Source organism: Chanodichthys erythropterus, chromosome 10 (assembly GCF_024489055.1).
Source record: "Chanodichthys erythropterus isolate Z2021 chromosome 10, ASM2448905v1, whole genome shotgun sequence".
NCBI classification, from domain to species: domain Eukaryota; kingdom Metazoa; phylum Chordata; class Actinopteri; order Cypriniformes; family Xenocyprididae; genus Chanodichthys; species Chanodichthys erythropterus.
In genome coordinates, this window is record NC_090230.1 from 35,793,777 (window position 1) to 35,845,923 (window position 52,147).

Sequence of the window (52,147 nt, forward strand, 5' to 3'; positions counted from 1 at the left end):
GGTGCGCCTCCCAGGTGAAGCTCATTAACACTCGCGCCACCGGCCTCGCGCCGTTCCCTCACGGCTCTCGCCCGCCCTGGTCGCCACAACTACATTACATTAAAATGTGAAAATATGATGGTAACAGCGTTATGTTTTTTAAATTTATGGAATATTTAATTATTTTAAAAGGTGAAAATATGATAGTAACATGGTTGACTTTTAGTGTTTTTTTTTTGTTTGTTTGTTTTAAATAAATAATTCTAACTATGATCTAAAAATAGAATTAGGACAAAAAGCATGCCAATGAAAATTAATTTATGCATTTATTACATTTATTTATTTATTTTCAGCAAGGATGCAGGAAACTGACCAAAAGTGACAGCACATTGTTAGAAGAATTCTATTTCAAATAGAAAATTTTTATTTCTGAATAGAAATATATATATATACACACATGACATTATTGTTTTTAATGAATGCATCTTTTACAAAACATGGACTACAATGGATAATAACATTATGATACATTTTTAATTTATGGAATATTTGATTACATTAAAAGGCAAAAATATGATTGTAACAGGGTTGAATTTTAGTCCTATAAATAATGTATTATTCTAACTAAAATCTAAAAATATAGTATGGAATATAAAATATATATAGTATCAAAATGATGTGCACATTTGTTGATACAGTAAGGAGATGTTGGAAAGGGATGGCACATGTATTAGTGTAGAATGACCCTTATGTCTTTCCTCTATGAATAAATGTAAAAACAGGCACTAGAGCAGAGATGTATTGAGTCTGACAGGCTTCTCTCATGCGTTTCATTTCTGCTACATGCTTGATACAAGCCGCATAATTAATCAAGGATCCTTTTTGCCCCTGCCATGTCTCTTCAGATGTGCAGTTTATGTGTTTACCCTTGGACATTTGTATGAATGTTGTTCATTTTATTCAAGTAGTGGGCAGCCTGTGTGAATCTCAACTCTTCAAAAGCCTTTGCTCTTCAGAAACCCGAAAGCATTCAAAGTCGCTTGCATCCTGACAGATGACACACTATTTATTTCACAGATTTTATACACAAGCCCATTTTTCGGCAGCCATAGATTAACAGTCCCGTGGTGCTGGACAGTATCATCTGAAAGAGGATATAAAAAAGATGGTGGTTGCATTCATGCTCAGTGGGGAAAGTAAAGACTGTAATAAAAAAGAATAACTGCAGTGATCTAATCGAAGGCCAGATGGCAGGAGATGATGGAGGGTTGCTTGCCAGTGGAGTGGGAGGGGATTCAAACCCTGGCACGCTCGCCCCGTGGTGTCACACCGACACAAATATGACACTAGCAACCAACGCTTTCCCGCGGTGCCAGCTGATGAGGTCACAACTGTAAACGATTTAACTAGTTGTTTTAAATCCACACTTCATACATTGTAACCTTAAAGGGACAGTTAACCCAAAAATAATCATTTGCAGAATGTTGGTAATCAAAACTGTAAAGACATCTTCCACAGACTAAAGAAAGTCATACAGTTTTGGAGCAACATGAGGTTGAGTAAATGATTACAGAAGTTTCATCTTTGTGTGAACCTTCCCTTTTCCCTTCTTAATTCCCTTCTAATGTGATCATTCATGTAGAATTCTTTTAACCTCTTCAAAGAAAAGGCCAGCAAGTGCTCAAGTATGCTCTCAATAAAAATGTAGCATTCAAATTAGCCGCAAAGAAAATGCCTTTCTGTTGACAGCAAAACTGAAATTATAAAGCTGACATTTTTCTCAGCCCAGTGAGCACATGTATTTTACTTTATTTTAAAAAGTTAGAGAAATGCATGTGCTTTTCTCCGTTTTGGGGTTAAAAAAAAAGTTAACACAAGTTATTCTTTTTTAAGTACATTTAATTTATTAAAGTAGTTGTGGGGAAAATTACTCATAATAAATGCATAATAATACATTTCTTTCTTTCTTTCTTTTTTTTTACATTTAAAGAAAAATGCTTTAACATGAATCAATCTATTACAGGTTCTTATAATAATCTTGAGGGTCTCATGTGACCACTGATATGTTTACATGTTCTATAAGCTAAAGATTTATTTGAGCAATCTTATTAACTCTTTCCCCACCAGCTATTTTTTTTATTTTATTTTTAAAGTTGCAAGCCAGTGCCTGTATTTTTGATAATTTTCAAAAAAACTTTCATGGCCCAGAATATTTTGTTGTATGAATATCTGAACATACCCCTGACAGCAACATAGTGTCAGCCCAGTTCCGGCCCATATCCGGTCCGTGTGCAATCCACATGTACCTGGGCTGCATTATGTTGCTGTCTGGGACACTACCATATCAAATGAAAGAACAGAAAGAGCCTCTGTTGAAAACAAACAAACACTTTACATGCATTTTTTTTTTTTATCAACGCTTGAATTTGGGTATGTTTCAGTTTTTAAAAAATCAACATTTTGAACAAAAAGCTGAGAAAATCGCGTTTTTGTTAAAGACTCATTTCAGAAGACGTGTAACAGCGCCCCTGCCATATAACAGTGAAAACATATTTATACATATATTTTATTTTACATATTTAAATACTTTTATTTTGTACAGGAAATTTAGCTTGCTACAACAAGCTACCGCAGCTCTGATTAGCCATACAACAAGATATTGCAATAACAACTTTTGATCAGGCATTAAAGGGTTAGTTCACTCAAAAACGAAATTTCTGTCACTCACCCTCATGTCGTTCTGAACCCGTAAATCCTTCGTTCATCTTCGGAACACAAATTAAGATATTTTTTTAATGGAAAAGTAAATAAAAACTTTGTTACAAATAGTCAACGTGACTGCAGTGGTTCAATCTTAATGTTATGAAGCGACAATAACACTTTTTGTGCGCAAAAACAAAACAAAAATAATGGGTCTCATTCATGAAACATTCGTAAATATACGAGTAAATATGTGAGTGATTTGCGCATAAAGAGACCTTCCCGAAAACTCTTCTCCTGATTCACAAATACTTCGTAAACATCAGAAGTGATAGTGAAATGTGTGTGTGTGTGTTAATGAATTCCAATCAGTCGTAAATGGGACGCGCGTGCACGCTCATTCTCAATTACCATAAATCCCGCCCATTAAAGCCGACTGACAACTATATATGGGCATCATATTAGGACACCAAACGAAGGATTTTGGCCATTTTATAGGAAACAATTTCCATAACAATTAAGGGGCCATTAGTTTGCCCAGCCCTATTGAAATCAATTAATTATTTGATTAAAGTGCTCCGTTTGCAGATGCTATTACTGGCTCTCACAATAAAAGTAAAAAGAAAAAAAACGTATGTAATTACTATATATAATATTTTTTCAAAATGCTGTAAATATGTACCTTATTAAGGTGAATTAAAATGCAGCCTTGTTAATGAGCAAAACGTTCGGATGTTAAACGCACTATTTACGTGTGGCTGGGAGCAAGTGTAGATTTCTTTCGTACCAACTAACATTTGGAAAATACAAACATTTTAATGAATCCGAAAATTTACTCCACAACCACTTTACACACGATTTACACAAAAATTTGTTCTGCTCGTGTTTCATGAATGAGACCCAATGACTTTATTCAACAAATTCATCTCTCCCCTGTCATTCTGCTACACTATTTACACTGCAATGCTTTCAGGTTCTATGTCAGAATGCCGGCTCAATATTGTCCGGCTCCTGTGTCAGCATCACATGCATGCGTCGTGCTCACATGATCAGCGTCGGCCAATACTGAGCCGGCGTTCTGACGTAAACACGGAAGCTCTTCACTGCGTCAACTGCGTACGGACAGAGCAGAGAAGAAATCGTTGAATAAAGTCGTTATATTTAATTTGTTTTTGTGCATGTCGTAATTACATAAATACAGCTTCGTATGCTTTCGAATCGCTCTCACTGTATTTTGATGTCATAAACCCATTGATCTGCACAGCTCTGCTTCAAGTCTAATATAACTTAAATCTGCAGTGGTCAGGTGGTACAGCCGTACCTCTCAGAAAATTATGAGTTTACACGTTATTTATATACACGTAATTACCCATGCAACATATAATTACAAGTTCTTCAAGCATGTGAAGGCTTTTTAAAGTTCAGAATCGTAATGATAATTATGACATTGCATGAACAATCCACCTGTTGTTACTGTCCCGTGAGCTACCAGCATCAGTGTCACGTTGGTTTGGGCTTTGGTTCAAGTTTATGCTTCCATGTCTTTTATTTTGTAATTTTGCCTTAGTCATGTTTTAGTCGATTACTAATGACACCGGAAAATCTTTTCAATGTTGGGCGATGTTGCCATCTTTTTTCAATGGATAGCTAAAGACTGCTCAAAAAGTCGCAAAATGTCGCTAGATGACGTAATACGCCAATTGTCTGCAGTTTATCTGTTTTCTCTCCTAATCTATGCTCACATATTGTAATATTAATATATTTATAACAAAATGTTCTGTTTCAATTATATATTTTCTATCAGACAACGGAACAAGGATGATATAGTGGCTGACTACATGTTAACCAGCAATCCAAAATGCCGCTAGATATGGCGCTAGCTGCTTTTTTGAAAAAAGGTCGCTACAGGAGTCTGAAAAATCACTAATCTAGTGACAAAAGTCCCTAAATTTGGCAACACTGATTGCGGGGAAGCGTCATAAAATCTGAAAATCATGAAAATTCTGTCAGTGGCATGGAAAGAGTTCAATTTTGGTCACGATTAAAAAAATATATATTATCATCAGATTTAGCATTGTTTTAAATTGCCAATTAAACTTCAACAATATAGTCTAGATTCAAATTATGCGATGTGATATAAATGTGAAGAAACTCTTTTTTTCTAGCAGGTTTTCCAATCAAATTTCAAGATCTCAGATCAATTTTTAACACACACCTTATCTGCCATTTCTGGAATGGGCAATTATAAAGAATCTGCTCTCATAATGGCGTGACAGCGGGTGCCCGGGCTGAAGTCACCCTGGGGGTAAAGAGGACTGTCGGGTCTTTGAGCGCACTGCAATTCTCAGGGGTTTTATCTCCCTTTGAAATCACGCTGGTCTTTATCAGAACTCCTCAGCAGACCAGATGTGTCTGAATAGGCTCTCCCTGAGCAAAGTTGCTTACAAAAAGACACAGGTGCCCTTAGAGCAGAAGACAGGCTGTGAGTCTGCATTTGGTAATCCTCATTTTTGGAGCATGTGACTAGAATGTGCTTTAATTTGTGGTGATTCACCCAGGGTTCATGTCAAGCAGCAGCCATGGCGCCACAGCCGTGCTGTTGAGACCTGCATGAGAATACAAAGAGACAAAACAATGAATGCACAGCAAGAATAGACATGAACAGTGTGTGATGATAATGCACTTTCAAAACTGCATTAGCTAAAACTACATTTTCACATTTTATGAAGAACATGTAAGTGTGAAACTCAATGCCAGGGTGTTCTGGGTTGTTTCCAGTGTGTTGCTATGCTGTTTTTGTTGTTGTTGTTTAGTTTTATTTTATTTTTTACATGTTTCTATAGGCCTACAGTTTTTATAGCATTCTGGATCTTATTTTTTGTATGTTGCTTTGCAGACTAGGGTGTTCTGAGTTGTTTTTAATGTGTTGCTACTTGCTATTGCAGCGTTGGCCTTTATTGTGTTGCTATGTAGTTTCTAGGATGTTCTTAGTCTTTTTAGCATGTTGTTATGCAGTTGCTAGTGTGTACTGAGTGGTTAGTGTGTTGCTATGAAGTTGCTATGGCATTCTGAGTCTTTTTTGGCATGTTGCTATGCAGTTACTCTGTGTTCTGGGTGGTTTTAGTGTGTTGTTAAAATGTGGTTAAATACCGTTTTGTCGCTCTTTAAAATGACGTGAAGATCGCTGTTCCCGCCTCAGAGCAGATCAAGCGAAGCAGCAGGGCGAAGCGCGCGTTAACTGATCATCTCTTCCTCTTTATTACGTTACAGCACGAAATAAACATAAATGAACATCAGAAGGTAAGTTAAATGATATAGTACACCTTACCGAAATCTTTATCATGTCCCATGTAATCACTCAGTCGGTGTTTCAACCGCGGAAAAGCGTGAATAAAACAGCTTAAGAACAATGTCACATAATGTCACATTTACCTCAGAAAAGACATTCAATGACCACAAACTCGTTAATGAGGCAAAAAGTTAACTCTAGAGAGGAGCATTTTGCTTAATACACCATAATACATATTCATTATATATTTTTTCCATTATGTTTTGAATAAATTCATATGGAACTGCTAATGTGTCTAAACATGATTTGCAGTGTTGAGTATTGTAGCCAATCACAGGGATTTCTGTTGAAAATAATGACCATTCTAATAAGTTACCGCCGGTTGTCCTAAGCAGAACAACAGCACAAAGTATGGCAATGTTAATATCAGGTAATGTTTGCTTTATTTTATGTTAAAAGCGTGTAATGTGACTTTGGATATCATTTAGTGCTCCCAGCTCTTAGCCGCAGTAAAAGCAACAAGATAATTCATCTCAGATCTTAAAATTAAAATTAAAATTCTGTAATTTATTACTTACCCTCATGCTGTTCCACACCCGTAAGACCTTCTAATCTTCGGAATGCAAATTAAGATATTTTTGTTGAAATCCGATGGCTCATTGAGGCCTTCATACTAGGGAACAATGACATTTCCTCTCTCAAGATCCATAAAGGTACTAAACATACTAAACATATTTAAATCAGTTAATGTGAATACAGAGGTTCAATGTTAATATTATAAAGCGACGAGAATATTTTTGGTGTGTCAAAAAAAAAACAAAATAATGACTTATTTAGTGATGGCCGATTTCAAAACACTGCTTCAGGAAGCTTCGGAGCATAAATGAATCAGTGTGTCGAATCAGCTGTTCAGAGCGCCAAAGTCACCTGATTTCAGCAGTTTGGCGGTTTGACACACAATTCGAATCCTGATTCGACACAGAAGAATCATAACGCTCCGAAGCTTCCTGAAGCAGTGTTTTGAAATCAGCCATCACTAAATAAGTCGTTATTTAGGTTTTTTTGGTGCACCAAAAGTACTCTCGTCAATTTATAATATTAATATTGAACCACTGTACTCACATGAACTGATTTAAATGGGCAATTCCAGCGTTATGGACGTGACATTTGGAGTCAAAACTTGAAATATAAACGCTCAAAGAATGCATTTAATAGTAACATATTGAACCGTCTATTTATATATTCATAATCCCTTACTAAAGGAGTCCAGACATTAGAAAAATGTCAGTCTATTCAACTGTTTTATATTTTAGATGAGGGAAATATACAGCGTTACGGACGTGACAAAAAAAGTCACTAAGATTTGGGTGACAACATATTTTTTAAGAATTCTGTGAATTACATTGAGCAAACCAAAAGTAATACTGCCCACTGAATGAAGAAGGGTTGGCTCTCCACAGAGCATAAAATAATAATTTTATTTAATTTTTCATGTTCGCATTAATGAGGAAAAAACAATGTTACGGATGTGACAGTTTTCCGTTACGGATGTGACCGGTCTGAAAGCGGCACAAAAGACTTGGTTTAAAACTGCTTTAAAACTTTCACAGAGACCTCAAGCAAGCATTTAAACCACCAAATACTGAAATCTGGGATACCAGTATGGTAAGACTCCACAATTTATCAAGTTTTTACTAAACTTTATACAAATGTAACGTTATACTCTGTAGTGCAAAAGGTTATGGATTAGACCTATTTCTCATGTTGACCAGCATGTGCGTTGTTCAAGAATCAATTTAGAGACCATGATTTTCCTTCTTACAGAACTGCTTGCTAAAATACATTGACAAATATTTATGTTTATCATAAAGCAGTTTAAAATCGCATGTTTTCCCCACAGTCAGGTGAACCGATTGACACTATTGCCAATCGCAATCATGTCAGTTTTATGTTTTGTGTCTAAATGACCACACGGTTTTTCGTCTAGTTTTCAGAGTTTAAAGCGGAGTCTTGAGTCAAAATGATCAAACTTTATTTCAAGTCAAAATTATTGCAATCTTATTATTTTCATTTTGTCAGCTTGATCGCGCGGATTGTGATCAATATAGGCTAGGCTATTCATTTTTAACCAACCGGTAACGCGACATCCCAATTCTCGAGGGAAGTGTCCTATGAGACACAATGCTCTTCTATAAGTTGTACTGTATCATATAGGCCTACCTTTTGATGTTCATATTTCGTTCTCTGGCAAGAGGAAGAGAAGATCGGTTCATGTGCACCTGATCCGCCGCTTACAGGCGCTGCAGTAGCTAATCTGTCACGCGCCGTAGGCTATTAAAGAGCGACATCTATTGTTTAAATTTTGTTATAAAATCGACTGAATTTGAAAGTTAAACCTTTTTCATATTAAAACTAACAAAGCACAAAGAGTATTGCGATTATTGGATATGTTCTGATATGGTAAGCCTGAAACAGATGATAGCAATATAAAGAAGCAAACTCATAGGATTTAATATGAAGCGTCCGTAACGGTCACGTCCGTAACGCTTATTATGGTTGTTCAGAGCAACGTAGTGAAATGAATTGTTGATCCTAATAAGCATAAACATAATTTAGCTTTGCATATAAAGTTTCAAGTTATTTGCATTTATAATTGTTATATGACATAAACTTAATCTTTAAAACGTTACGGACGTGACAGAGTTCTGAAGCGTCCTGACCTCTTTATTCTAGCTCTTATAAATTCATCAGGCAGTGCTGTTATGACTAAATGAGTGTATTTATTTCTCAGGCATGCCTCCATCTTTCTACACAATGCTTACTGCTAAAATAAAGTTTAAAAAATGGGGTCTTTGATCCCTTTTTTGAAAGCATGAAATATGGTTGGTTGAAAATTTAATTTAAGCATTGTTGCTTACCACATATATTGTGGATAAACAAGGCAATTTTCTTAAAATTTCTGTTAGAGCACATTAATACAGTATATTACAGACCTAAATGGACAATTTAAAAAGGGTTTTGTTCTTTTGGTTAAAACTTTTTTTTTTCATGGTAAAGATGACCTTTGCGTGGAATTGCCCAAATATGTTTTTTTAGTATATTAATGGATCTTGAGAGAGGAAATGTCATTGCTAGCTATGGAGGCTTCACTGAGCCATCGGATTTCAACAAAAATATCTTAATTTGTGTTCCCAAGAGGCATGAGGGTGAGTAATAAATTACATTATTTTCATTTTTGGGTGAACTTAACCTTTAAACAAATGGAAGCAAGAACGTTCAAACTGTGAACAGACGTGTATTCTGTGACAAAGATTGTTTTAGTAGCTCAGTATATTATGTTAATATAAACCTTTAATATTAGCTATAGTAATCTAGCACCAACTGACTCCCTGTATAGTTTACAGCATTAGTTGAGATTTTTTTCCTTAAAGGTGCCCTTGAAAAATTGAATTTATCTTGGCATAGTTAAATAACAAGAGTTCACTACATGGAAATGACATACAGTGAGTCTCAAACTCCATTGTTTCCTCCTTTTTAAATAAATCTCATTTGTTTAAAAGACCTCAGAAGAACAGGCGAATCTCAACATAACACCGACTGTTATGTAACAGTCGGGATCATTAATATGTACGCCCCCAATATTTGCATATGCCAGCCCATGTTCAAGCATTAGACAAGGGCAGCCAGTATTAACGTCTGGATCTGTGCACAGCTGAATCATCAGACTAGGTAAGCAAGCAATAACAACAGCGAAAAATAGCAGATGGAGCAATAATAACTGACATGATCCATGACATCATGATATTTTATTGATATTTGTAAATTGTCTTTCTAAATGTTTTGTTAGCATGTTGCTAATGTACTGTTAAATGTGGTTAAAGTTACCATCGTTTCTTACTGTATTCACAGAGACAAGAGCCATCGCTATTTTCATTACTAAACACTTGCAGTCTGTATAATTTATAAACACAACTTCATTCTTTATAAATCTCTCCAACAGTGTAGCATTAGCCGTTAGCCATGGAGCACAGCCTCAAATTACACCTTAGACTTATATTACATCTTGTAAAAAAAACATTCGATGGCACCTTTAAGAATGTTTGCCATGTACTGTACCTGATACATAGGCTTATCTGAAATAATCAATGTAAAATCAAAACGCAAGCTTGTGAATAGAAATCAAAATGAATCGTGAAATTTGAGTAATACCCAGTCCTACATTTTATCAGCTGCCAAATAAATCATACATCTGGTCAGTTAGAAAACCAATTGTACATCATTCTCTCCTCAAGAAGACACATGATTTGAGATATCATTCATGTCTTTATAGCACAAATGGTGTGGGTTGAGTTACGTGCTGAAGTTTAATACTTAGGGTTAGAAGTTTGTTCAATTCTCTAAACCTATGTATGAGCAATAGTTAAAGTGCTTGTATTAGCACCACTAATAAACTTTTGCCATTTTTATTTTGTCGAAAACACCATAACATGCGTCATTGGTGAAATGCGCTCACTATTCCACCATTTGTTCACCGGTGGGTCTGGAAATACCAAGTGGCAGATGTCAGGCTACGAGTGACGTTCACGTTCAAACGTTTGTGCGTGGGTCACATGGGTTAATTAATCTTCTTCGAATGGATCATGTCAATGTGAGGTTTTACAGCCAAGTCAAGATCTATGTGATTTCCCCACCCTCACCCCTACAATGGACATAATAGCCTTAAATGGGCTTTCAAGGCAGAAAACGGTGAATAGAGGTTTTTGAGTGGATCTTTGACAGGCACAACTGGGGTTTGGACTTCAGGCAGATTGGTTGCTATGGAGACGGCGCCCCTCCAGCACACTAATGGCAGGCGGCGTTGCGCAGATAAGCACAGTGCTAATCATAGACTATTGTCCTGAGATGCGTTGTCTCCCATGCCCCTATGTGATGGACCCCGCCTGCCAAAATGTCTTTGGCTGGTCTCCTCGGGTACATTTAAATCTGTTCCTCCTTAAAATTCTCTCTTTCTGCAGTTGTTTTCTTGGACCCGCTGAGAAATGCAGAACAGAAGTGGAGAATTGAAAAGCAGAGATGACTTGTGCATAACAAGGACGCTGAGAGCCTTTTTTTGGCCTGAAAACAATACAGCTATTAAATTATTTAAAACTCAAAGAAGTCTAGCCTATCAAAAACAAGTGTTTTTTCGATTACGAAACATCTAGTCACAGTATATCCATTGGAAACACACATAGCATATTCACTGTGAGATTGTACACCTGTTGTTAGGATGGCTCTGGAAAGCACTATTATATAACATTACCGTCATCATATTGAATGCAGTTGCTCGAATCACAAAGAACAACCCTGTTTACGCAGTTGTGATAGGCTAGACATGACTATGCTTCCTTGTCTGTGAGATAGATGCTTTTTCACCGTTAGAATGCCAGTATTGCTCAACACTTTTCTTTAATATCATTCAGAGACTAATTAAAGGCAAACTCTCGTAGCTACACTAACAAGTCAAGCGGGATGTTAAAAATGATTTCAAAGAGGTTATTAAACATATACTTCCCCTTGAAATTCACATCATTTCATCTTCGACTCTCTGTATTCTTACAACACACTCAGACTGCCTGGAGCTTTGGCTTTTTTCAGTCATTTTGCGGGAACATGCACCGGGCCCTGTGGAATACTGAGAGGTATTATTCAATCATTTAGGCCAGATGTGACGGGCAGCCCACTACAGAGGGAGCAAATCGTCCTCATCTATCTCATTACAGCTCTCATCACTTTCATTACGTGTCGTGGGTCGCCATCGTTGGAACTCCATTCAACGAGGAGACACTGCAAGGACGGTCACATTATGTAGATGATGGTGCTAAAAGGATAAACTGAAGAAGAGTAGTTCACTTGAAAAACAAGATCCTTTCAAACACTTGAAAACATAAGTGTAACTTTTAATTTGCATGGAAAATTGAAAAGATGGTAAAAATGCTAGTATTACACTGTAAAAAAATAATGACTCTTTAACCATACTGTTTTTACGTATGTAGGCCTACTGAGGTACTGTGCAGAGTAAACAAATTGTGGGACATTGTTGTGAGAAACTATACTCAAAATACACACATAACCTAGTACAGTTACCAAAATGCGTGTGATGTGCAACAATCCGAATTTGCAAACTCTCTGAGTAGGTAGGACCATTAAAAAATGTTCTATATAGTATTAATGTGTGAATAGAGGGTATGATGCACTGTCAGCTGTTGTGACTGTTTATGCCCACTGGCAAAAAGATTGAGTGGCAACATTTTTTTTCAGTGTGAATGGCTCGAAAAACACAAAACGCATCCAAAACAGGAAAGAGCTGTGATTGACTGTACAAATAGATTTGACAAGAAATCTGAGGTATAAATTTTACAGACTGTCGAAAGCTACAGAAAAAAGAAGCAAATGGATCGCTGCAATTCACAGAAACAACTGGACTTAAGGCAGAGAAACGTGGATCTGCAGTTATCTTTTTGAGTCAAAATGTTAGATTTTGGGGTAAAATCATACCCTATATATTTTGTTATATATTGTATTGACATCTTATATTATGCATAATTGGGTGTTTTTAAATAAACACTGACAAAAACTATACAAGTTTTAGGGCCGGATGATATGACAATATATATAACACTTATATAAGTAATTTAGACCTACCTAGATTGTATTTATATAAAATGTTCAAAGGCAGATTTGCTTTATGTATTTCTCCGGCGTCAATTCACGCACATATAAATGTCAGGAAACACGACTCCTGGCTGCATGTCAATATCCATGGATTAGGTTTCTTTGACAAGTTGTAAGGAACACTATTGAGTAGGGCTGTCAAACGATTAATCGTGATTAATCGCATACAAAATAAAAGTTTAAGTTTGCCTAATATATACTGTGTGTAATTATTATGTATATATAAATACAAACACATTCATGTATATATTTGAGAAATATTTACAATTATATGTATTTATTTATATTTTTATATAGTTTATATTATATATAAATACAAATATTTTGTACATAAATAACATTTATTTATTAATTATACATTAATTTGTGTGTATTTATATATATTAATTACACACAGTACTCACACATATATTATGCAAACTCAAACTTTTATTTTGTATGCGATTAATCGCGATTAATCGTTTGACAGCCCTACTATCGAGTCCAACCTTTAGTGTAATTGTTTGTTTTACTCAAGTTTTCACAGTTTCCCCTATTAAATCCAGTCATGCAGCAGGCTCTTGTGCCACTCAGTCCAGCTAAGGAAGCGTGTTCTGGCAGGAAAGTGACGTCAATGCATGCATACCCTCTATATAATCCAGACACACGGGGCTGTTTACACAACACCATTTTCAACTAAAAACTGAAAACTTTTTGTGCGTTTTGGCCATTCATTTACACAATAACAGCGCTTTGGTGGCCTGTAAATGCAAACTTTTCAAAAAAGGGTTTCAAAGTGCACGTTTTTGAAAACGCTACCATTGTCATTTCTGTGGAAACTGCAAAAATGTGAATCTGTGAAAACGGTAACTGCATGCACATTCGTTAATATATCTACCTTATTTTTCAAGTCGAGTTCTGATTTATTAGCCGCTATGGGGAAATAACGAAGAATATCAAAGTGCAGTAAACTGTAAAAATAAGGTGGATAGGCTTGCGCGTTTGATGCGAGTGCTCTGTAAAAGAATGCGTATGTGCAGGCGCGTAGTCTTTCTTTACAAAGTGACATCGCCAACTACTTGTCTGGCATGCGTAATACATTTTACCGGATCTGTGTGAACAGGGATAGTTTTAATTTTGTCATGTGTACAAAGAAAAAAACATTGTTGTCTTGCAAACTTTCCCTTAATCCATCATGTTGACATTGTCGTGACCTAGAGCGTCAGTTGTGTCGCTCCACTGCCATTCACAACTCTTCTCCCGTGGCCTCATCATGGGATAGTAGCGTCCATCAGATGCACACTTCAGGAAGTAGTAAGAGCTTGTTCACACAGAACGCTTCTTTGAGTCTAAAAACGTGAGACGCAGCATTTAGGAAAAGTTTAAAAATAAAATCTAATTTATGGAACTGACGTGGCGTGGCGCTGTGTATAAAAGTTGAAATTGTGGTGCTCATGTGCAAGACACAAAAGATGCGAGATGTGAGCGCAACGGTCATACATGTCCGTCTAGACATGTATGGCATAGAAAAACAATGGAAAAGTAGTGCATTGGAATGGAAAAACATGTTCAGTGTGAACGGCCCCTAAGTCATCCAGGTACTTTTCGCCTATGTTTTATGAATACTGTGAATTCAGACATACTACTCTGTTTTTCGCCTCCTATATAGTAGGAAAGTATTTAAATTTTTTTTCATGAGTGCGTGGCATAGTACTATATGCGAAAATGCAAAGTGTTCGACTTGAACTTCCATTTCCATTCTGAAACACTAAATGTGAACCATTTCATTGGATCACCAAATGTTATGACCCAAAATTTTATGATAAAACTAATGACAATAACTGGATGCTACTCACTAAATTAATAACATACAACATGACCAGGTCATGTGATAACAACGTAGCATACTACTTTTGTCATATAATAATGCATGCTGTTTCACTTACTATTAAAAAAAAAAAAACAGTAGGCAGAATACAGTATATACTGTACATTATTCAGTATGTAGCAAACTATCAGTCCATTATCATTCCAACACAGACAAAAATTACTTTGAATCTACATAAAAACACAACTCAGACAAACAATATTCAAAAGTCTATTTGTTGTCTGAGAGGTCTGAACAAACAAAACGGTTGCTGGGTTTGTGAGCACCCAGCATGTATTGCAGCATGAATAATTTATTAAGACAGTTGTTGAGTGAAATAAAAAATCTCTGCATCATGTTGCCTTGACTTTTAACTTTTCTCAACAGTTTCTTTTGTACAGTTCAGTGACACTGTGTTTCATTTCCTCCTAAAATAAGGTTTTAAACCCATTTAAAATGCAAATATAAATGACTGCCAGTGCCATTTCTGAAAGACACTCTTGGAAAAACAAACAAAAAAAAATATATGCAGTGAATATTTTCACAACGCCACAATGTCTAACAACTCATTGGAGCGATGCGAAGGAAATAAGATCCCCCTCAAATATATCTGTGTTGCATTTTCCTCGCTTTCACAGTCTGCTTCAGCAAATGCTGGCAATTATGTGCAAATTGCTCATAACATGACGCTTTTAGGTTTTCTTGTCAGGGAAATAAAAAAATGAAACAAACACACACACACACACATAAAGAAAACATAAATGATCCACTAAGGGCATTTTCCACATTCATGAAAAAAAAATAAAATAAAAAAAATCTTGTGATGCATTGATTATAATGACTTTCAAAGATATAAACAAATGTACGTGTGCCTGCAATTCTTATTAAACGAACATACTGTAGGTAGATGCAGTAAACAGGTGAGAGCCTGAAAGGACAGCTTGGAAATTCATGTTGATGAATTCCATTATGCTAATAACCATTTGCTAATCAAGACTGAAGTGTCTTTTTTTTTTTTTTTTTCCTCATATGAAGAGTAGCCTTAAAAGCCAATTTGCTCAGCCATTCTAAAAGATTGAATATTAGACTTATAGATGTATATCAATAATATGCAATCTGCATTTTAATTACCTGAAAATTTAACAATACATGAATATTACTATTAATATAACTATATACTATTATAGTTATATTTACTATTAAGAAAATACATTGTGCATTATCACTTGCAGTAGTAGATTAAGAACCAGAAACTATAAACACTATATGGAAATAGCAATATGAGACTATACAGCATAGGAAACTGTATGAAGGCTTTTCACAATAATTTCACACATATAAAGCAGATTTAATAAGATAATGTAGTTGTATATTGGATATTTGAGGCAATAAAAGAATAGAGAAATTAAAAAAGTAACAGCATAATATTGTTTTACGGCACCTGTGTTGGCATTCTTCCCAAAGGCTCTTCAATTCTCATTCTTACATACAAATGACCCCTTGTGGACACAGGATGAAATCACAAATACAGAAACAAACAGCTGAACCTCCTAATGGGAAGTCAGACCACTATATGGCAAACAGTATGAGACAGGATTTGGGCAGTTTAATTAACACGCAAAGCGTAAATTAAAGCTAGACACGTGTCATGAACCATCAACCTCCTAAATAATAGCCTCCAAGGTCAAAAAGACATTAATGAAATTTATATAAACTGCCAGTTAAAAGTTTATACTAAAACTAAATCTAAGACTATTTAGACAGTTTTCAATACTTAAAATATACATTTTAGATGAAAGATTTTTTTAGTACTAAAACTACTAAAACTGAAATCAAGCAAAGCAGAAATAAACTTAAAACTAATAGAAACTACAAAATGACTAAAATGAAAACTAATGATATAAAATGATTAAGCACAAGTCAAATAAAAAAAAAAAAAATTGTAAACATTCATACAAAAGCACAATTTATATTAAGCATTTCAATCTAAAGGTTTTTAAGGTCTCAAGAAAAAAAATCTAGTCAAGTGTGCCCACACTTTTAGCCAGTAGTACACAGAGAATTTAATGAACCTGAATTAAAATACAAGAAGCAAAGACAATGTCAGAGTAAGTATTTTATTAGGTGTAACTGTACCAAACGCAAAATGTACACTCCAATAATTTACGGAAATTGTTTGCTAAAATATTGTGTCCCAAATCAGGAGGACAGGTTACATCCCCTGTACTTCTTTGCAAATAGACAAACATGAGGTCACCACGTCTCTGGAATTCTGGGATGCGACGCTGCATTGGAGGCAGCAGCTCAGTGAGGCAGCTCATGAGGCACTAGTTTGTAATGAGAGCCGCATGAGGGACAGCGCTGGGTTTCACCCTCGTGGAGCCAGAACCACACCACAGCGGTGTTATCCTCCTCACCTAGACAGACATACAAGCATGTGCTTAATACAACCTCAAAAAAAAAAAGAACTATCATGTGAAGTGTCTTGAACAGATGGGCAGCTTCTGTCCTGGAGGGCCACTATCCTGCAGAGTTTAGCGTCAACCCTAATCAAACACCTGAACAAGCTAGTCAATGTCTTCAGGATTAATTGGCTGTGTCCATAATCACACCCATAACTGTAATTAGGGCACTATTTGAGGGAACAGCCATTTGTAATGGTGTCCAAATCCATAGTGGACGTTATCAAGTGATGCTGAATCCCAAATGGCACACTTCTATGCACTTTCGGTCTTGTGGACTTACAATGGCTGCCAGGTGTGCATGTCTGTTAAGTCCACAAAACCATAGGGTGTCCCATTCATCATTTTAGGTTTCAGAAGGGTGCTCATGAGCGCTCCCTTTGAGGCCACTCCCTCGATGCGCACTTCAGTTGAGCCCGCAGGTTTGCGAGCTACGCGGAGGACTTTACCCGGCAGTCAAAGCGGCATTACGTCACGAAAGTGCAGACTCAGAGGAAGACCATGAGGGTTTAGGGTGCCATTTGGGATTCAGCCTGAGTCTCTTGAATGAGTGATTCAATCCCACAATGCACCGCAATAACGAGTGTACAACCAATGTACACTTAACTGCTAGAAAATACCTATGATGCACTGCGAGGGTCACGCTGAATGAATTCCCGTGTCTGACCAAATGGCGGCGCCTGCAGCTGAATCATCCATCCGTTTTCCAAACCGCTGGTCCAATGTGGCTACAGTGTATTATCATACAGGTATGAATTCCTTTTTAACTGGTCTAACTTGATTTTGAAACTTGGTAGTTTCCTTGACAGAGTTCAAGATAAATCTTTTCATTACTTCTGGAGCTGCTAGCTTGCTAAGTTTCAAATGATTATTAAACAGCAAGCACAAACTATGCAAAAGCGGCAGCCCTTCTGTCACACTCAGTGCCTGAATTCACTCACTCCTTAAAGTGATCTATTTTAGTGGACTAATGTAGAGAATAATGAATAAGGGTATGGGGGGTGATTTCGAACACAGCTCTTAAAAGCTACAGGCAGGTTTGATCAGAACCCAAGTTGCCCTTCCCTGGTCTAGAATCATGAGTTTTAACTTACAGACACAGCCAACAATTCTTTTGTTGGTGATGGAAGGTACAAGATGGGGGTCCGACTTTGACCCTGCATACTCCTTGGGCTTCAGCATGCTGTAAGGATCCTGGGAGATGGAAGAACATGTTACAAATCAGTCTGTTTGAAATGCAAACAAATAGAGCATGTCGCTGGCAATACCAAGGTTGTGGGTTCGATTCCCAGGGAATGCATGACCTAATAATGTATATATTGAATGCAATGCAAATTGCTTTGGATTAAAGCTTTAGCCAAGTGTAATGTAAATGAGTAATTCACCCAAAATTTTTTTAAATGTTGTCATGTAACCATCTCTCATGTTGTTTCAAACATATACGTTGGTATTTTTTTGTGGAACACACACTAAAAGAAGCCTTAAAGGGTTAGTTCACCCAAAAATGAAAATTCTGTCATCTATTACTTACCTCCTGTAAGACCCGTAAGACCTTCGTTGATCTTCGGAACACAAATTAAGATATTTTAGTTTAAATCCGATGGCTCTGTGAGGCTTCCATAGGGAGCGATGACACTTCCTCTGTCAAGATCCATAAAGGTACTAAAAACATATTTAAATCAGTTCATGTGAATACAGTGGTTCAATATTAATATTATAAAGCGACGAGAATATTTTTGGTGCGCCAAAAAAAACAAAACAACGACTTATTTAGTGATGGCCGATTTCAAAACACTGCTTCAGGAAGATTCGGAGCACAAATGAATCAGTGTATCGAATCATGATTCAGATCGTGTGTCAAACCGCCAACGGCTGAAATCACGTGACTTTGGCGCTCCGAACAGCTGATTCGATACACTGATTCATAACGCTCAGAATCTTCCTGAAGCAGTGTTTTGAAATCAGCCATCACTAAATAAGTCGTTATTTTGTTTTTTTTGGCGCACCAAAAATATTCTCGTCGCTTTATAATATTAATATTAAACCACTGTACTCACATGAACTGATTCAAATATGTTTTTAGTACCTTTATGGATCTTGAGAGAGGAAGTGTCATCGCTCCCTATGCAGGCCTCACTGAGCCATCGGATTTCAACTAAAATATCTTAATTTGTGTTCTAAAGTTTATCGAAGGTCATACGGGTGTGGAACGGCATGAAGGTAAGTAATAAATGACAGAATTTTAATTTTTGGGTGTACTAACCCTTTAATGCTGCTCTTTACCATACTAGGAAGATAAACTTTATATTTTTATTAAGTTTGAGATGATAGATATATGTATGTTCATATCAAATATGGTACCAGCCATGGATTTCAATATCAATGACATTTGGTCACAACGTCTTTCTTCCAAGTTCTTACATGAGAAGCATAATGTAATTTCATAATGACATTAAATCTAACATGAGACCATCAAAATGCACCATATTTGAAAGTCAAACTTACAAAAACGTCTTTTTTTGAAGTATGACAGACATTAACCTAAAAGTTGTTGTATAGAAGTAACTATGTACATATTCTTCAAAACTCACTTTTTGTGAGGAAATTTAACAGCATGTAGGTTTGGATCAACATGAGGACAATAATGACAAAAACATTGAGTTTGACAGTTTTGACAGTTCATAAGAATACATACGGAGCCTGTTTTCAGAGCATGCATAATCTTCTTCTCGAGTCCAGTTGCCTGCTCTTCATCAGTGGGAATACCTGGGTAAAAAAAGGGTCAAATTTCGGTTAAAACACTTTTAAAAAATAAAAAAAATCCCTTACCGACCAGCAATTCACATTAACGTTAGTCCATTTAATGTGTTTGAAGAATGTCTGCTAGTTGTCAATAAAAAACTACTATTTCTTTAAAACTACACAAGCTTATCTCAATATCACACATTAAAACACTAAAACAACACAATTTCTTATAACATCCTATATGAAATCATAACTAAACAAATGTTTTCCTGTTTAAACTGCCGATGCGGTAAGAGCCTCGACCTCCGCGGAAGGCATCGCGTCCTTGGCACGCGTTCAAACCGGCTCTCAAATGATGCTGCTGTGTGTTTCAGTTATTAAAAACAGTCCGAGATAAAAGACTGACCTCCCGCCGCCATCCCTCTGCTCAGAGCGACCACTGGAGACGGCCTGCAGGTCGTCGCGGCCCGTACGGCGGTTCTCAGCAGTAACCTTGCGGCCATGTCTTCCTCTTCCCCAAAACTACTAGAATCGGGCTGATGACGTCGAAGATGCGCTTTTGTAACTATCACGTCGCGTGCGTTAGACGTCATCACCATATGTATTCCATACCCTTTGGTGTGAAGTGGATAGCGATGAGTATTGGATAGAAAAGCCTTAGAGACAAAAATGTTACTTTTTAATTGTAATTTTGGTCAAATTACATAGTTGCTAAGGTTATTCTTATTGTAATTTATAAAAATAATTTGAGATGTCCTTGAGATCATTCTTTAATGTTATTTAAGTCATTGGTGGCTAATGCAAAATAATGCAAAAAAGATGGCCTTTTTTAATTTTTCAAAGCAGCCTACCTTGTAAATACCATTGGTATTGTAATTATTCAGCACCTTATTATCTGATAAGTAGGTGTACCATGGTGCCATTACAGTACTTAACGTTTAATAACTGTAATTTTAGTGGAAACATGGTAAATGTTTGTGAGGATAGTAATTAATACGATTTGCTGCACCTAACCATGGGAATATTTTCATTTATTACAATGCTGGTGTTTATTTTCTGTGCTTTGTTTGATTGGCTTATTTGAATAAACATAAAAAGAACATAAAAGAGACATAAAACTTTTATTGAACAATATTTAGATAAAGTACAAATTTCAGATTTTCCAAATGCCCCATAACATCAATAAAGCACACTAGCAAACCACAATCATTTAGTCACATAGAATTGCATCTGATTGGTTACTGTAGACTTAAAGAAGCTCCACATAATTAGCAGGAAACATTCCGTAGTGACCATCAGGACTGTAACCCCTCCACCAGCCCTCATCTATCATCTCGATCCCTGTGATAATATCATCCGGGTCAAAGGTGATCTCTGTGTCATCCGCTAGATGTGAAACAAAGAAGAAAATATAATGCATAAATTTATATGTTTTTAAAGGATTAGTTCACTTCAGAATTAAAATTTCCTGATAATTTTCTCTCCCCCTTGTCATCTAAGATGTTTCTGTCTTTCTTTCTTCAGTTGAAAAGAAGAAGAAAAAAAGATTTTTCTCCATATAATGGACTTCAATAGGGTTCAATGGGTTGAAGGTCCAAATTACAGTTTCAGTGCACTTCAAAGAGCTCTACATGATCCCAGATGAGGAATAAGGGTCTTATCTAGCGAAACAATCGGTCATTTTCTAAAAAAAAATAAAATTTATATGCTTTTTAACCACAAATGCTCGTCTTGGACTGCTCTGCGATGTGGCAGGCATTACATAATCATGTTGGAAAGATCACGCGTGATGTAGGTGGAAGTACCGATCCAGTGTCTACAAAGCAAACGTGCAAAGACTAAGTCAAACGGCCTTTACAAAAAACAGTAAAACAATGATGTCAGATGATTTTGAAGTTGGAGGAGAAAATGAGATGGAGTTTTTCGCCCTACCGCGGTACTTCCGCCTACCTTTCCATCGTGATTACGTTATGCGTGGCACATCACAGAGCTAGTGCAAGATGAGCATTTTTGGTTAAAAAGTATAGATTTTTTTTTTTTATAAAATAACCAATTGTTTTGCTAGATAAGACCTTTATTCCTCGTCTGGGATCGTGTAGAGCCCTTTGAAGCTGCACTGAAACTGTAATTTTGACCTTCAACCTGTTGAACCCCAGTGAAGTCCACTATATGGAGAAAAATCCTGGAATGCTTTCCTCAAAAACCTTAATTTCTTTTCAACTGAAGAAAGAAAGACATAAACATCTTGGATGAGATGGGGGTCAGTAAATTATCAGGAAATTTTAATTCTGAAGTGAACGAAACCTTTAATATCACACCTTCATTGAATAAAAGAGAGTATGGAATATTCAAAAGTTAAATTTTCTAAATTTACATGAAATCTTTTTAAATCTATTGCATGATTTTTTTTAGATAATACAGCAGAATTAAAGTACTCACAAGCTTGGTAGTCATATAGTGCTCTTGCGCAAATGTTCTGGTTATCGCCAGTCTCCTCGTCTTCAGTAGTAGGGGTTTGGAAATCCTTCAAATAATAGGATAAATAATACACAATATTATAATTTACAACAATATAACAATTCCAGTTAAATCAGTATTACCACAGAAAATTATTCATAAAAATGACCAAAAAGCTTGGTTGCATGGTTTGGATGATATGACAAGGTACCAACCTGGTTAACGTTCACATAGAGACTTTCATCTGAGGGGACGTTCGCGTAGATGCTGTATTCATCTTCTTGGTTCCCGGCAGCAGGACTCGATCCTTCCTCATCTGAATCTGCACCAGGATACACAGTAACTCAGATATCAGGAATAAATATGACCCTGACTGGCATTGATAAGCATTATAGAGAGAACATATACCATCCCATTCATCTTCAGATTCCTCAGCTTGTTCAGATACAAATGGATCATCAGAGAAGGGGTCTGAAAGGCAGAAATAAGGCAACTTATAGCTTACTGTCATATAATGTTAAACTAGAGAAACAAGAGGGATTGTGTTGCTTTCATTCACCTGCATTGTTTACAGGGAAAGCCGGTGTTTCACGCACAGGAGAGATGGGAGCTGGTACATGTGAAACTGAGACGGCTGCTGCGGGGCGAACTGGAGATAAGGGTCTGGGAGGGTTTTCAGCACTGACTCCTTGCTGGGATAAAAATGGGCTTCTCAACTGACCTGAGGGGAAAAGACATGAGTAATCTGAATACTGAGATTAATGGCTTGAGACTGTGCATGTTTTATATATGAGATTTTGTCAGATGTTCTTTGTGATAAGAGTTTTTTGTACCTGGTTTAGAAGCTGAAGAAGGTGTTTCACTGTTGATCAAGCTTCTCTCCTTCTTCATGAACAGCTCCCTGGGATTGATGGAACGCTGAGAGATGATTGACGCAGCCTCCTGAAAAAAGGTAGAATATGCTATTTTTATGTCCACTGTGGCCTAGAGGAAAATATTACAATTCCAGAAGTAAAATCTCATTCATTTTCTACTTAAAAACAAAAAATATAAAATAATACTTTTATTCAGCAACGATGCATTAAATTGATCAAAAGTGACAGTAAAGATATTAACACTGTTACAAAATATTTCTATTTCAAATAACTTTATATTCATTAAAGAATCCTGAAAAACAGTGTATCACAGTTTGCACCAAAATATTAAGCAGCACAACTGTCGATAATAACTGTTGATAATAACATTGATAATAAGAAGAAATTTTTGATCACCAAATCAGCATATTAGAATAATTTCTGAAGGATCATGTGACACTGAAGACTGGAGTAATGAGGCTGAAAATTCAGCTTTGCATCACAGGAATAAATTACATTTTTAATATATATATAAATAGAAAATATATTGTTCTTTTATAATGGTCTGTAGGAAGTGTAGTTCATTTGATCAGATGATTTTCATATACTTTTTGCTTCGAACCAGTGATTCATCTAGGAGGTTTTGAACTCTTTACTAAAGAGCTTTTGAAATCTCTATGGAGAAAATCAATGGGAAATCAGTCTTCAAGATCCAAGGACACTGTCATTGTGGGCGCTCACTGTTGTGCTGTATTTATTTAGACTCATCAAAGGTGAACTCACATTGGCCTTCTGCACAGACTCAGCTCGCAATATTCCTGCTTTTACAGGAGACTGGTGTTCATTCTCCTCTTTCTCCTTAACAAGAGTGACAAACATTATATATAAAATATGATTTTAAATGTTATTGCAGGGGGAAAAAAATGAAAGTCATAACTTTACCAGTTTTCTTTGATCCTGTTCTTTATTTGCTACCTCTTGTTTCTTTTCAAAAAGCCTGTGAGACACCAAGTAGGTAGTTATTTAGTAGACACATATATCCAAAGTAACTTTTAAATATTTGGTGAAGTAGTTACACTAGGGGTGTCCAAACTCAGTCTTGGAGGGTCACTGTCCAGCAGAGTTTAGCTCTAACTTGCCTCAACACACCTTCCTGGAAGTTTCTAGTCTGCCTAGTAACAAAGCCATTTGAAGACAAGCCTGTAAGGTTAGCAAAAAAAAAAGAAGAAAAAAGTAACGCCTGCTAACACTGTGGTATTCAGGAAATGAGACCATATCAATGGAGGAAAGGCTTCACTACCCTGAATAAAATGCTTTTGCGGGAAAACGGCTTTTCATTTAATGAATCGACATGTTTGATTGATTTATTTTTAGAGTTTACATTGAAAAAAAGCTGTTTTATAAGATAGGTCACGGACAACTGCGCGACAGGTATGTTTCAGTTTACAGCTCATTCATTTCTATGGTATCTGCAAACAGTGTTTGAATGTGTTTGAATGAACTCGGAATGAAATTCAATTACCTCAAGGCTGTAATGTGATTGGTTATCAAGGCACACATGATCCAAGTTAGCCGTTACACTTTCTCCAATGGTAGAGCCAATGGCTGTGTCTGAAATCACCCCCTATACCTTTAAATAGGGCTATTTGAGGGAACAGCCATTTGTAGAGTTGTCCGAAACCAATGTGGACATTATTGAGTGCATTCATTCAATCCCACAACGCACCGCAATAACGAGCGTACAACCGATGTATGCTCAACAACTAGAAAATACCCATAATGCACTGTGAGTCACGTGCCAAATGAATTCCCACATTTGACCAGAAGATGGCGCCCACCCACAGCTTAATCATCCATCCATCCATCCATTTTCCAAACCACTGGTCCAATGTGGACACAGTATAATATCATAAAGGTATAAATTCCTTTTTAATTGGATATTAATTCAAGTTTATAGATAGTTTCCATGACAGAGTTCAAGATAAATCTTTTCATTACTACTGGAGCTGCTAGCTTGCTAAGTTTCAAATGATTATTAAACTGCAACCACAACCTACGCAAAAGCGGCAGCCCTTCTGGCACACTCGGTGTCCGAATTCATTCACTCATTTTCATTCACTACTTCAAGTGAACTATATCAGTGGACTAATGTAAGGAATAGTTAAAGAGGGTATTTCTGCTAGTAAGACCCTGATTAGCTGGTTCGGGTGTGTTTAATTGGTGTTGGAGCTAAATTCTGCAGGACATTGGCCTTCCAGGAATAGGATTGGACCCCCCTGCTTTACACCGTTCAAAAGTTTGGGGCAGGTAAGATTTTTTAATGCTTTTGAAAGTCTCATCAAAGGCTGATAAAATATACAATAAAAACAGTAATATTGTGAAATATTATTACAAGTTTAAATGACTGATTTCTATTTTAAAATGTAATTTATTCCTGTGATGGCAAAGCTGAATTTTCAGCATCATTACTCCAGTCTTCAGTGTCACATGATTCTTCAGAAATCATTATAATAATATGCTGATTTGCTGCTCAAGAAACATTTCTTATTATCAATGTTGAAAACATTCTTTAATGAATAATACGTTAAAAGGAACAGCATTTATTTGAAATAGAAACACATTATGAATGACTTGACTGTCACTTTTGATCCAATTAATGCGTTCTTGCTGAATAAAAGTTTAAAAACCTTTCTGACCCCAAACTTTAGAACAGCAGTGTAGATTCTATTTGATCATATGAATGGGACCGACACAAAATCACTTGCCTCTGCTGGTCTATCTCTTTCTCTCTCTCCCTCCGCCTTCGTTCTCGTTCGTCTGCCTCTCTAGCCTCTTGCTCTCTCTGTTCTTTCTCCAGACGCTGCCTCTCCTCATTTGCCTTCCTGCGCTCCTCCTGTCGGCGGTTCTTTTCATCTTGCTGATAAAGGAGATGGGAGAGAACGTGTCAAGAGCAGATGAGAAGATAAAAGCTTTGCGTTTTACTGTGACTGTTTCCTCACCTCAGCCTGAGCCCAGAAGTTTTCTCTGTTTGTACCTTGGATTTCATCTAAAGCACTGACCTTTTTATAGACAGAACCCTGTGAGAACAAAGGCATTGGAGTAATTAAAAAGGCAAACGTAAGTCCCTTTAAATATGATTTAAATATGGCTTCACTCACCACACGTCCTGTAGGTTCACAATTATTGTTCTGGTTTGATTCTTTGTGGATGTTGTAGTTGACGCCCGAGCCCTTGAAAACCTTCTCCATGATGGCAGCAGGTTCAACATCATCATCTGATCGAGCGTTGATGGTCACATGGGCACCCTTTTATAAAATACACATTCAAAATTCAACATGAAGAATTACATTGCATTATTCTCTATGGAAGATTGTTTCCGCCACTAAATTAAAAAATGAAAATGTTAATTGTGATATTTTATCTCAACTTTATATCTCGCAATTCTGACTTTATAACTCGCAATTCTGAGTTTATATCACGCAATTCTGACTATATCACGCAATTCTGACTTTATATCTCGCAATTCTGACTTTATAACTCAACTTTGTCATGCAATTCTGACTTTATAACTTACAATTCTGACTTTATAACTCACAATTCTAACTTTGTCACACACTTCTGATTTTATATCACGCAATTCTAACTTTATATCACGCAATTCTGACTTTATACTTTGCAAATTCTGACTTTATAACTCACAATTCTGACTTTATAACTCGCAATTCTGACTGTATACTTCGCAATTCTGACTTTATAACTCACAATTCTGACTTTATAACTTGCAATTCTGACTTTATTACTCGCAATTCTGACTTTATAACTCGCAATTCTGACTTTATATCACGCAATTCTGACTTTATAACTCGCAATTCTGACTTTATAACTCACAATTCTGACTTTATAACTCGCAATTCTGACTTTGTACTTCGCAATTCTGACTTTATAACTCAACTTTGTCATGCAATTCTGACTTTATACTCCGCAATTCTGACTTTATAACTCACAATTCTGACTTTGTCACACACTTCTGATTTTATATCACGCAATTTTGACTTTATACTTCGCAATTCTGACTTTATAACTAACAATTCTGACTTTGTCACACACTTCTGATTTTATATCACGCAATTCTAACTTTATATCACGCAATTTTGACTTTATACTTCGCAAATTCTGACTTTATAACTCACAATTCTGACTTTATATCACACAATTCTGACTTTATAACTTGCAATTCTGACTTTATAACTCGCAATTCTGACTTTATACTTCGCAATTTTGACTATATAACTCACAATTCTAACTTTGTCACACACTTCTGATTTTATATCACGCAATTCTAACTTTATATCACGCAATTCTGACTTTATACTTTGCAAATTCTGACTTTATAACTCACAATTCTGACTTTATAACTTGCAATTCTGACTTTATAACTCGCAATTCTGACTTTATACTTCGCAATTCTGACTTTATAACTCACAATTCTGACTTTATAACTTGCAATTCTGACTTTATTACTCGAAATTCTGACTTTATAACTCGCAATTCTGACTTTATAACTCGCAATTCTGACTTTATAACTCGCAATTCTGACTTTGTACTTCGCAATTCTGACTTTATAACTCGCAATTCTGACTTTATAACTTGCAATTCTGACTTTATAACTCGCAATTCTGACTTTGTACTTCGCAATTCTGACTTTACATCACGCAATTCTGACTTTATAACTCAACTTTGTCATGCAATTCTGACTTTATACTCCGCAATTCTGACTTTATAACTCACAATTCTGACTTTGTCACACACTTCTGATTTTATATCACGCAATTTTGACTTTATACTTCGCAATTCTGACTTTATAACTAACAATTCTGACTTTGTCACACACTTCTGATTTTATATCACGCAATTCTAACTTTATATCACGCAATTTTGACTTTATACTTCGCAAATTCTGACTTTATAACTCACAATTCTGACTTTATATCACACAATTCTGACTTTATACTTCGCAAATTCTGACTTTATAACTCACAATTCTGACTTTATAACTTGCAATTCTGACTTTATATCACGCAATTCTGACTTTATAACTCGCAATTCTGACTTTATACTTCGCAATTCTGACTTTATAACTCACAATTCTGACTTTATAACTTGCAATTCTGACTTTACATCACGCAATTCTGACTTTATAACTCGACTTTGTCATGCAATTTTGACTTTATACTTCGCAATTCTGACTTTATAACTCACAATTCTGACTTTATATCACGCAATTCTGACTTTATCACGCAATTCTGACTTTATAACTCGCAATTCTGACTTTATAACTAACAATTCTGACTTTGTCACACACTTCTGATTTTATATCACGCAATTCTAACTTTATATCACGCAATTTTGACTTTATACTTCGCAAATTCTGACTTTATAACTCACAATTCTGACTTTATATCACACAATTCTGACTTTATACTTCGCAAATTCTGACTTTATAACTCACAATTCTGACTTTATAACTTGCAATTCTGACTTTATATCACGCAATTCTGACTTTATAACTCGCAATTCTGAATTTATACTTCGCAATTCTGACTTTATAACTCACAATTCTGACTTTATAACTTGCAATTCTGACTTTACATCACGCAATTCTGACTTTATAACTCGACTTTGTCATGCAATTTTGACTTTATACTTCGCAATTCTGACTTTATAACTCACAATTCTGACTTTATATCACGCAATTCTGACTTTATCACGCAATTCTGACTTTATAACTCGCAATTCTGACTTTATAACTTTGTTCTGACTTTATTACTCGCAATTCTGACTTTGTACTTCGCAATTCTGACTTTATAACTCACAATTCTGACTTTATAACTTGCAATTCTGACTTTATATCACGCAATTCTGACTTTATAACTCGCAATTCTGACTTTGTACTTCGCAAATTCTGACTTTATAACTCACAATTCTGACTTTATAACTTGCAATTCTGACTTTATATCACGCAATTCTGACTTTATAACTCGCAATTCTGACTTTATACTTCGCAATTCTGACTTTATAACTCACAATTCTGACTTAACTTGCAATTCTGACTTTACATCACGCAATTCTGACTTTATAACTCGACTTTGTCATGCAATTTTGACTTTATACTTCGCAATTCTGACTTTATAACTCACAATTCTGACTTTATATCACGCAATTCTGACTTTATCACGCAATTCTGACTTTATAACTCGCAATTCTGACTTTATAACTAACAATTCTGACTTTGTCACACACTTCTGATTTTATATCACGCAATTCTAACTTTATATCACGCAATTTTGACTTTATACTTCGCAAATTCTGACTTTATAACTTTGTTCTGACTTTATTACTCGCAATTCTGACTTTGTACTTCGCAATTCTGACTTTATAACTCACAATTCTGACTTTATAACTTGCAATTCTGACTTTATATCACGCAATTCTGACTTTATAACTCGCAATTCTGACTTTGTACTTCGCAAATTCTGACTTTATAACTCACAATTCTGACTTTATAACTTGCAATTCTGACTTTATATCACGCAATTCTGACTTTATAACTCGCAATTCTGACTTTATACTTCGCAATTCTGACTTTATAACTCACAATTCTGACTTAACTTGCAATTCTGACTTTACATCACGCAATTCTGACTTTATAACTCGACTTTGTCATGCAATTTTGACTTTATACTTCGCAATTCTGACTTTATAACTCACAATTCTGACTTTATATCACGCAATTCTGACTTTATCACGCAATTCTGACTTTATAACTCGCAATTCTGACTTTATAACTAACAATTCTGACTTTGTCACACACTTCTGATTTTATATCACGCAATTCTAACTTTATATCACGCAATTTTGACTTTATACTTCGCAAATTCTGACTTTATAACTCACAATTCTGACTTTATATCACACAATTCTGACTTTATACTTCGCAAATTCTGACTTTATAACTCACAATTCTGACTTTATAACTTGCAATTCTGACTTTATATCACGCAATTCTGACTTTATAACTCGCAATTCTGAATTTATACTTCGCAATTCTGACTTTATAACTCACAATTCTGACTTTATAACTTGCAATTCTGACTTTACATCACGCAATTCTGACTTTATAACTCGACTTTGTCATGCAATTTTGACTTTATACTTCGCAATTCTGACTTTATAACTCACAATTCTGACTTTATATCACGCAATTCTGACTTTATCACGCAATTCTGACTTTATAACTCGCAATTCTGACTTTATAACTTTGTTCTGACTTTATTACTCGCAATTCTGACTTTGTACTTCGCAATTCTGACTTTATAACTCAACTTTGTCATGCAATTCTGACTTTATACTCCGCAATTCTGACTTTATAACTTGCAATTCTGACTTTGTACTTCGCAATTCTGACTTTATAACTCACAATTCTGACTTTATAACTCGCAATTCTGACTTTGTACTTCGCAATTCTGACTTTATAACTCACAATTCTGACTTTATAACTCACAATTCTGACTTTATAACTCGCAATTCTGACTTTATAACTCGCAATTGGACACTTGTTTCCACTATGAAATTATATAAATATTTATATATGTATATTAATCACGAATAATCGATTTGACAGCTCTAATTTTTTTATTCAATGGTAGAATGAAGCTTCCATACTAATGGCATTACACAAGAACACTAATATAACAAAAAATTAAACTGAGAATTTTTATAGGCTCCATTTTGCACTCACCCTCAGAAAATTGGCCATTGAGTGAACATGATTGGCACAAACACCCTTTCTAACATCCTTTACTCCCTCGCCAGTCTGAAACCAATAAACAGTACAAAGATTATTTCTATAATGGAAGTTGAGAGGTTAACATAATAAAGCAGTTTTCATTAATACATTCAATTTTGGATATTTGTGTTCTGTTCATACCCAGTTGATAAGCACAAACTTGGAGACTCCAGAACTGGGGTTCAGCACTTTACAGAAAGCGTACATGATTTTACCACTGTTCAGTTCCTCCACCATTTCTTCAAGCCCACCATCTATTGCACATTCAGAGAAAAACAAACAAGCAACAGTACTAATTGTTGACTGCTGACTCATAAAATATGAAAAAAAAGAATGACATCACTCTGTTGGCATTCTTACAGTAATCACTCACCTCCCTTTCCTGCAACCCGAATGTCATTACTGTTTCCTTCGTAGGTGAACAACACCCTATAATCAACAAATATGGTTAATTTGTATGCAGGGTCCTTCTCCTTTAACAGAATGACTGAAGATAACCACTAAGAACTAACAATCATATCTATAATGCACAAAAATACCCATCAAGTAACCAGTTATTCTATTTCGAGCACACGAGTTATGTAATACATCGCAAGTCTTAATCCTAAAAGTAGCCTAATTTGCATGTTATGTATATTAAGTTAAAAGACGTTTTAAATTAAATGTTATGAAGCATATTCAGTACCATAAGATAATAAATAGAATATGCAACTGACTAATTGTCAATCATTCATCCATTTTCGATAGTATGATTTGCAATTTGTAAGACGTAGGCTAACGTTAGATGTCTTACCAATTTGTGTCTGTTTTCCCGTTCACCACTTCATTGTATGCGTCTGTAAGCGCGGGTCCGTTTTTACTCAGGTTTACTGCCATAGTGGGTCATGAAACTTGCAAGAACTCGTGGAGAACTTTTAATGGAGATGTAATCATAACCCCGTCGTCCTCCTCCAGTGTACCGTCCTCCTTCGTTTTAAAAACGCACCTGTCCGGTGAGATCAGGTTCAGCGAGTTTTTTGGGAATTGAAACGAGGAAGAGAAAGAACTTGTATTTTCCCAACAGTCTAATAGCCATAACAATTGTTTTAAAGGAAACCAATATAGAAATATTATATGTGGTTAGACGAAATATAGGCTATTACAGTTTCTGTCTTTCAGTCATCAATCTATTAGCATTGGGAATCATTTGAGCGAATCGGTTCGTTCGAACAGTTTAATTTCTTTGAAAACGATTCATACTTTTTAGTCAAAAGTATTCCACGCGCGCCATTTTATTTCGTTTAAAATGATAGATTGCGTCAAATAAGTTGTGTTACAGTATTGTAAACAATCTGAAAGAATGGCAGTGTTGTTCAGAGTGACTGCTAAACAAATTCACAATACAAACAATCGGTTGGACTGAATCACTGTTCAAAAGAATCATTTGTTCGCGAATCACACATTAGTAGCAAATCTATTGATCTAAAGGCAAGTTCACACGTGGAACAAGTTCAGCTAGTAAAATCACATTTCAGCGATCACCTGAAGTATGGACTAAACATAATGAAATGTTCTGCTTTGCTTCAGAATATGTATCTACTGACTGACAGAGCAAGAGAAACTGGACGATCCGACATACCAATGTCATATGTTCAACATTCATTGTAGCAGTTCATGTAAGTTAATTCAGTGACAAAATTCAGAATAATAGATAATGACGGCTCTTTTTTGTACAGATGCCAGATGTTATATTCAGTTTTGGGGTAACGCATTATAAGTAACGCGAGTTATGTAATCAGATTACTTTTTCGTTACTTTTAGATTTACAAGAAGTTATTATTTACAAAATAAATAAATAAAGAATAATCAGGAGTAAGGTTGCACATCCTTCAGCCTGAGGCTTATTCTTTTTACTTTTCTTTGTGAAAGGGCTTTTACAATTGCCAAAAATAGAAATTTTGTGTATGTATTTGTTAAAAAAAAAAAAACAAGCAAGACCAGCTCAGGTGAGAAAATGTAAGGCAAAAAGTAACATAATGCATTACTTTTCATAAAAAGTAACTAAATAACACAATTACTTTTTGAATGTAACACATTACTTTTAAAAGTAACTTTCCCTTACGCTGGTTATATTTTCCATAAAGGCCTATAATTAAAAAACAATTCCAAACCTGTAATATAGATCCCCATTTGGAAATTGTATCAGCAAATGCTTTTGTAAATTACATTTTTATGTAATTTGTTTTTGTTTGTTTTAGCAACATGCATCTATATTCTATTCTAAATGGCACTCGGGTCTAAAATAATAGCTGTAGTTATTAGTCTGACCGCACGATGTCGCTATTATCACGATTTTGGCCCGTCACCTTGATCATGCCAGAAGACTCGTGCAAGTGGTCAGCGTATTAAAACAAAATGAAGGGGAAAACGGAGAGTTTGTAGTGGAAAAAATCTTCAGCCATCATACTGTAAAAAGAAATATGAGCAAAGCCCACATGTTTTGCCCATGTGGTCTGCAAATCTACATTAATTTACACTACATTTGAAACAAATTAACTCAGTGCTTCAATCTTCTCGAAGGATTCAAAATCAGTGTATACCTCAGAATTTCAACCACATTAATAATATGCCAGAGAAAATCATATGTGTGCAATTAAATTGTGCTATTTTATGTGACCACATGTGCAGTTTGAGCCAAGATCATCTTTGAATGAATTAATCACAGATTTTCTCACATGAAGGCACAAAACAGATGATTAGCAGTGCTGAGATTGTGTCACGCAGCGTTCGATGTGAAAGGGGAACTGTGCTGCTCTGTAACGGTAGTGTATGGCTTCAGTGTTAGTTTCAATAGCATATTCCCATTTCCCAGCTTTAAAGTGATTTGAGTAACGCCTTCCCCCCCCCCACAGAACGGTCATGGGTATCATTATGACCCTCCCAGCGTCCGACTGTTTGTGATATGGCACTGCCAATGCCTTTTGGGCAGATTTCAACTCCTGCTGTCAACTCCAGAGTCTTTGTCTCTGGCTAAGATGGCCCAGTTTCGCCGTTGGTGTCGTGTTGCAGGCTCCGGCCGTGTGTGTCTGTGTACGCAGGTCTGTGCTAAGCGCGCCTGTTGACAGGTATGATATAGAGTGCATCTGCCCCTAGAGCCCTCTCACACACAGCAGACAATTGAGTGCGAGATCGTAATGGGAGCGGGGCCCCTAGGGCCCGGCCGTGGGGCTGGGAGGGCCACGGCTCCTGTGTCATGGCTAGGCTGGTGTCAAGGTTTGAGTTTACGAGCAACCCCCAGCCTCTCTCTCTCTCTCTCTCTCTCCACACACACAAACACACACACACACACACACACACAGACACACACACTCAGCATTACTAAGCCATGTGCCTCACAGATCTCTGAGATTTCTCCCTTGAGGCCAATCCCTCGTAATCAAAATTAATTGCCTGTCCTTGAAACTGTAATCGGGTTTCACTTTCTCTCTTTTTCACTTTTGAGCACGACAGGCTCAAATATTTCACGTACATTGTGTTTATTTGTCAGTTTAACGTGAGTACTTGCTGCTTGCATGAATGCAAAATATTTTGCATGACTGAATCTCACGAAACCTGTCAAGAACATGGTTTGTAAGCTTGGTGATATTTGATAACATGATAAAATAGCTTCACTGTCTGTTTTTACAAAGGGTAAATCTCGTGAAAAACTATCCAGGTCATGTTTCTCCCCAAAACCAGAAGAAAGAAATATTATGCTGTTAAAGTATATATTATAATGCACAACATATTAAAAGTCCTAACTTTCTTTTTTTTAATTATATATATATATATATATATATATATATATATATTTTTTTTTTTTTTTTTACTTTCTACTTTGTGTAGTTTTTTATCCTTATTTATTTATTTTCATATTGATGTGAATTTTTTTTCCAGTTGCAAATTTTTTTTATTTGTTTTGATAACTTGCATCTATTATATATTATAGGCCCCTAAACATTTATTATCAATTTTTCCTCAGAATGAAAATAAATATAAATATAGGTATCTTTGCAAAATAAAAAATATATTTAAATAAATTAATTTAAATTTAATTAAATATATATATATATATATATATATATATATATATATATATATATATATATATATATATATATATATATATAATATTAAAAAAAATTGACAATAAAACCATTTTATTTTATTTATTTAAGTACTTAATCATTTATTTATTTTCATGCTGATGATTTTTTTTCTCTTGAAATTGATTTTTTTATATCACCTCAATTTTACCTCAAAATGAAAATAAATATAGGTAACTTTTCAAATTCTAAAATATTAAAAATATTTAAATAAATTAATTTAAATAAATTATATATATATATATATATATATATATATATATATATATATATATATATATACATACATACACACACACACTCACTCACACACTGTAAAAAGTTATTTTCATGATTTGTTATCACAACTTTTTTTTCTTTTGTCAAATCAACTTAGATAATTAATGTGGTTCACATAACATAATATTTTGAGTTTCTGTTGATTAAATCAATCGCCTTCATTGTGTTAACTCAAATTTTTAATTTCAATGAACTCAAAATTTTAAGGCAACCAGGTAACTTTCTTTTTTAAGTTAAAACAACAATATTTTGACAGTGTATATACTTTATTTAAAAAAAAATGGAAAACAAAGCCTTTTTATTATATTATGAGATGAAATATTACCATGCTATAAAATAATGATTGATTCCAACCTTTTTTTTTTTTCAGTTCTCTTGGTCTGATTAGATTTTCCTAAATGCCTCCCCTCCTGTCGAGACGTGTTTTGCCCTTATAACCCTTTTTTAGGGATTTTTCTAAATTAGGAGCTGCATTATCTGCTGTGCAAACACAGCTTTGCGGTCCATTTCCTCCAGACTGGTTTAAGACTGTGTGTCAACATTAGCAGTCAACTGGGGGATCGTATCGCACGCAACCGACGAAGAAGCTTAATGTAAACTTTTAAAAGGCTTTTCGATTACTTAGTTCAATTTTATCCACTTCTAGTGTTGCATGGTGTCAGACTGACTCTGCGTGGGACTTTTAATTTGAATTTCCAGCAGCAGATCTCTGTAAACATATAACGGCATTATGGCCTAGGGGCTTTTTTTGTTTAACGTGTGATTGTTTGTGCCCGTTTCCCCACTCAAACGTTTAGAGTAAATAATCGCCCACCCCCTCTCATTGCTTACTTCTCCCACGGACACGCACACACGGTCCCATTAGCATCTGATTTGATACACATCATGTTAGTAAATGAATGGCAAACTAGTGAGTCCCCCCTGCCAGGCCAATCGATGAAATGCTCCTCAGGTGCAAACATCTCTCCAGGGCCGGTAATCAAACCTCTGAGCACCCCCGACCTCCTTATCATAGCCATCCTTAATTAAGAGCCATTAACATTCTCTCTCACACCTTCCTTTCAGCCGGCTGGCTCGGCGGGTTCCAGACCCCTTGCTGTCAGGCTTGAATGAGCAATGCGCACATTTATTCACTGGCCGGAGTGCAGCCTGCTGGCCCTGAGCCGAATGGTGCCAGACCCCCGGCCCGCCTGCACGTGCAGCCCAAACAGAGCGAGAGAGGCACTTTATTGTGTACATTGTGGGCATGTAATGTTTATTAATGCTTTGGCCATGTAAACTATTGTTTGTCATGCCAATAAAGCCTGTTGGAATATTGAATTTTGACAGATGATGAAGTGAGAGAGGAAAGGGCAGCAGTAATGAGTGTCCATCGCTCGGGGACAGCTGCTGTAGCGCTTCTCAGCACAATACAGCTGGTCTGCTCTAATTACCTCAGCCGTGAGCTTTCAGCCCTGGTCATCTGAGAAAAATGTAAACCATTCAGTAGGAAACAGTGAGACGGGGTTCAGAGTGAGTTATTGATAATGTGGCATGTAGCACATCATCTGGAGTTCATGCTGCTTCCTGCATGCACATAAATTCATTTGGAGTCGGGTGCGTAGGATGTGTTTGCATGGACCAAACCTGGCCATATAGGTGTCATTATACACTCAAAAGAAAAAAAGAAAAATGTAAGCCTTTTTTTTTTTTAAGATTTATGAATTTCAGTTGTATAGTAAAATCCCATCACATTGAAATGAATAATCCTTACATAATATTCATATGATGAATAAAGAATTTTAAATTAGTAACATTTTTTTATGAATATGAATCACATAAACTAATTTTGTTTTTTTTTACTCATTTAAAAGTATTATTCAATTCAATTTAAAGAATTTTAATATACAATTGAAACCATAAAAAAGGCTTAATTTTTTTTAGTGTAATTGATCATGCACAGTTATTTGGCCATTCCAAAAGATAATTTCAATAATATAACCATCATTCTGATGGACTTTGAATTGAAAATGTGTATTTTTTTAATTTTTGGTGGAAATCCATGCAGATGTTAATCATACATTTAGCATAGCAAGAGACTCAATCTATTTTTAGGACTTTTTTTTTTTTTTTTTTTTTACAATTTTCAAGACATTCAAAAACATTTTTTTAAGACATACCCCCATTTCTCATTATTGTAATGCAAAAATAACATTTAAAAATATTTATTATGATAGTATTTGTCGTACTGCCTTTAATGCATGTTGATTTGAAATGTACTAAGTTTACTAATTTACTAGAAAAAAAAGCTATAATATATATATATTGTGTGTGTGTGTGTGTGTGTGTGTGTGTGTGTGTGTGTGTGTGTGTGTGTGTGTGTGTGTGTGTGTGTGTATATATATATATATACACACTACTTGTTAAGTCATATATCTAGCATGAAGAGACTGAATCGTATTTAGGACTATTAAGATTTTGACATAATGTGACATTATTTTCATGACAATTAAGCACATTTACACCCATTTCTCTTTATTGTAATGCAAAATATCTCATTATCATTAAAATGTAAGAAAAAAAAAGTTAGATGGTTTAAATTGAAAAGTATTTATATATTATGATAATAATATAATGATATAATGATTTGTTGTACTGCCTTTTTATTTAAATATATACATATTTTTTAATTTTAGTGAGTTGGTTAATTTACCCTATACAGTAATAAATATTATTTTTAAATGTGAAAAAATGTTACATTATTTAAATTGTATTGTGCCTGAACAGAATGAATCTCGGTGCTGCAAAGCACAACTGAACATTAAGACTTGTTTTCAGAGAATGCATTGTGAATATAACTAATATTTTTTGTAGATTTATTTTAAGCAAAGCCTTTTTAAATGTCTTATTTTCAGCGCTTGTGCAGTGTTCGGCTCATTTGCAGTCGAACAGACAGTGTGAGGTCACTCAGGAGGCCATTAGCTGTGATGCTATCACACAGTCTTGATGTGCACTCTTGGGGTGTAAACTTCACCTCGTTTCGGTCAACACATTTCACAGGGGACTTTTACAACCTGTGGGTTGTGGTGTCCTAAACAACATTGTTTGCTTTGACTGTGGTTAGTGCAGTCGCCACAGCATTTAATGGTCTATTTGGTGTGCTGAGAAGAGGCTTTTTTTGACAGAGTGGCTGTTTTTTTACGGTGAGAGTATGTGCCCTAATAGTACCTCATTTCCTTTCCACACTAGGCTGACCAAAACAGAAGCAAACTGATGGCACAGTGAAGTCAAACGCCTCAGATAACACCTCTGTTGTCCACATGTCCTCCAGAGGACAGTTAATCTTGAGTTATGCTGTAAAAAATGGCTGATAAATGTTAAATGTAAAACTACTATAGTAAGTTAGTTAACTTATCATATATACTGTAAAAAATATATATTATATTTAACAATACAATATGTCTAGGTATTTATAACATACTATATATATTTTTCTACTATATATACTATATATAAATCGATTAATCACATCTAACAGAAAAGTTTGTAAAAAAAAAAATATATATAAAAATATATATATACAAACACACACACAAATTTAGATGTTAGATGCGATTAATTGATTTGACAGCACTAATATGTGTGTGTGTGTGTGTGTGTGTGTGTGTGTGTGTGTGTGTGTATATATAACCGTATACAAGCTAGTAGGAGCCATATAAGAAAGCATAGTGAAGGCATAGAATTTGTTTATATATATAAGTCAGCAATATTAATATTATAATATTTCATTTAATAAGGCTTCGATTTATTTTTTTAATTTTGTAAATACAAAGCCATATTCTGTTTTAATTATGGTGGTTGTCTATATTTTAAGTAACAATCATTGTCTCTCACAAAATGTGTCTTATATTTGAATATTTAATATTTACTTAATATCCACTTAATAGGTAATTTTCTGTAGAATACTATTATTTTATATATATTTTATATAAAATATATATAATATAAAATATAACCAATATATATATATATATATATATATATATATATATATATATATATATATATATATATATATATATATATATATATATAATATTAGGGCTGTCAAACGATTAATCATGATTAATCGCATACAAAATAAAAGTTTGAGTTTGCCTAATATATGTGGATGTACTGTGTGTAATTATTATGTATATATAAATACAAACACATCCGTGTATATATTTCAGAAATATTTACAAGTATATGTATTTATTTATATTTTTATATAATTTATATTATATTATATATTATGCAAACTCAAAACTTTTATTTTGTATGCGATTAATCGTGATTAAACGTTTGACAGCCCTAATATATATATATATATATATATATATATATATATATATATATATATATATATATATATATATATATATATATATATATATATATATAGGTTATTTTTTATATTATAACTATTTATATCACGTATTGTTTTTTAAATAATATTTTATTTTGTATTTAAATCAGACTTTTAATTATTATTTTTTTTTTTTTAATTTTGTAAAAAAAAAAGCCATATTATGATGGTTATTTTTATATTTACATCAGCATACAGCATACATCCTTTAAGGATGTAATGCTTGAGAATGACATCCTTTATGACATTCTTTAAAGGTAATGATGCAGTCATATTTTTTATGACTCTTAATTGTGGTGTAATGTGGTTCCAGTTAGTGATTATTGTCCACATGGACTTTTTTTTTACTGGTCTCAGAGGGCAAAATCTAATGTGGGGATAAATCAAATCAAGCCTGAAGTGTGCTGGTGGTCAGACCTCTTGTCCATTGTTCGACTGACCCATTGATTCCCCAGGGAGCTCAACATGGTGGCAATTAGTCTGAACCCTTCCCCTCCCATCCATTAGTCAGTCCAAACAGCATCCAGCACACCAGGACTCCTCCGTCCTCTTAATCATTAGCCTCTGGTTCAAACAGAAACCAAAGTCAGATCCTACACTTCCATTAGACCAGTCTATCTGGTTCTGTTTAGTGGCCTAAATCCACTCTAGAGTCTTTCTGGAGAGCGTTTGTTCCTTTACGACATCGTGAGGAACCCACTTGATCTGTGGCTTTCTTCAGGAGATCTGACACAACAAGTGGCCGGCGGTGTTTATCACACAGCAGCTTCGGCAGGCACTCTCCAGCTGTTTGAAATACTGTGACACATCCTTCCGCCTCACCCCTTCTCTCGGTTTCCTTGAGGAACAAAAGAGGGATTTCCTTTTGGACTGATATATGGCGTGACTGGATGAGTAGGAGTGAAACGGCGGGAGTTATAATGGGAGATAGAATGTCTTTGCGTTATATGCTTGTCTCATCACATTAGTCCACTGATCGCTGACAGACAAAAACGAGACAAGGCAATGGGGACATACTTCGGTTTTTTATCCCCTTCGATCTATCTCCACCATGATTGGATGAGATCATCCAAATCTTAATCTAATTGTAGTGATTCAATCTCTTATTCCAAAAGTCCTGTACGAAGCTTTGTGACTGGTTTAGTCTTTCCTTGTTCACTGCAGGTCTGAAGGCCCAATGGAAGAGTTGAATACACACACAAAGAGCCCTCGGAACAGAGCTTGTGGGGCCCCACGGCCCCATCCTCCCCCAGCACCAAGGCGTCCCGAACAACTGCTACAGTCCACATAATTCCAATCCGGTTTTCACTTCCTGTATGCGAGGGGTGGGTGGTCATTGCACAGACACTGACTTTTACGCTAACAGGCTCATAAATATTGACCAGGGAACTCCTAGCTGTGAATATTTCGCAAGACAGATACCTTTTTTTTTGCCTGTCATCAATTATTAAAGCCTACATGCAGGGTCTAAAACTAACTTTAAAGTGAAAATTACTCCAAGATTTACTCAATCTCAAGCCATCCTAGGTGTTTATGACTTTCTTCTTTCTGATGAACACAATCAGAGTTATATTAATAAATATCCTAATGCATCCAAGCTTTATAATGGCATTAAATGGGACCAACGAGTTTGAACCTCAAAAAAGCACATTCATTTATCATAAACATACTCCAAGCATCTCCAGGGGGTTAATAAAGGACTTCTGAAGCAAAGCGATGCATATGTGTAAGAAAAATATCCATATTTGTCACTTCATAAAGTAAAATATCTAGCTTCTGCCAGGCCACTTCACGTATTCAATTAACGAAAAATGTGGCATCATTTACGTTTTTTCCGTAAGTCCGTTTTCCGGAAGGTGTAGGGCATAGCTTAAGCGTTTTGAACTGCAAGAGGTGTTACACTTTCTATGTAAGTTGAATACAGAAGGCGGTCTGGCGGAAGCTAGATATTTTACTTTAAAACGTGTTTTTCTTACACAAACACATCGCTTCACTTCTGAAGACCTTTATTAACCCCCCAGAGCCTTGTGGAGTATGTTTATGATGGATCGATGTGCTTTCTTGAGCTTCAAACCCCATTCACTGCCATTATAATGCTTGGACGTGTCAGGATATGTATTAATATAACTCCGATTGTGTTCATCAGAAAGTCATATACACCTAGGATGGCTTGAGGGTGAGTAAATCTTGGGGTAACTTTCATTTTGGGGTGAACAAATCTTTTAAAGGAACACTCCACGTTTTTGAAAATAGGCTCATTTTCCAACTCCTCTAGAGTTAAACAGTTGAGTTTTACCGTTTTCGAATCCATTCAGCCGATCTCCGGTTCTGGCGGTACCACTTTTAGCATAGCTTAGCATAGTTCATTGAATCTGATTAGACCGTTAGCATCACGCTTAAAAATGACCAAAGAGTTTTGATATTTTTCCTATTTAAAACTTGACTCGTCTGTAGTTAAATCGTGTACTAAGACCGACGGAAAATGAAAAGTTGAGATTTTCTAGGCTGATATGGCTAGGAACTATACTCTCATTCAGGCGTAATAATCAAGGAACTTTGCTGCCGTTCCATGGCTGCAGCAGTGCAATGATATTACGCAGTGTCTCTCACAAACGTCTCCATGGTTGCAAGGCACGTTCCCTGTACAAGCAGGGGCACACAGGCGCTGCGTAATATCATTGCACTGCTGCAGCCATGGAACGGCAGCAATGTTCCTTGATTATTACGCCTGAATGAGAGTATAGTTCCTAGCCATATGAGCCTAGAAAATCACAACTTTTTATTTTCTGTCGGTCTTAGTACACGATTTAACTACAGAAGAGTCAAGTTTTAAATAGGAAAAATATCAAAACTCTTTGGTCATTTTTAAGCGCGATGCTAACGGTCTAATCAGATTCAATGAACTATGCTAAGCTATGCTAAAAGTGATACCGCCAGAACCGGAGATCGGCTGAATGGATTCGAAAACAGTAAAACTCAACTGTTTAACTCTAGGGGAGTTGGAAAATTAGCCTATTTTCAAAAAAGTGGAGTGTTCCTTTAAGAAAATTTACCATTCGTAAATATTTTTTTATATTTGCAATAAAACTGTTCTGTATTGTTTTTGCTAAAACAAGCAGTAATGACAACAAAATTTGTGAAATCTAGTGAAAATTCACAATTCTCTATACCAGTTTTGATACCACAGCTAAAACTAGTAGCCAACTAATATAAATTAAAGACAAGTAAACAGTCAGTAATAAAATAAAAACAAATAATCAAATTACAAGCAATAGCACAAATAAGTATAATAGAACAAATATACAAATGAAATAAACAACGCTTTTCAGGTTTTCGGTAGATCTAACAGTAGTTTTCAGGTACAGAAATTGAATAAAGTGATTAAATGTAAAATAACACTGCATAGTCTTTACCTTATAAATTAAATGTAGATTAATCCTTATTAAAGTTACAAAAGTTATTCATTCGAGAGCAGTGAGTGATTTTTTCTTTGTCTTTTGTTGTTTGATTAACATTAACGACACAGAGAGCAGCAGGTTAATTAGGCTGCTGTCACTTTAAGAGCTGCACGGATCCAGTATACTGAGACACATGCATTTCTTTCTCAACTGTTTATGTTCACTTAAGACATAACCGACTATGTTTACTAGGATACTAGGATACTTTTTTTTGTGACAATTTTGTATGAATTTGTCTATAAAAGCACAAGAAGACATGAAAGAGAGATCAATTCAGTATTCACCTGCTGTCTGAGACGGTTCATGTTCTCACAACATTGCAATGCTAGAATTCATTAAAAATGTTTACGGCCAACTGGCGATTGACACCGTTACACATACTCACCAACAGCAATTTTTACTCGCAGTTAGGACCTAGTTTCAGATTAACTGGAATAGATTCTGTTACATGTTTATATTTGTGTCAGATTTAAGATTAATATTCAGATTTTTATGAGTGGTTTTAGTGCATTGCTGTGCTATTGTATTCTGCATAGTTGCTAGTTGATAGATACTGCAGTGCACATTGCACATTTCATTTCATCTGTTTCATCATTTACATTTATGTATTTGCCAGATGTTTTTTTTTTTTTTTTTTGAATCCTAAGAAGTTCATGCATTCCCTGGGAATTTAACCTTCAATATTAGTGTTGCAAATACCATGCTCTATTATTTTTAGCTACAAGAATACCCAAAAAGGTTTACAACAAGTTTCAGATGAATTGCAGTAAACACTGTGTTTACATTTGTGGCAGATGGGAAACGTATATTGCCATTTTTCCGATCTGATTGCAAAGACATCATTATAAGCAAAACATAGCAGTGAAGTTTGTTTGAGTCATCTTTCTGCTTGTGGCACAAGTTTAGCCCACTGGAATGTAAGGTCAGCAAATGGAGAGGAAGGGATATGACTATGGCCTCCGCTGGGATAAACGGGGAAACAGAGGGTTTGTATTTATATACAATGGGCACTCACCAGCCGTTGCACGCTGGGACTGAGAGCTTTCACCACTGTGTGGGGTTAAAGGTTAATAGCCTCTTGGAGTTACATGCATAGAGCACGGGTGAGAGGTCACAATAGGGAGATGAAGACAATCAGGTCCAAAGTTTCACTAATATCAGATTAGAAAGTTGGAAAGGACCTATTAGGCAAAATTCACTTTTACATGGTTTTAACATAAATGTGTGTCGGCAGTGTGTACACAACTACACTATAATGATAAAAATCCACCCACTCTTTTTTTAATCCTCATAAATCATAAGCAGTGTCTCATAAAAAGCTGTTTGCAGTTTCTACGCAACGTGAAGTCACATTGCACAGGCTCCGCCCACAACTGGTGATGGAATCTGTCCTATTAGCTTAGTGAGCTGTGACCTCCGCCATGTTTATCTCCTCGCCAGAGCATTTAACAGCAGCATTCAAGTAAGAAAATCTTATTAAAGCTACTAAAGTTATTCAGTCAAGAGCAATGAATGATTTTCTGCTTTTCTTATGTTGTTTGTCGGAATACATGCAATTTCATTCCCTGCTGTTTACGTTCATAACCGACTGTGTTTATAATCTTTGTGTTTTTGACAAAACCTTGTGCGTATTTGACAGTTTAAGTGCAATAAGACGCGTAAGAGAAATCGTTTTAATACTAATGCGACGCGCTGTCTGAGAGCCAGCTTTCTGTGCGCGTGCTTTGGACGTGTGTGCTCGAAAAAACCATATATCAGAAGTTTAAACTGATATGGCTTTAAAAATAACTTTCATGAGGAAGAAGAACTGCAATGAGATGATAATCAAAAACCAGCAGATGTTTTGTTCGTTTTTGGCAGAGTATTCGAGGCACGAGTTGTACAGGCTCCGCCCTCTTCTGGAAAGGGGGGTGGGGAACAGCAGCTCATTTGCATTTAAAGATACATGCAAGAAAACAGCATGTTTTTCCTTCCACTCAAAAATGGGTATTTACAACATGGTATAATAAATGATCTGTGGGGTATTTTGAGCTGAATCTTCACAGACACATTCTAGGGACTTATATTACGTCTTGTAAAAAGGAGCATAATAGGTCCCCTTTAAGATGCGTTTTTAGGTGTGTACAGTTAGGCATTGTTTTTTATTACCAACACATTTAAGTTGTGCATTATATCAATTTTAAAGATGCAGTACAGCAGATTTTATCGCAATTATGCTAAACTTAAACTGACATACTCTAGCTGTGACTCTACCATGTGTAACTGTCTGTATGATAAAGTATATGCCTAAAGCAAGATGTTGTAGCTTTAAGATCATGTCTCCTATAGCTTTATGTTTTCATTTCCTGAAAGCACCTATAAAAATATAGAATCTGCGACGTGAATTCTGCTTTGATTATAACCAGTTGTAATGACGTCACTGCGTAGGCTGATCTTAAAATAAGAGCATTCTGATTTTATTAGTCAATGAACAGTCATTAGTCAAGATCAGCTGCGTACAGGCTGCATAAAATGGCTAATTTTAGTTTAATGGGAAGTAATGGTCGCATATATTAAATCTATTGAAAACTGGGCTGTGCCGAGCTCATTTTTCCGACCTAATTGCAGCCATGTCATGTTAACAAATAAGTCTGTCTTTGCTCTACACCCTTCCTTACTAGATTTAGAGATATATCGGTGCCTCTGCCATTATTAGCACCTTCCCTTTTCATGGATTGTGAGTATGGGGTATCGTATGAGACTATGATGAAGGCTTTTAGTCTTGCATTTATTTTAAGGAACCACATTTTTTGCCCAAGTGGGTTCTTCCTTCTGCTTTTTGTCATCAACGAGTGAAACCGCAAAGATTTTAATAGCTTCAAAATGTTCCATCAATCTTTGTCTTTAGCAGTTGGCTTCGAGTCTAGGTTAATGTCACTGCCTGTTTTGGTATGTGGTTATCCTCCCTATTTGGATGCACTTTTTGTGACAGCGAGCGAATTACTCAACGTAACATTCCAGATGTGAGTTTTGTCAAAATTTCCATATGTCTGTATGCTTTCAGTGCATAAAACTCACTCAGATTTGACACTTTGGCTCTCAAGATGTACGACCACCGAGAAATTAGCACAACAGACGTTGTAGAAAACAATTAATCATTGCCGCCAAAACGGCATGATGCCTGTAAGAGAATTGAACAACAAAAATACAAAGACTGATTATGAGATACTGTATTGTCACTGAGCAGAGATGTTTGAGTTGTACACATTATAATGCTCATCGCAACCCTTGAAACTCAACGTATCTTGTCTTCATGGGCAAAATATATTGAAAGATTTCTACAGAATTCGAACACAGAGGTTCTTCTTATTGTCCACAGCCTTGCGTGAGTAGCAACAGATCTTTTCTTCCCTATTGTGACGGACATCCGAGTGTAACGGATTATTGAAAAAACAAAAAATGTAGGGAAGGACTTGGTTCTATGCACTGGTTGTTGATTGGATGTTTGAGATGTGGGCGTGGCACTCAAAAGTGGAGGCAAATATAGATCTGTAACATGCATTTAGAAAAGGGTTCAATTTTATTCCGACTTTAAGTAATTAAGCTAACTTGCTCATGCTTTTAGCTAGAGATATGAGTAGTACCAAGTAGTATGAGTAGATGGGTCATTAACAAATTAAGAGTTAACAATGAGATTGTGGTTTTTATAATCAATTAACACTGTCATTTTTTACAAGATGGACAAAATTTGTCACCAAAAAAGTCATTCGGTTTAACCAAAATTTCAGTTTTACTGAATGACACTTTTGGTTGTACCGAATGACGATATTTCAAACAATCCTCACAGGATGATATCTAGCTAACTAGCTAGTTAGCTTGCTTGCAAAAGGGCAGTCAAACATTTTATATTTAGTACAAGTTTTTAAAATATTACAATATTTTCCATGTTCTATAGCGGTTTTAAAGCGGTTGTACCGAATGACCTGTGGTTTCGGGACATGCGTATATGAGCAACATTAATTTTTCAAATAGTTAAGAGAGAGACAATTACTTTGCTTCACAACCATGTGGTCCTTTGCAGACGTCTAAATGATGTCACATCCTGTCACATGATATTGACCACATGATTTGAACCTAAATTGTTCTTTTATATTGGTTACTCCAAATGACATCAATGAAATTCATTTTTCCTGACATATTTTCTCATAACGAAGCAATGACTTCTACACATAATTTTAAAACCATTTTACACTATGTTAATATATGATGTTATAAAATCATGCCAGAATAAAAAAATATATACATTTATTACATTTTAAGATATTTTAATCACAAATGAAATGGCTGTATTGGCCTTTGGACAGTTAAACCGAATTACCTTTTGGCACTTCAAAATCTTTAAAATACCTTTCTTTAAATCGTCTTTAAATCTTGCTTTAAATCTTTAATCTTTAAATCTTTAATCTTTAAATCTTTAAATCTATCTTTAAAATATTATTATATGTAGGAAAATATAATTAAAACCTTTTGGATTCAATAAAAGAGATCTAGTTTTATTACCTGTTACGTCATTTACATATAGAAAAATGGTTAACTCCTACTACTTCTGAATGGAAAAAAACTGTAACACGCAATATGGCAGAAAACGCCCCGTCTTCTAAGTAAAAGGAAATCCCATGGAAACCTGAGACTCACGTAGGACTAAGTCTAGCCTCAAAAATAAGCTTTTTTTTTTAATGCTATTTGATTTGAGCACAAGAAACAACATTTATGGGATAGTTCATGTCATATCTTGTTGCTGATTTGAAATGTGTTATTTAATTGTGAGCTCGGCAAGCAGTTTTTGAGATTTCAGGATTCCAGATAGGACTGGAATTCAGGATTTCAGATAGGACTTGGTCTTGGATGCCCAAAATAGCTGCCTGGAGGCGTTGCAAATATGGCCACCGAGTGAACAGACTTTCTTTGAAAGGGACTTCTCAGCTCTATTCAACACATTTTACCATTTTACCAGTTTTGTTGCTTTTAGTCCATAGGTCTATTTGTTAGCTTAAATGTTGTATTTCCTCTATATACGCTAGTGTGAACCTAAAAGTTGAAAAAAAAAAAAGTTGGGGGACTAATATTTTGGCAATTAAGGCAGCCCTTTGATATCTCCCACCCAACTTCCTTTTTCAGTAGGAAATTTGCGAATTTCAGCAAAATTCACCCTATCTATTTTTTAAATGCATATTATTGTGCATATTTTTCTTTTTTTTTCTTTTTTAAATTTGACCTCATTATGATTGATCAAAAAAAAAGTGATAATCATTTTTGCAGATTTTCCCCTAGACAAGTGCAAAAAAAGTGGAAAAAGCACAATGTCAGAAAGCGTATCATGCATGCTATTCCTGTCTCACAGACGCTGGAAAACAACCCAGAATATGAAAATCTCTTGGCCAAACCAAGAAAATGGACATTATGATGCTGTACAAATTAATCACCACATGTAGTTCCATCTTCTCGTAGGCTGCAGAGAGACTGTGTGGAAAAAATACCCTGAAGGATTAACATTCTCTTCTCACAATGTTTCTAAGCAGCTGTGGGTTTGTGTTAAAGAGCCGAACTGCAGCTGCATTCGCTGTGCGTGGATCCTCTGTGTTCTAAGAACAGAAATATCCACAATAATAGGAAACAGACCGTTTGCATGGCTTGCATACTTTAATGGCTCCTAAAAACACAGATCCATACTTTTGATTTGATGTCACTTGACTAAGTGTGTGATAAGCAATCAGATGTGTCACACTATCAGCACTGTTGTCTTATGAACAGGAAAAGCGTGTCTGTGTCTGCAAACACATTTGATCAGGTGTAGTTGATGATTCTCGGCCCTGGCCTGAGCAGGGCGATCTGTAAGCAGCTATTATTAAGATCAATGCTGTATATTTGTCAGACATAAGGCCTCCACATGTGGTGCTTTTGCAATATTTGCGTAATGTTGTGGCAACATGAATATGACTGAAGAGCTTAATTTGAATGTCAAGTGTCGGTTGCATGGTGCCAATCTGTCTAGAGATGTGTCTCTTGCTAGAGAACATCATTTTCCCAGAGGGGCGCATTCTGTGATAACCAATCAGATCTGGTCTGGAAGCACTGTTGAATACTGTAGTGCATACATTAATGTTGCTATTGCAAAATGTCAAATGTTCTAATCTGACAAGCATTTGAGAGCTTTAGGACAATTTATATCAAGAAATATGTTACAAATTCCCAAGTACTTAAGATAATAAATCAAGCACTGAATAGGTCCTCAAATATGACAGCAATGTTTTATTGCTCAGAGGTTGCTTTTATATAAATCATGATTCTTTTTCAATGTAGTCTGATGCCCAAACCAATAAATCATTTCTTTAGATTATTGTTGAATAAAAACATACAGTGCAACCAGTCCAATTCCCGAATCAGTGATTCTTATGAGGTGGTTCTTTTCAGTGAATGAAAAATACAGCATAGCCGGGGTAGTCTGATTCCTGAATGAATGACTTGATTCTGAATCAAAAACAGTTTAGAACCAATGACTCTAATGAATCAATTCTTTTTGTGAAATAAAAACATACATTGCAATCAGTGTCTGATTTCCAAACCAATGACTCTTATGAGTCGGTTCTTTTCGGTGAATGAAATAATATAGTAAAACCAGAGTAGTTCAATTCCTGAATGAAGGACTCTAATGAATCGGTTCTTTTTACTGAATCAAAAACACAGTGAGACCAGTGTAGTCTGATTCCCAAATGAAAGAATCTTGTTATGGCAATTTGACTCCAATATGACTCTAATGAATCGATTCTTTTTACTGAATCAATTTACTGAAAGTGCAACCATTGTGGTCCAATTGTTGATCCAATGACTCTTATGTGTCGTTCTTTTCAGTAAATGAATGATACTGCAAAACCAGTAGTCTGACTTCTACGGAAGAGGATTAGGGCCAAGCAATAATAAAAAAAATAAAACCAATTTGAGATTAAAGTTGTTAAATTTCGAGAAAAAACTGGTTACATTTCGAGAAAAAAGTCGAGATAAAATGTTGAGAATAAACTCATTAAATTAGGAGAAAAAAAGTTGTTAAATTACAAGAACAAATTTGTTAAATTATGAGAAAAATGTTGTTAAATTTCGAGAAAAAAGTAGAAATAAAATGTTGAGAATAAAGTCATTAAATTATGAGAATAAAGTCATTAAATTACGAGAAAAAGGTCTTTAAATTATGAGAACAAATTCGTAATTTAAAGAATTTGTTCACGTAATTTAATGACTTTTTTCTCGAAATTTAACAACATTTTTCTCATAATTTAACGAATTTGTTTTTGTAATTTAACATTTTTTTTCTTGTAATTTAATGACTTTATTCTCAACATTTTATCTCGACTTTTTTCTCGTAATTTAACATTTTTCTCATAATTTAACGAATTTTGTTCTCGTAATTTAATGACTTTTTTCTTGTAATTTAATGACTTTTTTCTCGTAATTTAATGACTTTATTTTCAACATTTTATCTCGACTTTTTTCTCTAAATTTAACAACATTTTTCTCATCATTTAACAAATTTGTTCTTGTAATTTAACAACTTTTTTCTCGTAATTTAACAAGTTTTTCTCGTAATTTAACGAGTTTATTCTCAACATTTTATCTCGACTTTTTTCTCGAAATTGAACAACTTTAATCTCAAGATGGTTTTATTTTTTTATTATTGCTTGGCCCTAATCCTCTTCCGTAGACTTCCGAATGAATGATTCTAATAAATTCTCGTAATTTAATGACTTTTTTCTCGAAATTTAACAACATTTTTCTCATAATTTAACGAATTTGTTTTTGTAATTTAACGTATTTTTTCTCGTAATTTAATGACTTTATTCTCAACATTTTATCTCGACTTTTTTCTCTAAATTTGACAACATTTTTCTCATCATTTAACGAATTTGTTCTTGTAATTTAACAACTTTTTTCTCGTAATTTAACAAGTTTTTCTCGTAATTTAACGAGTTTATTCTCAACATTTTATCTCGACTTTTTTCTCGAAATTGAACAACTTTAATCTCAAGATGGTTTTATTTTTTTATTATTGCTTGGCCCTAATCCTCTTCCGTAGACTTCCGAATGAATGATTCTAATAAATTCTCGTAATTTAATGACTTTTTTCTCGAAATTTAACAACATTTTTCTCATAATTTAACGAATTTGTTTTTGTAATTTAACGTATTTTTTCTCGTAATTTAATGACTTTATTCTCAACATTTTATCTCGACTTTTTTCTCAAAATTGAACATTTTTCTCATAGTTTAACAAATTTTGTTCTCGTAATTTAACGACTTTTTTCTTGTAATTTAATGACTTTATTTTCAACATTTTATCTCGACTTTTTTCTCTAAATTTAACAACATTTTTCTCATCATTTAACGAATTTGTTCTTGTAATTTAACAACTTTTTCTTGTAATTTAACAAGTTTTTTCTCGTAATTTAACGAGTTTATTCTCAACATTTTATCTCGACTTTTTTCTCGAAATTGAACAACTTTAATCTCAAGATGGTTTTATTTTTTTATTATTGCTTGGCCCTAATCCTCTTCCGTAGACTTCCGAATGAATGATTCTAATAAATTCTCGTAATTTAATGACTTTTTTCTCGAAATTTAACAACATTTTTCTCATAATTTAACGAATTTGTTTTTGTAATTTAACGTATTTTTTCTCGTAATTTAATGACTTTATTCTCAACATTTTATCTCGACTTTTTTCTCAAAATTTAACATTTTTCTCATAGTTTAACGAATTTTGTTCTCGTAATTTAACGACTTTTTTCTCGTAATTTAATGACTTTATTTTCAACATTTTATCTCGACTTTTTTCTCTAAATTTAACAACATTTTTCTCATCATTTAACGAATTTGTTCTTGTAATTTAACAACTTTTTCTTGTAATTTAACGAGTTTATTCTCAACATTTTATCTCAACTTTTTTCTCGAAATTGAATAACTTTAATCTCAAGATGGTT

The 52,147-nt window shown here is 35.0% G+C and overlaps 2 protein-coding genes across 6 annotated transcripts; both read right to left on the reverse strand.

The window, feature by feature from the left end:
• Positions 1-16,631: 16,631 nt before the first annotated feature.
• Positions 16,632-20,277, reverse strand: cox5ba (cytochrome c oxidase subunit 5Ba). The gene is made up of 4 exons (XM_067399068.1): positions 20,142-20,277; positions 19,686-19,756; positions 18,085-18,184; positions 16,632-16,945 (listed from the first exon to the last, which is right to left on the reverse strand). The coding sequence occupies exons 1-4, from the start codon at positions 20,236-20,238 to the stop codon at positions 16,833-16,835; spliced, it is 381 nt and encodes a 126-aa protein (XP_067255169.1). The 5' UTR covers positions 20,239-20,277; the 3' UTR covers positions 16,632-16,832.
• A 637-nt stretch (positions 20,278-20,914) lies between these two features.
• dbnla (drebrin-like a) lies at positions 20,915-31,933 on the reverse strand. Of its 5 annotated transcripts, none has more exons than XM_067399073.1 (15): positions 31,686-31,933; positions 31,266-31,321; positions 31,034-31,146; positions 30,845-30,919; positions 26,205-26,351; positions 26,046-26,123; positions 25,812-25,963; positions 23,989-24,043; positions 23,830-23,904; positions 23,026-23,134; positions 22,752-22,913; positions 22,601-22,663; positions 22,408-22,514; positions 22,175-22,259; positions 20,915-21,121 (listed from the first exon to the last, which is right to left on the reverse strand). In XM_067399073.1, exons 1-15 carry the CDS (start codon positions 31,766-31,768, stop codon positions 20,985-20,987), a joined length of 1,497 nt encoding a protein of 498 aa, XP_067255174.1. In that variant the 5' UTR covers positions 31,769-31,933; the 3' UTR covers positions 20,915-20,984. The 5 variants fall into 5 exon arrangements, with proteins under 5 accessions (XP_067255174.1, XP_067255173.1, XP_067255171.1 ...); XM_067399072.1 differs by having other exon boundaries at positions 22,752-22,937; XM_067399070.1 differs by having other exon boundaries at positions 22,752-22,937; positions 23,830-23,901; positions 26,046-26,351.
• Between the last annotated feature and the right edge of the window lie 20,214 nt (positions 31,934-52,147).

Excerpts from the sequence above, each read along its gene's own strand:
- dbnla (XM_067399069.1), bottom strand. The coding sequence starts at position 31,768 with ATGGCAGTAAACCTGAGTAAAAACGGACCCGCGCTTACAGACGCATAC. Across the intron at positions 26,352-30,844 it reads CAATGGCCAATTTTCTGAGG|GGTGCCCATGTGACCATCAA; the intron begins GTGAGTGCAAAA and ends ATTTTATAAAAG. Across the intron at positions 22,515-22,600 it reads ATCTGAAGATGAATGGGATG|ATTCAGATGAGGAAGGATCG; the intron begins GTATATGTTCTC and ends ATCCTGGTGCAG.
- cox5ba (XM_067399068.1), bottom strand. The coding sequence starts at position 20,238 with ATGGCCGCAAGGTTACTGCTGAGAACCGCCGTACGGGCCGCGACGACC. Across the intron at positions 19,757-20,141 it reads CAGAGGGATGGCGGCGGGAG|GTATTCCCACTGATGAAGAG; the intron begins GTCAGTCTTTTA and ends TTTTTTACCCAG. Across the intron at positions 18,185-19,685 it reads ATGCTCTGAAAACAGGCTCC|GATCCTTACAGCATGCTGAA; the intron begins GTATGTATTCTT and ends TCCATCTCCCAG.